General features: G+C 44.2%; 3 protein-coding genes, 1 long non-coding RNA gene and 4 other non-coding genes across 9 annotated transcripts; 2 read left to right on the top strand and 6 right to left on the bottom strand.

The window, feature by feature from the left end:
- The first annotated feature begins 3,071 nt into the window (after positions 1-3,071).
- Positions 3,072-17,597, top strand: LOC121838795 (F-box/LRR-repeat protein 18-like). The gene is given in 10 exon segments (XM_042313446.1): positions 3,072-3,297; positions 3,505-3,890; positions 4,424-4,523; positions 4,882-5,082; positions 5,084-5,284; positions 5,286-5,603; positions 5,606-5,964; positions 10,747-10,892; positions 10,946-10,961; positions 17,044-17,597. Coding segments are annotated over 10 exon segments (2,094 nt in total). The 5' UTR covers positions 3,072-3,141; the 3' UTR covers positions 17,255-17,597.
- A 5,884-nt stretch (positions 17,598-23,481) lies between these two features.
- Positions 23,482-24,032, bottom strand: LOC121843677. The gene is made up of 3 exons (XR_006081703.1): positions 23,987-24,032; positions 23,723-23,854; positions 23,482-23,677 (listed from the first exon to the last, which is right to left on the bottom strand). It is a non-coding gene; the product is annotated as an uncharacterized LOC121843677 (long non-coding RNA).
- An 868-nt stretch (positions 24,033-24,900) lies between these two features.
- Positions 24,901-26,038, bottom strand: LOC121843676 (predicted GPI-anchored protein 58). Its single transcript, XM_042313447.1, has 2 exons — positions 25,945-26,038; positions 24,901-25,508 (listed from the first exon to the last, which is right to left on the bottom strand). The coding sequence occupies exons 1-2, from the start codon at positions 26,036-26,038 to the stop codon at positions 24,901-24,903; spliced, it is 702 nt and encodes a 233-aa protein (XP_042169381.1).
- A 16,004-nt stretch (positions 26,039-42,042) lies between these two features.
- LOC121843678 lies at positions 42,043-68,428 on the top strand. Of its 2 annotated transcripts, XM_042313448.1 has the most exons (13): positions 42,043-42,457; positions 44,622-44,744; positions 46,735-46,890; positions 49,608-49,661; positions 50,577-50,812; positions 51,453-51,532; positions 51,671-51,742; positions 51,853-51,936; positions 58,893-58,997; positions 60,407-60,509; positions 61,079-61,127; positions 66,113-66,154; positions 68,210-68,428. In XM_042313448.1, the coding sequence occupies exons 2-13, from the start codon at positions 44,626-44,628 to the stop codon at positions 68,265-68,267; spliced, it is 1,158 nt and encodes a 385-aa protein (XP_042169382.1). In that variant the 5' UTR covers positions 42,043-42,457; positions 44,622-44,625; the 3' UTR covers positions 68,268-68,428. The 2 variants fall into 2 exon arrangements, with proteins under 2 accessions (XP_042169382.1, XP_042169383.1); XM_042313449.1 differs by lacking the exon at positions 42,043-42,457 and having other exon boundaries at positions 44,492-44,744.
- A 186-nt stretch (positions 68,429-68,614) lies between these two features.
- Positions 68,615-68,687, bottom strand: trnam-cau. The gene has a single exon. It is a non-coding gene; the product is annotated as a tRNA-Met (tRNA).
- A 279-nt stretch (positions 68,688-68,966) lies between these two features.
- On the bottom strand, positions 68,967-69,039 carry trnam-cau. Its single transcript has one exon. It is a non-coding gene; the product is annotated as a tRNA-Met (tRNA).
- Positions 69,040-69,320: 281 nt separating this feature from the next.
- trnam-cau lies at positions 69,321-69,393 on the bottom strand. Its single transcript has one exon. It is a non-coding gene; the product is annotated as a tRNA-Met (tRNA).
- A 303-nt stretch (positions 69,394-69,696) lies between these two features.
- Positions 69,697-69,769, bottom strand: trnam-cau. The gene has a single exon. It is a non-coding gene; the product is annotated as a tRNA-Met (tRNA).
- Between the last annotated feature and the right edge of the window lie 1,020 nt (positions 69,770-70,789).

The following is a 70,789-nucleotide window of genomic DNA, read 5'->3' on the forward strand; positions in this document are numbered from 1 at the left end:
GAGTTGGTATAACAGCCTCCACTCTGCTCGTCGATGGGCATTAATGTGGAGTTGGTCCCCCTTTGCTATAACAGCCTCCACTCTGCTCGTCGATGGGCATTAATGTGGAGTTGGTATAACAGCCTCCACTCTGCTCGTCGATGGGCATTAATGTGGAGTTGGTATAACAGCCTCCTCTCTTCTGGGAAGGCTTTCCCACTAGATGTAGGAACATTGCTGCTATAACAGCCTCCACTCTCCTGGGAAGGCTTTCCACTAGATGTTGGAACATTGCTGCTATAACAGCCTCCACTCTTCTGGGAAGGCTTTCCCACTAGATGTAGGAACATTGCTGCTATAACAGCCTCCACTCTTCTGGGAAGGCTTTCCACTAGATGTAGGAACATTGCTGCTATAACAGCCTCCACTCTTCTGGGAAGGCTTTCCACTAGATGTAGGAACATTGCTGCTATAACAGCCTCCACTCTTCTGGGAAGGCTTTCCACTAGATGTTGGGACATTCCACTAGATGTAGGAACATTTGCTGCTATAACAGCCTCCACTCTTCTGGGAAGGCTTTTCCACTAGATGTAGGAACATTGCTGCTATAACAGCCTCCACTCTTCTGGGAAGGCTTTCCACTAGATGTAGGAACATTGCTGCTATAACAGCCTCCTCTCTTCTGGGAAGGCTTTCCACTAGATGTTGGGACATTGCTGAGGGGACTTGCTTGATGTTGGGCCATATTAGACTCATATTCAGGGTTCCAATTCAGCGAAATTCAAACCTCTCAGATGTAAAAAAAAAATACTAATAAAAAAATTGAGCAAATTTGTCAGGACTGAGAACTCAGGAACACTCAACATGTTTTGGAAAGCCGTTCTTGCAGAATAAAAAACAACAACATTGTTTCGATTTTCAGAAGACTGAAGTGGGTTTTGCTCTAACTTTTTACCTGGGCTTTGTTCATTTCTTTTGTTCCTGACAAACTTCCCAGGTGACAAGCATACCCATAACATGATGCTGCCGCCACCATTTCTATATTTAAGTGTAGACTTTCTATAGACGCTGTCTTTTTGTTTTTTGTTTTGGCTCTAAAAAGTAAACAATAACAATAACTAAAAGTTGGGTAAACAAAACTTTCCTGTGGATATTTTGTGAAAACTTTCGAGCCGCTGAAGGACAACCACAAAGACAACCTGTATGTTTTACATTTATTTTTATTCATCATTCTCTTCGCTTGAAAGGAACATTTACATGACATTGCATTAGTGTCAGGCTGTATGTACCAATGAATTGTTTTTACAGCCTGATTTAATCAAGACTAGTAGCTAGCCAACTGTCACACCACGGGCTAGCTAGACTTGTGTATTACAGCCTGATTTAATCAAGACTAGTAGCTAGCATACAGTATACAGTGCCTTTGGAAAGTATTCAGCCCCAATGATTTTGGGGCGGCAGGTGCCTAGTGGTTAGAGTGTAGAGGAGGCAGGTAGCCTAGTGGTTAGAGTGTAGAGGAGGCAGGTAGCCTAGTGGTTAGAGTGTAGAGGAGGCAGGTAGAGTGGTTAGAGAGGAGGCAGGTAGCCTAGTGGTTAGAGTGTAGAGGAGGCAGGTAGCCTAGAGGTTAGGTTGAGGAGGCAGGTAGCCTAGTGGTTAGAGTGTAGGAGGCAGGTAGCCTAGTGGTTAGAGTGTAGAGGAGGCAGGTAGCCTAGTGGTTAGAGTGTAGAGGAGGCAGGTAGCCTAGTGGTTAGAGTGTACAGGAGGCAGGTAGCCTAGTGGTTGGGCGTAGAGGAGGCAGGTAGCCTAATGGTTAGAGTGTAGAGGAGGCAGGTAGCCTAGTGGTTAGAGCGTACAGGAGGCAGGTAGCCTAGTGGTTAGAGCGTACAGGAGGCAGGTAGCCTAGTGGTTAGAGCGTACAGGAGGCAGGTAGCCTAGTGGTTAGAGCGTTGGGCCAGTAACCGAAGGTTGCTAGATTGAATCCCGGAGCTGACAAGGTAAAAATCTGTCGTTCTGCCCCTGAACAAGGCCGTCATTGTAAATAAGAATTTGTTCTTTAACTGACTTGCCTAGTTAAATAAAGGTTAAATAACAAATAAAAACGTCTAGATTGAGTACTTGGCTGCCAGAGCCAGTCTACCTCTGAATATAACATAACATCCTACATACAGGGAATTTAAAAAACATTTTTATTTCACCTTTATTTAACTAGGCAAGACAGTTAAGAACAAATGATTATTGACAATGACGGCCTACACCAGCCGAACCCGGAAGACGTTGTGTCGCCGCCCTGTGGGACTCCCAATCACGGCCTACACCGGCCGAACCCGGAAGACGTTGTGTCGCCGCCCTGTGGGACTCCCAATCACGGCCTACACCGGCCGAACCCGGAAGACGTTGTGTCGCCGCCCTGTGGGACTCCCAATCACGGCCTACACCGGCCGAACCCGGAAGACGTTGTGTCGCCGCCCTATGGGACTCCCAATCACGGCCTACACCGGCCGGTCGGGAGCCCTGCTTCAGTGATTTAAATTCTACATATCCTCAGAGGGTAGAGGGAACTCGTATCAGTGATTTAAATTCTACATATCCTCAAGAGGGTAGAGGGAACCAGTCAAAACAGCTCATCAAGTCTGTCAGTGAATACTAGGGAGAACTGTAATTCTGTCTCTCATTCTGTCTCTCTCCCTCCACTCTCTCTGTCTCTCTCATTCTGTGTCTCTCTCATTCTGTGTCTCTCTCATTCTGTGTCTCTCTCATTCTGTGTCTCTCATTCTGTGTCTCTCTCATTTTGTGTCTCTCATTCTGTCTCTCTCTCATTCTGTGTCTCTCATTCTGTGTCTCTCTCATTCTGTGTCTCTCTCATTCTGTGTCTCTCTCTCATTCTGTGTCTCTCTCTCATTCTGTGTCTCTCTCATTCTCTCTCATTCTGTCTCTCTCTCATTCTGTCTCTCTCTCTTTCTGTCTCTCGTTCTCTCTCTTTCTCTCTCTCTCTCTCTCATTCTGTCTCTCTCTCATTCTCTCTCTCTCATTCTCTTCTCTCTCTCTCTCATTCTGTGTCTCTCATTCTCTCTCTCTCTCTCTGTCTCTCTCTCTCTCTTTTTTTTTCTTCCCCAGGCTGTGTGTGTAGAGGATGGGATAGGGGTGGTGTCGGGGTCGATCGGGATGTCAGACTTCTCCGATGAGATCTTGTTAAGTATCCTGTGCTATGTCTCGACCTCTGACCTCGTGAATAACGTTTCCCGGACCTGCCGCAAGCTACACACGCTCTGCTATGACAAGACACTGCTGACCACGGTCACACTGTCTGAAGAATACACGGTAACACGCACACACACACACACACACACACACGCTCTGCTATGACAAGACACTGCTGACCACGGTCACACTGTCTGAAGAATACACGGTAACACACACACACACACGCTCACACACACACACACACGCTCATACACACACACACGCTCATACACACACACACTGCAACAAATGATTTTATCTTAATTCTCTGACTTCTCTCTTCAGGCAGATGACGGCGCTATTCGCCAGGTGCTGAAGCATCTATCCAATCACGTGCAGTCCCTCAGCCTTAGCGGCTGCTATTGGCTGTCGGGTTCAACCATCGACCGCCTGATTCGCTGTCGCTCCCTGGTGCGTCTGGACCTATCAGGTTGTCGCGTCACCTCCCTGCGTCTGTCCCGCCTCCTCTCATCCCTCCCCCTCCTCCGATCTCTCGCTTTTGACGTATCGCCTGGCTTCGATTCCGCCCAGCTGAGTGGGGAGGCCCGTGATTCGCTGTCTCGGCTGGCGGAGCTGAGACAGACGGTCCTGACGCCGAGTTACGGGGTCGTTCCCTGCTGCTCCAGCCTCTTCAGTCTGCAGCTGCAGCTGGACATACTTGACGTCACCAGGTGGCACCTTTCAACTGAAACCTCTCTGGTTTGACTGTGTGTGTGTGTGTGTGTGTGTGTGTGTGTTTATTGTGTGTGTGTGTGTGTGTGTTTATTGTGTGTGTGTGTGTTTATTGTGTGTGTGTTTATTGTGTGTGTGTGTGTGTTTATTTGTGTGTGTGTGTGTGTGTTTATTGTGAGTGTGTGTGTGTTTGTGTGTGTGTGTTTATTGTGTGTGAGCGTGTGTGTGTTTATAGTGTGTGTGTTTATAGTGTGTGTGTTAATAGTGTGTGTTTATAATGTGTGTGTTTATAGTGTGTGTGTGTGTGTGTTTATAATGTGTGTGTGTGTTTATAATGTGTGTGTGTGTTTATAATGTGTGTGTGTGTTAATAGTGTGTGTGTGTGTGTGTTTATAATGTGTGTGTTAATAGTGTGTGTGTGTGTGTGTGTTTATAATGTGTGTGTGTTTATAATGTGTGTGTTAATAGTGTGTGTTTATAATGTGTGTGTGTTTTATAATGTGTGTATGTGTGTGTGTGTGTGTGTGTGTAGGGAGGGTACCAGTATGTGTTGCCAGTTGATGATGGGTCAGAGCAGTGTTCCTCACTACCAACAGCTGGAGGAGTTTACTGCCTGTCTGGCACCTGGAGAGGTAAGGTCAGGGTGTTTATAATGTGTGTGTGTTTATAATGTGTGTGTGTGTGTGTGTTTTATAATGTGTGTGTGTGTGTTTATAATGTGTGTGTGTGTGTGTTTATAATGTGTGTGTGTGTGTGTGTGTGTTTATAATGTGTGTGTGTGTGTGTTTTATAATGTGTGTGTGTGTTTATAATGTATGTGTGTGTGTGTGTGTGTGTTTATAATGTATGTGTGTGTGTTTATAATGTGTGTGTGTGTATGTGTGTGTGTTTATAATGTATGTGTGTGTGTTTATAATGTGTGTGTGTGTGTTTATAATGTGTGTGTGTGTTTATAATGTATGTGTGTGTGTTTATAATGTGTGTGTGTAGGTGAACCAGACTCTACTCCTCCTCTACCTCGCTGTGTTCAGTGTTCGTGTTCCGGAGCGTCTCCGCTCCTTCCTGGTTTCAGTTCCTGGTCCGAACCCCGCCCACTGGCCTTCTGCGTCCTCATTGGCCCATAGCCTCGTTCAGCATGGCGACCTGGAAGCCCTGCAGTTGCCTCGCTCCTGGTTGGACGCCACGTCGCTAGGGACGGGTCCTTCTTAGCAACGCTCCCAAGCACTTGAACTTCTCCCGTTGCCCCACGTTACGACAAACTGTCATCCAATCGCTGACTGGCACTGGAGTGAGAGACTCAACGCGATTGGTCAGCCTGAATCTTAGTGGTATAGGCCACACCTCCAATTATCCAGAGTGCAGTAGAGCGCGGGGGAGAGGAGGAGCTTGTTGCCGAGGCGATGAGCCGGTTGGTTATTTGCTGTCCCAATCTGTCACACCTCAACCTGTTACACACACACTATCACCATGACAACGCACACACACCTGGGCTGGAGGCCAACACACACCTGTGTACCAGCCTGTCCAAACTCACACACCTCCGGTCTCTGGCGCTGCCCGCGTGCGCCCTGTCGGACGGTTCACACACACCGTCCCCCTTCCCCCTCCCCTCCTCTCTGCTGCTGGGACTGAGGAAGCCGTCCCGCGTGGGGCTCCAGACCTACAGGCCAGGCTCGGGGACTCTCTCCCCAGGGAGGGCACCTCTGGGCTGGGTACCCTGCTGGCCGGCTGCCCCTGTCTGGAGGTTCTGGAGATAACAGGACCGGGCTTCATCTCTGCCCTGCCGCGTCTTGAGCCCTGTGCCAGGGTGTGTGTGGATCAGAGGACGTGTGTGAACGCTCGCGGGGTGGGGGACGCGCACGTTGCGGCTCTCCGGGGGTTCCGGGGGCTGCGGAGGCTGACGCTGGCGGGGCTGCCGGGGGTCCTGAAGGGGACTGGGCTGGTACAGGTGGCTGAGCACTGCCGGGACCTTCAGGCATTATCTCTGGCCAACCTGGGGTCCTTAAAGACCTGGAACTACAGCGCCGCCCTGCTGGACACACTGAGGAACTGCACCCAGCTCACACAGCTACGGTGAGACTACATACACACACTGAGGAACTGCACCCAGGTCACACAGCTACAGTGAGACTACATACACACTGAGGAACTGCACCCAGCTCACACAGCTACGGTGAGACTACATACACACACTGAGGAACTGCACCCAGGTCACACAGCTACAGTGAGACTACATACACACTGAGGAACTGCACCCAGCTCACACAGCTACGGTGAGACTACATACACACTGAGGAACTGCACCCAGCTCACACAGCTATGGTGAGACTACATACACACTGAGGAACTGCACCCAGCTCACACAGCTACGGTGAGACTACATACACACACTGAGGAACTGCACCCAGCTCACACAGCTACGGTGAGACTACATACACACACTGAGGAACTGCACCCAGCTCACACAGCTACGGTGAGACTACATACACACTGAGGAACTGCACCCAAGTATTATAATATTATATTACTACAATATTATAATATTCATTATATATATTTACATCAACAGGCCTTTCTGTTCTTTACTAGCTACAAACTGTTTTTTTATACATTATATACACAGTATATACATTATTTATATACATTATATATACTATTATATTCATTATACACAAAATACATTTTACACATTATATATACATAGACATTATATACATTATATATACATTATACACATTATATATGCTATTATATACATTATATATACATTATACACATTATATATGCTATTATATACATTATACACATTATATATGCTATTATATACATTATATATATACATTATACACATTATATATGCTATTATATACATTATATATACATTATACATTATACTATTATATACATTATATATGTTATTATATACACATTATATTTACATTATATATTTACATTATATACTAATACATTATATACACATTATATTTACATTATATACTAATACATTATATTTACATTATATACTAATACATTATATTTACATTATATACTAATATTATATTTACATTATATTTACATTATATACTAATACATTATATATTATATTTATTATATACTAATACATTATATTTACATTATATACTAATACATTATATTTACATTATATACTAATATTATTATATTTACATTATATACTAATACATTATATATATATTTACATTATATATAATACATTATATATAATTTACATTTATACCAATACATTTATACATTATATACTAATACATTATATATATTATATTTACATTATATATTTACATTATATACTAATACATTATATTTACATTATATACTAATACATTATATTTACATTATATACTAATACATTCTATTTACATTTTATATATACATTATATACACATTATATTTACATTATATACTAATACATTAATACATTATATTTACATTATATACTAATACATAATTACATTATATTCTTAATACATTATATATATTTACATTATATATTTACATTATATACATTTACATTATATTTACATTATATACTATACATTATATTTACATTATATACTAATAATACATTTTATATATACATTATATACATTATATTTACATTATATACTAATACATTATATTTACATTATATTAATACATTATATTTACATTATATACTAATACATTATATTTACATTATATACTAATTCATTATATTTACATTATATATATACATTATATACACATTATATTTACATTATATACTAATACATTATATTTACATTATATTAATACATTATATTTACATTATATACTAATACATTATATTTACATTATATACTAATACATTATATACACATTATATACATTATATACTAATACATTATATTTACATTATATACCAATACATAATACATTATATTTACATTATATATATTTTACATTATATAATTATTATATATATTATATATTATATATTATACATTATATTTACATTATATACTAATACATTTATTATTATACATTATAAACTTTACTAAGACATTATATAAATACATGATATATATATATAATACATTATATTTACATTATATTAATACATTATATATATTTTACATTGTATATACATTATATACTAATACATTATATATATTATAATATATTTACATTAATACATTATATTTACATTATATTTAATATTATACTATACATCAACAGGCCTCTGTTCTTTACTGCTGTTTTTTATTAGCCACAAATATAAATACATGATATATACTATTATATATACTATTATACACATTTATATACATTATACACATATATACATAATATATTTACATTATACATTATATACATTATATATACTATTATGTACATTATATATACTATTATACGCATTATACATACTATATACATTATATATTTACATTATACTACTATTATGTACATTATATATATTTTATTATATTATATACATTAGTACATATCATAATATATTTACATTTACATTATATAGATTATAGGCCTTTATGTTCTTAATATAGCATTATACACATTATATACATTATATATTTACATTATACATTATATATACTATTATGTAAGGTAGCCTATTATATTGCTATACACATTATACACATTAAAGAGGAGTGGGAGGCCCGGTGCACAACTGAGCAAGAGGACAAGTACATTAGTGTCTTCGGTTGAGAAACAGACGCTCACAAGTCCTCAACTGGCAGCTACAGAAAAGCACATTTTTTTGTCCATTAAAATAACATCAAATTGATCAGAAATACAGTGTAGGCATTGTTAATGTTGTAAAGGACTAAGTGCTAAGTGACCCTAAACTTTTGAACAGTAGTGTACATGTATACATTATAAACATTTTATACATTAAATACTTTATATATACATGCATTATATACATCATACACATTATATGTATTATATATATATATATATATATATACATATACTTTATACACATTATATACACATTTATATACATTATACACATGTATATATGTTATACACATTTATATACATTTTACACATGTATATATGTTATACACATATTTATATATTATATATATTACATTATATATATATATATTTATACATTATAACACATTATATATATATATACACTTTATACATTATACACATTATATATATATATATATATACACATTATATATATATATACTTTTTATACACATTATATACACATTTATATACATTATACACATGTATATATGTTATACACATTTATATACATTTTACACATGTATATATGTTATACACATTTATATACATTATACACATTATATATATATATACTTTATACATTATACATTATATATATATATACTTTATACATTATACACATTATATATATACACTTTATACATTATACACATGTATATATGTTATACACATTTATATACATTATACACATTATATATATATATATACACTTTATACATTATACACATTATATATGTTATACACATTTATATACATTATACACATTATATATATATACACTTTATACATTATACATGTATATATGTTATATACATTTATATACATTATACACATTATATATATATATACACTTTATACATTATACACATTATATATGTTATACACATTTATATACATTATACACATTATATATATATATACATTTTATACATTATACACATTATATATATATATACTATACATTTTATACATTATACACATGATACACATTTTTATATACATTTTAAACATGTATATATGTTACCCACATTTATATACATTATATACATGTATATACATTATACACATTATATATACATTATACACATTATACATATATATATACTATATACATTATCACATATATATATATATATACTATATACATTATACCGCATTATATATATATATACTTTATACATTATACACATTATATATATATATACTTTATACATTATACACATTATATATGTTATACCATTTATATACATATATGTATATATGTTATACACATTTATATACATTACCCTACACATGTATATATGTTACCCTACATATTTATATACCATTATACACATGTATATGTTATACTACATTTATATACATTATACACCTACATATATATACCGCCCCTATATACATATATACCGCCCTATATATATATATACTTTATACATTATACCATTACATATATACCGCCCCTACCCTACATATATAGAAAGGGTCGCCCTACCCTACATATACCGCCCTGCCCTACATATATATATACCGCCCTACCCTACATATATATATACCGCCCTACCCTACATATATATATATACCGCCCATCTCTATATATATATATACCGCCCTACCCATATAGATATACCGCCCTACCTTATTAATATTATACACATTTAAACATATATATAGAGTGGTTCACTCTCACCTTGTCACAACACAACTGATTGGCTCAAACGCATTAAGAAGGAAATAAATTCCACGTGAACTTTTAATAAGGCAAACCTGTTAACTGAAATGCATTCCAGGTGACTACCTCATGAAGCTGGTTGAGAGAATGCCAAGAGTGTGCAACGCTGCCTTCAAGGCAAAGGGGGGTGGGGGGGGTATTTTAAGAATCTCAAATATAAAATATATTTTTGATTTGTTTAACACTTTTTTGGTTACTACATGATTCCATATGTGTTATTTCATAGTTTTGATGTCTTCACTATTATTCTTCAATGAGAAAATAGTAAAAAAATAAAACTGAAACTGGAATGAGTAGGTGTGTCAACTTTTGACTGGTACTGTATATAATGTGTGTGTGGGTAGGTTGGAGCAGCCCTACCTGGTGTGTAACGGTGCATTCTGGGAGGCGTTGTCATGCTGTTCTCGTCTCCGCCGCCTCTGTCTCATCTCGCGGAACGGAACCTTCCACCCCGCTGCCGTGGTTACCATGGAGTGCTGGCTGCACTATGGTGTGTCACATGTTCTTGGGCGGAACTCTGGTGGCGTGTCGGACGCTGGGCAGAAACACTGCTAGACCGGTGAGTCTGTCTCTCTGTCTGACTAGGGAGTCTGTCTCTGTCTGACCGGTGAGTCTGTCTCTGTCTGACCGGTGGGAGTCTGTCTCTCTGTCTGACCGGTGAGTCTGTCTCTCTGTCTGACCGGTGAGTCTGTCTCTCTGTCTGACCGGTGAGTCTGTCTCTGTCTGACCGGTGAGTCTGTCTCTCTGTCTGGCCGGTGGGGAGTCTGTCTCTGTCTGACCGGTGAGTCTGTCTCTCTGTTTGACTGGTGAGTCTGTCTCTGTCTGACCGGTGGGGAGTCTGTCTCTGTCTGACTGGGAGTCTGTCTCTCTGTCTGACTGGTGAGTCTGTCTCTCTGTCTGGCCGGTGAGTCTGTCTCTCTGTCTGACCTGGGAGTCTGTCTCTCTGTCTGACCGGTGAGTCTGTCTCTGTCTGACCGGTGAGTCTGTCTCTGTCTGACCGGTGGGGAGTCTGTCTCTCTGTCTGACCGGTGGGGAGTCTGTCTCTCTGTCTGACGGTGGGGAGTCTGTCTCTCTGTCTGACCGGTGGGAGTCTGTCTCTCTGTCTGGCCGGTGGGGAGTCTGTCTCTCTGTCTGACCTGGTGAGTCTGTCCCTCTGTCTGACCGGTGGGGAGTCTGTCTCTCTGTCTGACCGGTGGGGAGTCTGTCTCTCTGTCTGACTGGGGAGTCTGTCTCTCTGTCTGACCGGTGAGTCTGTCTCTCTGTCTGACTGGTGAGTCTGTCTCTCTGTCTGACTGGTGAGTCTGTCTCTGTCTGACCGGTGAGTCTGTCTCTCTGTCCTGACCGGTGGGAGTCTGTCTCTCTGTCTGACCGGTGGGGAGTCTGTCTCTCTGTCTGACCGGTGGGGAGTCTGTCTCTCTGTCTGACCGGTGGGGAGTCTGTCTCTCTGTCTGACCGGTGGGGAGTCTGTCTCTCTGTCTGACCGGTGGGGAGTCTGTCTCTGTCTGACCGGTGGGAGTCTGTCTCTCTGTCTGGCCGGTGGGGAGTCTGTCTCTCTGTCTGACTGGGGGAGTCTGTCTCTCTGTCTGACCGGTGAGTCTGTCTCTCTGTCTGACCGGTGGGGAGTCTGTCTCTGTCCTGACCGGTGAGTCTGTCTCTCTGTCCGGCCGGTGGGGAGTCTGTCTCTCTGTCACGGCCGGTGGGGAGTCTGTCTCTGTCGGCCTGGGAGTCTGTCTCTCTGTCTGACTGGGGAGTCTGTCTCTCTGTCTGACCGGTGAGTCTGTCTCTGTCTGACTGGTGAGTCTGTCTCTCTGTCTGACCGGTGAGTCTGTCTCTCTGTCTGGCCGGTGGGAGTCTGTCTCTGTCTGACCGGTGGGGAGTCTGTCTCTCTGTCTGGCCGGTGGGGAGTCTGTCTCTCTGTCTGACCCGGTGGGAGTCTGTCTCTCTGTCTGACTGGTAGTCTGTCTCTGTCTGACCGGGGAGTCTGTCTCTCTGTCTGACCGGTGGGGAGTCTGTCTCTCTGTCTGACCGGTGGGGAGTCTGTCTCTGTCTGGCCGGTGAGTCTGTCTCTCTGTCTGACCGGTGAGTCTGTCTCTGTCTGACCGGGGAGTCTGTCTCTGTCTGACCGGTGGAGTCTGTCTCTCTGTCTGACCGGTGAGTCTGTCTCTCTGTCTGACCGGTGTCTGTCTCTGTCTCTCTGTCTGACCGGTGAGTCTGTCTGTCTCTCTGTCTGACCGGTGGGAGTCTGTCTCTCTGTCTGACCGGTAGTGCCTGTCTGTCTCTCTCTGTCCGGCCGGTGGGGAGTCTGTCTGTCTCTCTGTCTGGCCGGTGGGGAGTCTGTCTCTCTGTCTGACTGGGAGTCTGTCTCTCTGTCTGACGGTGGGGAGTAGTCTGTCTCTGTCTGGCTGGTGGGGAGTCTGTCTGTCTCTGTGGCTGGTGGGGAGTCCTGACCGGTGGGGAGTCTGTCTGTCTCTCTGTCTGGCCGGTGAGTCTGTCTCTCTGTCTGACCGGTGGGAGTCTGTCTGTCTCTCTGTCTGACCGGTGAGTGCCTGTCTCTCTCAACAGAAAAGGATGACATCGGTGAGTCTGTTCTATATAAGGAATGATTTCTATACTGTTCTGACAATGATAGTGAGATTCTATACTGTCTCTCTGTTTCTGACGGATAGTTCTGTAGCTCTATCTGTTCACAATGATAGTTCCCGGTGAGTCTGTCTCTCTGTTCTATACCGATAGTTCTATATACTGATAGTTCTATATAAGGATAGCTCTGTACAATGATAGTTCTATATACGGTGAGTCTGTCTCTCTGTCTCTGACACCCTTGAGGATAGTTCTATATGAGGATAGTTCTATCTGATGATAGTTCCGAGGATAGTTCTGTCTCTGAGTTCTGAGGTAGAGGATAGTTATATATCTGTCTCTCTGTCTGACTATATGAGGAGTCTGTTCTGAGGATAGGGGAGTCTATCTGAGGATCTCTCTGTACTGATAGTTCCGGTGAGGATAGTTCTGTCTGTCTCTCTGTCCGGTTCGGTGAGGATAGTCTGTCTGTCTCTCTGTCTGACCGGTGTTCTATATGAGGAGTTTCTGTCTGTTCTCTCTGTCTGACTATTAGGTGGGGAGTCTGTCTGTGATTCTCTATCTGACCTATATGAGAGATAGTTCTGATGATAGTTCAAGTTCTCTCAACTGATAGAATGAGGATAGACATCAATGGTAGGATAGTTCTATATAATGATAGTTCTATGCACTGATAGTTCTATATGAGGATAGTTCTATACAATGATAGTTCTATATAAGGATAGTTCTATATAATGATAGTTCTATATAAGGATAGTTCTATACAATGATAGTTCTTTACAATGATAATAGTTCTATACAATGGTTCTATATACACGATAGTTCTATATAAGGATAGCTCTATACAATGATAGTTCTATATGCTGATAGTTCTATATGAGGATAGTTCTATATACTGATAGTTCTATATGAGGATAGTTCTATATGAGGATAGTTCTATATACTGATAGTTCTATATACTGATAGTTCTATATGAGGATAGTTCTATATACTGATAGTTCTATATGAGGATAGTTCTATATGAGGATAGTTCTATATGAGGATAGTTCATCATATGAGGATAGTTCATCATATGAGGAGAGTTCATCATATGAGGAGAGTTCATCATATGAGGATAGTTCTATATACCGATAGTTCTATATAAGGATTATATGAGGATAGTTCTATATAAGGATTATATGAGGATAGTTCTATATGAGGATTTTTCTAAATGATAGTTCTATATGAGGATAATTCTATAATGATTATATAATGACAGTTCTATATGAGGATTTTTTCTAAATGATAGTTCTATATGAGGATAATTCTATAATGATTATATAATGACAGTTCTATGTAATGATAGTTCTATATGACGATAGTTCTACATAATGATAGTGCAATGTGAAGATTTTTCTATATGAGGATACTTCTATATGAGGATACTTCTATATGAGGATAGTTCTATATAATGATAGTTCTATATACTGATAGTTCTATATGATGATAGTTCTATATGATGATAGTTATCTATGATGATAGTTCTATATGAGGATAGTTCTATATACTGATAGTTCTATATGAGGATAGTTCTATATACTGATAGTTCTATATACTGAAAGTTCTATATGAGGATAGGTATATATACTGATAGTTCTATATGATGATAGTTCTATATGAGGATAGTTCTATATACTGATAGTTCTATATACTGATAGTTCTATATGAGGTTAGTTCTATATGAGGATAGGTATATATACTGATAGTTCTATATAATGATAGTTCTATATGAGGATAGTTCTATATACTGATAGTTCTATATACTGAAAGTTCTATATGAGGATAGGTATATATACTGATAGTTCTATATAATGATAGTTCTATATACTGATAGTTCTATATAATGATAGTTCTATATGAGGATAATATAATGTTCTATATAATGATAGTTCTATATGTTATTTTAGTTCTATATGAGGATAGTTCTACTGATAGAGGATAGTTCTATGAGGATAGTTGTCTATGAGGATAGTTCTATATAATGATAGTTTCTATGAGGATAATTATATATAATGATATTTTTAATGATAGTTCTATATAATGATAGTTCTATATGAGGATAATATAATGTTAGTTCTATCTATGATGGTAGTTCTGCTATGATGGTAGTTTCTCTATGTGAGGATAGTTCTATAGGAGGATAGTTCTATATAATGATAGTTCTATATGAGGATAGTTCTTTATGAGGATAGGTGTATATACTATTAGTACTATATAATACTGATAGTTCTATATACTGATAGTTATATATAATAGTTCTATATGAGGATAATTCTATATAATGATAGTTATTTTTAATTATAGTTCTATATAATGATAATATACTGATAGTTCTATATAATATTCTATGTAAGGATAGGTCTATATGATGATAGTTCTCTATGATGATAGTTCTATATACTGATAGTTCTATATACTGATAGTTCTATATGAGGATAGTTCTATTTGAGGATAGTTCTATATGAGGATAGTTCTATATGAGGATAGTTCTATATGAGGATAGTTCTATATGAGGATAATGTTAGGTCTATATGATGATAATTCGATATAATAATTATATGATGATAGTTCTATATAATGATAATATAATGGTAGTTCTATATAATGATAGTTCTGTAGTTCTATATGAGGATAGTTCTATATGAGGGTAGTTCAATATGAGGGTGGTTCTATATGAGGGTGGTTCTATATGAGGGTGGTTCTATATGAGGGTGGTTCTATATGAGGGTGGTTCTATATGAGGGTAGTTCAATATGAGGGTGGTTCTATATGAGGGTGGTTCAATATGAGGGTGGTTCTATATGAGGGTGGTTCTATATGAGGGTGGTTCAATATGAGGGTGGTTCTATATGAGGGTGGTTCTATATGAGGGTGGTTCTATATGAGGGTGGTTCTATATGAGGGTGGTTCTATATGAGGGTGGTTCTATATGAGGGTAGTTCTATATGAGGGTAGTTCAATATGAGGGTGGTTCAATATGAGGGTGGTTCTATATGAGGGTGGTTCTATATGAGGGTGGTTCTATATGAGGGTGGTTCTATATGAGGGTGGTTCTATATGAGGGTAGTTCAATATGAGGGTGGTTCTATATGAGGGTAGTTCAATATGAGGGTGGTTCAATATGAGGGTGGTTCAATATGAGGGTAGTTCAATATGAGAATTGGTTCTATATGAGGGTAGTTTCTATATGAGGTGGTTCTATATGAGGTTCTATATGGTGGTTCTATATGAGGGTGGTTCTATATGAGGTAGTTCAATATGAGGGTGGTTCTATATGAGGTGGTTCTATATAGAGGTGGTTCAATATGAGGAGTAGTTCAATATGAGGTTCTATATGAGGTTAGTTCTATATGAGGGTGGTTCTATATGAGGTGGTTCTATATGAAATTGTAGTTCTATATGAGGGTGGTTCTATATGAGGGTGGTTCTATAGGTGGTTCTATATGAGGTGGTTCTATGAGGGTGGTTCTATATGAGGGTGGTTCTATATGAGGTGGTTCTATATGAGGGTGGTTCTATTTGATGATAGTTATATATAATTATAGTTCTATTTGAGGGGTAGTTCTATATAATGATAGTTCTATTTGAGACTTATCTCCTCACCAACTTCAAACATCAGCTATCTGAGCAGCTAACCGGGACGCTGCTGCTGTACATAGTCTATTGGTAAATAGCCCACCCATTTTCACCTACCTCATCCCCATACTGTTTTTATTTATTTACTTGCTCTTTTGCACACATTGTATATAGACTCCCCCTTTGTTTTCTACTGTGTTATTGACTTGTTAATTGTTTACTCCATGTGTAACTCTGTGTTGTCTGCTCACACTGCTATGCTTTATCTTGGCCAGGTCGCAGTTGCAAATGAGAACTTGTTCTCAACTAGCCTACCTGGTTAAATAAAGGTGAAATAAAAAATAAAATAAAAATATTTGATGATAGTTATATATACTGATAGTTCTATTTGAGGGTAGTTCTATATGAGGGTTGTTCTATATAATGAAGCCCTCTCCTTCCTCTAGGTTCTCTGTGGAGCGTCCGGCCCTCAGTGTGGTCATCTACCCTCTGCTCCATGAAGACCTTCCATTGGTCATCAGAGACATGCCCCTCCCACTGCTCGATCAACTGACCCTCTTCCAAAGCCGCGTTGCCCAGGCCCCGCCCTCGTCACAATTGGGACACCAGAGAGCAAAGAGGCAACTAGCCAATCAGAGCCCCTCATCACCATGGTGATGCCAGAGAGTGAAGAAGCATCTAGCCAATCACAGCCCCTCAGATTAGAGGTCTTCACGGGTTCAAAAAGTTGGACCTGTTCCGAACTGGACCTGGGGCTGTCCCACCCGGACCCGAAGTGCATCAATTATTCTGTTTAATATAGAGACTGAGGACAACTAGACCCGTTCCATATCGACATGGTTGGATCCAGACCCGATCTGAGTGAGAAAAAAAAGAAAAGTCATATTTTTTAAACTACTTTATTCATCGAAGACGATGAAGTGTGAGAGGAGGGAGAGAGACGTGCCTCTAGCAGGGAGGGAGAGAGAGAGACGTGCCTCTAGCAGGGAGGGAGAGAGACGTGCCTCTAGCAGGGAGGGAGAGAGAGAGACGTGCCTCTAGCAGGGAGGGAGAGAGACGTGCCTCTAGCAGGGAGGGAGAGAGAGAGACGTGCCTCTAGCAGGGAGGGAGAGAGAGACGTGCCTCTAGCAGGGGGAGAGAGAGAGACGTGCCTCTAGCAGGGAGGGAGAGAGACGTGCCTCTAGCAGGGAGGGAGAGAGAGACGTGCCTCTAGCAGGGAGGGAGAGAGAGACGTGCCTCTAGCAGGGAGGGAGAGAGAGACGTGCCTCTAGCAGGGAGGGAGAGAGACGTGCCTCTAGCAGGGAGGGAGAGAGAGAGGTGCCTCTAGCAGGGAGGGAGAGAGACGTGCCTCTAGCAGGGAGGGAGAGAGACGTGCCTCTAGCAGGGAGGGAGAGAGACGTGCCTCTAGCAGGGAGGGAGAGAGACGTGCCTCTAGCAGGGAGGGGGAGAGAGAGGTGCCTCTAGCAGGGAGGGAGAGAGACGTGCCTCTAGCAGGGAGGGGAGAGAGAGAGGTGCCTCAAGCAGGGAGGGAGAGAGAGACGTGCCTCTAGCAGGGAGGGAGAGAGAGGTGCCTCTAGCAGGGAGGGAGAGAGAGGTGCCTCTAGCAGGGAGGGAGAGAGACGTGCCTCTAGCAGGGAGGGAGGGAGAGAGCGTGCCTCTAGCAGGGAGGGAGAGAGAGACGTGCCTCTAGCAGGGGGGAGAGAGACGTGCCTCTAGCAGGGGGGAGAGACGTGCCTCTAGCAGGGGGGGAGAGACGTGCCTCTAGCAGGGGGGGAGAGAGACGTGCCTCTAGCAGGGGGGAGAGAGACGTGCCTCTAGCAGGGGGAGAGAGACGTGCCTCTAGCAGGGGGGGAGAGAGACGTGCCTCTAGCAGGGGGGGAGAGACGTGCCTCTAGCAGGGAGGAGAGAGACGTGCCTCTAGCAGGGAGGGAGAGAGACGTGCCTCTAGCAGGGAGGGAGAGAGACGTGCCTCTAGCAGGGAGGAGAGAGACGTGCCTCTAGCAGGGAGGGAGAGAGACGTGCCTCTAGCAGGGAGGGAGAGAGACGTGCCTCTAGCAGGGGGGAGAGAGACGTGCCTCTAGCAGGGGGGGAGAGAGACGTGCCTCTAGCAGGGGGGAGAGAGACGTGCCTCTAGCAGGGGGGGAGAGACGTGCCTCTAGCAGGGGGAGAGAGACGTGCCTCTAGCAGGGGGGGAGAGGTGCCTCTAGCAGGGGGAGAGAGAGGTGCCTCTAGCAGGGGGGAGAGAGAGGTGCCTCTAGCAGGGGGAGAGAGAGGTGCCTCTAGCAGGGGGAGAGAGAGGTGCCTCTAGCAGGGGGGAGAGAGAGGTGCCTCTAGCAGGGGGGGAGAGAGGTGCCTCTAGCAGGGGGAGAGAGAGGTGCCTCTAGCAGGGGGGAGAGAGAGGTGCCTCTAGCAGGGGAGAGAGAGGTGCCTCTAGCAGGGGGGAGAGAGAGGTGCCTCTAGCAGGGGGGGAGAGAGGTGCCTCTAGCAGGGGGAGAGAGAGGTGCCTCTAGCAGGGGGGGAGAGAGGTGCCTCTAGCAGGGGGGAGAGAGAGGTGCCTCTAGCAGGGGGGAGAGAGAGACGTGCCTCTAGCAGGGGGGAGAGAGACGTGCCTCTAGCAGGGGGGAGAGAGAGGTGCCTCTAGCAGGGGGGAGAGAGAGGTGCCTCTAGCAGGGGGGAGAGAGACGTGCCTCTAGCAGGGGGGAGAGAGAGGTGCCTCTAGCAGGGGGGGAGAGAGGTGCCTCTAGCAGGGGGGAGAGAGAGGTGCCTCTAGCAGGGGGGAGAGAGGTGCCTCTAGCAGGGGGGAGAGAGACGTGCCTCTAGCAGGGGGGAGAGAGACGTGCCTCTAGCAGGGGGGAGAGACGTGCCTCTAGCAGGGGGGGAGACGTGCCTCTAGCAGGGGGGAGAGAGACGTGCCTCTAGCAGGGGGGAGAGACGTGCCTCTAGCAGGGGGGGGAGAGACGTGCCTCTAGCAGGGGGGAGAGAGGTGCCTCTAGCAGGGGGGAGAGAGGTGCCTCTAGCAGGGGGGAGAGAGAGGTGCCTCTAGCAGGGGGGAGAGAGGTGCCTCTAGCAGGGGGGAGAGAGAGGTGCCTCTAGCAGGGGGGAGAGAGGTGCCTCTAGCAGGGGGGGGAGAGAGGTGCCTCTAGCAGGGGGGAGAGAGAGGTGCCTCTAGCAGGGGGGAGAGAGAGGTGCCTCTAGCAGGGGGGAGAGAGAGGTGCCTCTAGCAGGGGGGAGAGAGGTGCCTCTAGCAGGGGGGAGAGAGAGGTGCCTCTAGCAGGGGGGAGAGAGAGGTGCCTCTAGCAGGGGGGAGAGAGAGGTGCCTCTAGCAGGGGGGAGAGAGGTGCCTCTAGCAGGGGGAGAGAGAGGTGCCTCTAGCAGGGGGGAGAGAGAGGTGCCTCTAGCAGGGGGGAGAGAGGTGCCTCTAGCAGGGGGGAGAGAGAGGTGCCTCTAGCAGGGGGGAGAGAGAGGTGCCTCTAGCAGGGGGGAGAGAGAGGTGCCTCTAGCAGGGGGGAGAGAGAGGTGCCTCTAGCAGGGGGGAGAGAGAGGTGCCTCTAGCAGGGGGGAGAGAGAGGTGCCTCTAGCAGGGGGGGAGAGAGAGGTGCCTCTAGCAGGGGGGAGAGAGAGGTGCCTCTAGCAGGGGGGAGAGAGGTGCCTCTAGCAGGGGGGAGAGAGGTGCCTCTAGCAGGGGGGGAGAGAGAGGTGCCTCTAGCAGGGGGGAGAGAGAGGTGCCTCTAGCAGGGGGAGAGAGGTGCCTCTAGCAGGGGGAGAGAGAGGTGCCTCTAGCAGGGGGGAGAGAGAGGTGCCTCTAGCAGGGGGGAGAGAGAGGTGCCTCTAGCAGGGGGGGAGAGACGTGCCTCTAGCAGGGGGGAGAGAGACGTGCCTCTAGCAGGGGGGAGAGAGAGGTGCCTCTAGCAGGGGGGAGAGAGACGTGCCTCTAGCAGGGGGGAGAGAGACGTGCCTCTAGCAGGGGGGAGAGACGTGCCTCTAGCAGGGGGAGAGAGACGTGCCTCTAGCAGGGGGGAGAGAGACGTGCCTCTAGCAGGGGGGAGAGAGACGTGCCTCTAGCAGGGGGGAGAGAGACGTGCCTCTAGCAGGGGGGAGAGAGACGTGCCTCTAGCAGGGGGGAGAGAGACGTGCCTCTAGCAGGGGGGAGAGAGACGTGCCTCTAGCAGGGGGGAGAGAGACGTGCCTCTAGCAGGGGGGAGAGAGACGTGCCTCTAGCAGGGGGGAGAGAGACGTGCCTCTAGCAGGGGGGAGAGAGACGTGCCTCTAGCAGGGAGGGAGAGAGACGTGCCTCTAGCAGGGAGGGAGAGAGACGTGCCTCTAGCAGGGAGGGAGAGAGACGTGCCTCTAGCAGGGAGGGAGAGAGACGTGCCTCTAGCAGGGAGGGAGAGAGACGTGCCTCTAGCAGGGAGGGAGAGAGACGTGCCTCTAGCAGGGAGGGAGAGAGACGTGCCTCTAGCAGGGAGGGAGAGAGACGTGCCTCTAGCAGGGAGGGAGAGAGACGTGCCTCTAGCAGGGAGGGAGAGAGACGTGCCTCTAGCAGGGAGGGAGAGAGAGACGTGCCTCTAGCAGGAGGGAGAGAGACGTGCCTCTAGCAGGGGAGGGAGAGAGACGTGCCTCTAGCAGGGAGGGAGAGAGAGACGTGCCTCTAGCAGGGAGGGAGAGAGACGTGCCTCTAGCAGGGAGGGAGAGAGAGACGTGCCTCTAGCAGGGAGGGAGAGAGAGACGTGCCTCTAGCAGGGAGGGAGAGAGACGTGCCTCTAGCAGGGAGGGAGAGAGAGACGTGCCTCTAGCAGGGAGGGAGAGAGAGACGTGCCTCTAGCAGGGAGGGAGAGAGAGGTGCCTCTAGCAGGGAGGGAGAGAGAGCGTGCCTCTAGCAGGGAGGGAGAGAGACGTGCCTCTAGCAGGGAGGGAGAGAGAGAGGTGCCTCTAGCAGGGAGGGAGAGAGAGCGTGCCTCTAGCAGGGAGGGAGAGAGACGTGCCTCTAGCAGGGAGGGAGAGAGAGAGGTGCCTCTAGCAGGGAGGGAGAGAGAGGTGCCTCTAGCAGGGAGGGAGAGAGAGTGCCTCTAGCAGGGAGGGGAGAGAGAGGTGCCTCTAGCAGGGAGGGAGAGAGAGGTGCCTCTAGCAGGGAGGGGAGAGAGAGGTGCCTCTAGCAGGGAGGGAGAGAGAGGTGCCTCTAGCAGGGAGGGAGAGAGAGGTGCCTCTAGCAGGGAGGGAGAGAGAGGTGCCTCTAGCAGGGAGGGAGAGAGAGAGGTGCCTCTAGCAGGGAGGGAGAGAGAGGTGCCTCTAGCAGGGAGGGAGAGAGACGTGCCTCTAGCAGGGAGGGAGAGAGACGTGCCTCTAGCAGGGAGGGAGAGAGAGACGTGCCTCTAGCAGGGAGGGAGAGAGACGTGCCTCTAGCAGGGAGGGAGAGAGACGTGCCTCTAGCAGGGAGGGAGAGAGACGTGCCTCTAGCAGGGAGGGAGAGAGACGTGCCTCTAGCAGGGAGGGAGAGAGACGTGCCTCTAGCAGGGAGGGAGAGAGAGCGTGCCTCTAGCAGGGAGGGATGAGAGACGTGCCTCTAGCAGGGAGGGAGAGAGACGTGCCTCTAGCAGGGAGGGATGGAGAGACGTGCCTCTAGCAGGGAGGGAGAGAGACGTGCCTCTAGCAGGGAGGGATGGAGAGGTGCCTCTAGCAGGGAGGGAGAGAGACGTGCCTCTAGCAGGGAGGGAGAGAGACGTGCCTCTAGCAGGGAGGGAGAGAGACGTGCCTCTAGCAGGGAGGGAGAGAGACACGTGCCTCTAGCAGGGAGGGAGAGACACGTGCCTCTAGCAGGGAGGAGAGAGACACGTGCCTCTAGCAGGGAGGGAGAGAGCACGTGCCTCTAGCAGGGAGGGAGAGAGACGTGCCTCTAGCAGGGAGGGAGAGAGACGTGCCTCTAGCAGGGAGGGAGAGAGACGTGCCTCTAGCAGGGAGGGAGAGAGACGTGCCTCTAGCAGGGAGGAGAGAGAGACGTGCCTCTAGCAGGGAGAGAGAGAGACGTGCCTCTAGCAGGGAGAGAGAGAGAGACGTGCCTCTAGCAGGGAGAGAGAGAGAGACGTGCCTCTAGCAGGGAGGGAGAGAGACGTGCCTCTAGCAGGGAGAGAGAGAGAGACGTGCCTCTAGCAGGGAGGGAGGGGGAGAGAGAGAGAGGTGCCTCTAGCAGGGGAGAGAGAGAGAGGTGCCTCTAGCAGGGAGAGAGAGAGAGAGGTGCCTCTAGCAGGGAGAGAGAGAGAGAGGTGCCTCTAGCAGGGAGAGAGAGAGAGGTGCCTCTAGCAGGGAGGGAGAGAGAGAGGTGCCTCTAGCAGGGAGGGAGAGAGAGAGGTGCCTCTAGCAGGGAGGGAGAGAGAGAGGTGCCTCTAGCAGGGAGGGAGAGAGAGGTGCCTCTAGCAGGGAGGGAGAGAGAGGTGCCTCTAGCAGGGAGGGAGAGAGAGAGAGGTGCCTCTAGCAGGGAGGGGAGAGAGAGAGGTGCCTCTAGCAGGGAGGGAGAGAGAGAGGTGCCTCTAGCAGAGAGAGAGAGAGAGTGCCTCTAGCAGGGAGGGAGGGAGAGAGAGAGAGGTGCCTCTAGCAGGGAGGGAGAGAGAGAGGTGCCTCTAGCAGGGAGGGAGAGAGAGAGAGGTGCCTCTAGCAGGGAGGGAGAGAGGTGCCTCTAGCAGGGAGGGAGAGAGACGTGCCATTTAGGATACAACCATAATCCTCTGGGTGAGAGAACAGGAGACCCAGAGAGACTGATTTCTCAGAAGCATCGTAAGACTAATAAATTCCTCTTTAAAACCTTCGTTAGGAGCATCATTAAATCTCCTTCAATGTTTCCCAAAACCATCATTATATTAATGTTGTACTTGAAAAAAGCTTGTTAAAAAAAACAAACAAATGTCAGCTAAGTGCTAGATGTTGTACACTGTAAACTCAGATCTCACTGAACATACATCAAGATGTTGATCTCTGCCTGACGGTGCCCGCCAGGTCACTTCAGAGCGGAGTTGACGACAGAATACAAAGTTGCCGATGTCTTTGTCATTGTTCCAAACACGCGATGGAAGAAAGGCTGCTTCAAATGACCTCTACATCCCTGCAGCATCGGCCTGTGTAATTACATCACATGACCTCTACATCCCTGCAGCATCGGCCTGTGTAATTACACCACCTCATTACATCCCTGCAGCATCGGCCTGTGTAATTACATCACATGACCTCTACATCCCTGCAGCATCGGCCTGTGTAATTACATCACATGACCTCTACATCCCTGCAGCATCGGCCTGTGTAATTACATCACCTCATTACATCCCTGCAGCATCGGCCTGTGTAATTACATCACATGACCTCTACATCCCTGCAGCATCGGCCTGTGTAATTACATCACATGACCTCTACCTCTCCCTGTCTCAATAAAGACACCTTGGTCTCAGCATTGACTCCCTGTCTCTAAATAAAGACACCTTGGTCTCAGCATTGACTCCCTGTCTCTAAATAAAGACACCTTGGTCTCAACATTGACTCCCTGTCTCTAAATAAAGACACCTTGGTCTCAGCATTGACTCCCTGTCTCTAAATAAAGACACCTTGGTCTCAGCATTGACTCCCTGTCTCTAAATAAAGACACCTTGGTCTCAGCATTGACTCCCTGTCTCTAAATAAAGACACCTTGGTCTCACATGACCCCTGTCTCTAAATAAAGACACCCTGGTCTCAGCATTGACCCCTGTCTCTAAATAAAGACACCTTGGTCTCAGCATTGACTCCCTGTCTCTAAATAAAGACACCTTGGTCTCAGCATTGACTCCCTGTCTCTAAATAAAGACACCTTGGTCTCAGCATTGACTCCCTGTCTCTAAATAAAGACACCTTGGTCTCAGCATTGACTCCCTGTCTCTAAATAAAGACACCTTGGTCTCAGCATTGACTCCCTGTCTCTAAATAAAGACACCTTGGTCTCAGCATTGACTCCCTGTCTCTAAATAAAGACACCTTGGTCTCAGCATTGACTCCCTGTCTCTAAATAAAGACACCTTGGTCTCAACATTGACTCCCTGTCTAAGTAAAGACACCTTGGTCTCAGCATTGACTCCCTGTCTAAATAAAGACACCTTGGTCTCAGCATTGACTCCCTGGTCTCAGCATTGACTCCCTGTTTAAATAAAGACATCTTTGTCTCAACATTGACTGTCTGTCAACCTTGGGCCCCTGTAGCACCGCAGGAGAACATTCCTGGTCCGTTCACTGGTTCTCCTTCACCGGGTCTTTGACAGTTCGGAGTTCAAGAAGAACCAGGTATGGAGACACTAGACTCTCCCTCTCCACACTGGCCGGGCTGGGAGCGACCCTGGCTGGGAGGACTTCAGGTCTGGCCTCTCCCTCTCCACACTGGCCGGGCTGGGAGCGACCCTGGCTGGGAGGACTTCAGGTCTGGCCTCTCCCTCTCCCACACTGGCCGGGCTGGGAGCGACCTGGGCTTGGATGACTTCAGGTCTGGACTCTCCCTCTCCACACTGGCCGGGCTGGGAGGACTTCAGGTCTGGCCTCTCTCTCTCCACACTGGCCGGGCTGGGAGCGACCTGGGCTGGGAGGACTTCAGGTCTGGCCTCTCCCTCTCCACACTGGCCGGGCTGGGAGGACTTCAGGTCTGGACTCTCCCTCTCCACACTGGCCGGGCTGGGAGCAACCCTGGCTGGGAGGACTTCAGGTCTGGTCTCTCCCTTCCACACTGGCTGGGCTTGGAGAGACCTGGGCTTGGATGACTTCAGGTCTGGACTCTCCCTTCCACACTGGCCGGGCTGCTGGTCCCGCTGGTCCTTGCAGAAGACGCTGTACCGGGAAGAGAGGCAGGATGCTGGGCAGGAGGTAGGACAGGAGGAGAGGAGGATGAGGGAGGAGGAAGAGAGGCAGGAGGCTGGGCAGGAGGTTGGACAGGAGGAGAGGAGGATGAGTGAGGAGGAAGAGAGGCTGGGCACAAGGAGTAGAGGCAGGAGGAAGAAAGGGAGGAGAATAGGCAGGAGGAGGTGATGCAGGAGGCCGGGCAGTGTAATGACATCACACAGTACTGGTACTTGTGTGTAATGACTTATCAGCGAAAACAACGTGTCAGGCAGCCTGTCATTTTTTGTGTTTATACTTTTTCATAACGACAACCACAATGGATAAAATGACTGGCGGAGAAACAATTGGAACCATTTCCATGTTTTGACCACTAGGTTTTATGGGTAGTATGACATTTCCACTGTTGGGGCTCAACAACGGCACGGATACAACGATGAGCCCTCTATTCATCTCTATGGCAATTACACCCATAGAGATATAATGAATAGAACGGTCTTGGAACCTCTAACCCCTGGCAATCTGACCGGTGAACCCATTGGTGGACACACAATGGCTGCCTGGTATTGTGATGCGATCATTTCCGTGGTAATGTAGAATGTTCATTCTATTGATGTTTAACTGATGTGCTTCATGCAATGGAAGGTATTGTTTTGTAATGTTTGTTTAGTTTGTATTGGATTTTTCTGGGATGATTTGTATTTATTAAGGATCCCCATGAGATGACCTCCCCCCCCTCTTCCTGGGTGTCCGGCAACATTAAGGCAGTTATGTAGTCATGGCTCTATGTAGTACTGTCGCCTCCCATAGTCTGTTCAGGACAAACCTCTGGTGGCATGTCTTATAAGCTGTGTGCTAGTCGTTTAAACAGACACCTCGGTGGATTCAACATGTCAATACTGCTCAAATAATAAGTAGTGATGAAGTCAATCTCTCCTCCACTTTGAACCGGGAGAAATTAACATGCATATTATTAATGTTAGCTCTCTGTGTACATTTAGGGCCAGCCAAATCAACAAATCCCAGCACATATTGATGGGTACACTTCTCTTTTACTTCCTGCTTTGCCCCTATGTGCTCGCAATGTCTGCCAGTCCAACCATTATGCCATCGTTGGGGAACGCCGTTCTATTCATTATATTTCTATGATTATAACCTTTTCGTCTTAACCCCGCTTAAACCTTAATAATCAAAGTGCTAAAACCGAACTTTGAATGAAGACCCAAAAGTTTAATACATTTTTACGACGAAAATTCACATTTTTAACGTTGTTGCCGTGGTAACTAGGGAACGCTTCTCGGCCGGTCGCCAAGGGTGACGCGGTATCCGTCACGTCCGGTCTGAGGTTTCGGAACCCGGCGCGAAAAATAAATTCAACAGGAAAACTAAAGTCGTGAGGAAAGGCCGTCCCCCCTTTTTTGTTGTTGGATGAACTACTTTTAATTAATTTACTCCTTATATATATTGCATCTAACGGTGTCGGTTTCTCCTCTTTATAACCCGTATTGTCAACTAAGAAGTGATCCACTTTTCAAGCAAAGGTAACTTTAACTAACTAGTCACATCCGCTTTTGATACTCCTTTAAGTATGAAAATAAACATGTGTTTTCTCTGGTCAAGTTGTGTGTTTTGGGTTGTGCCGAGGCTGAGTTAGTTGGTTAGATATTGAATAGGATTAGTTAGCCTCTGTGCACCTTCATCAATTATCTATTTATCTCCACCATTCAGAATTGAAAGTAATAGTTTGTTTCCCCCTAACTAGTGACATTAAACTAGTTGTTTACAGATCATTGAAGTTGAAGCAGTGTGGTTTATAGTGAAGGACATACACTGCAGTGTGGGGTTTATAGTGAAGGATATACAATGCAGTGTGGTCTATAGTGAAGGATATACACTGCAGTGTGGTTTATAGTGAAGGATATACACTGCAGTGTGGTTTATAGTGAAGGATATATAATGCTGTGTGGTTTATAGTGAAGGATATATAATGCAGTGTGGTTTATAGTGAAGGATATACACTGCAGTGTGGTTTATAGTGAAGGATATATAATGCTGTGTGGTTTATAGTGAAGGATATATAATGCTGTGTGGTTTATAGTGAAGGATATACACACTGCAGTGTGGTTTATAGTGAAGGATATACAATGCAGTGTGGTTTATAGTGAAGGATATATAATGCTGTGTGGTTTATAGTGAAGGATATATAATGCTGTGTGGTTTATAGTGAAGGATATACACTGCAGTGTGGTTTATAGTGAAGGATATACAATGCAGTGTGGTTTATAGTGAAGGATATATAATGCTGTGTGGTTTATAGTGAAGGATATATAATGCTGTGTGGTTTATAGTGAAGGATATACACTGCAGTGTGGTTTATAGTGAAGGATATATAATGCTGTGTGGTTTTATAGTGAAGGATATACAATGCAGTGTGGTTTATAATGAAGGATATACACTGCAGTGTGGTTTATAGTGAAGGATATACACTGCAGTGTGGTTTATAGTGAAGGATATATAATGCAGTGTGGTTTATAGTGAAGGATATACAATGCAGTGTGGTTTATAGTGAAGGATATACAATGCAGTGTGGTTTATAGTGAAGGACATACAATGCAGTGTGGTTTATAGTGAAGGATATACAATGCAGTGTGTGGTTTATAGTGAAGGATATACAATGCTGTGTGGTTTATAGTGAAGGATATACAATGCAGTGTGGTTTATAGTGAAGGATATATAATGCAGTGTGGTTTATAGTGAAGGATATACAATGCAGTGTGGTTTATAGTGAAGGATATATAATGCAGTGTGGTTTATAGTGAAGGATATACAATGCAGTGTGGTTTATAGTGAAGGATATACAATGCAGTGTGGTTTATAGTGAAGGATATATAATGCAGTGTGGTTTATAGTGAAGGATATACACTGCAGTGTGGTTTATAGTGAAGGACATATAATGCAGTGTGGTTTATAGTGAAGGATATATAATGCAGTGTGGTTTATAGTGAAGGATATACACTGCAGTGTGGTTTATAGTGAAGGATATATAATGCAGTGTGGTTTATAGTGAAGGATATATAATGCAGTGTGGTTTATAGTGAAGGATATACACTGCAGTGTGGTTTATAGTGAAGGATATACACTGCAGTGTGGTTTATAGTGAAGGATATACAATGCAGTGTGGTTTATAGTGAAGGACATACACTGCAGTGTGGGGTTTATAGTGAAGGATATACAATGCAGTGTGGGGTTTATAGTGAAGGATATACACTGCAGTGTGGTTTATAGTGAAGGATATACAATGCAGTGTGGTTTATAGTGAAGGATATATAATGCAGTGTGGTTTATAGTGAAGGATATATAATGCAGTGTGGGGAGTGAAGGATATAACTGCAGTGTGTGGTTTATATTGAAGGATATACACTGCAGTGTGTGGTTTATAGTGAAGGATATATAATGCAGTGTGGGGTTTATAGTGAAGGATATATAATGCTGTGTGGGGTTTATAGTGAAGGATATATAATGCTGTGTGGTTTATAGTGAAGGGTATATAATGCTGTGTGGTTTATAGTGAAGGATATATAATGCTGTGTGGTTTATAGTGAAGGATATACAATGCAGTGTGGTTTATAGTGAAGGATATACACTGCAGTGTGGGGTTTATAGTGAAGGATATACACTGCAGTGTGTGGTTTATAGTGAAGGATATACACTGCAGTGTGTGGTTTATAGTGAAGGATATATAATGCAGTGTGGGGTTTATAGTGAAGGATATATAATGCTGTGTGGGGTTTATAGTGAAGGATATATAATGCTGTGTGGTTTATAGTGAAGGATATATAATGCTGTGTGGTTTATAGTGAAGGATATATAATGCTGTGTGGTTTATAGTGAAGGATATACAATGCAGTGTGGTTTATAGTGAAGATATACAATGTGAGGTTTATAGTGAAGGATATACACTGCAGTGTGGGGTTTATAGTGAAGGATATACAATGCTGAAGGATATACAATGCAGTGTGGTTTATAGTGAAGGATATACAATGCAGTGTGGTTTATAGTGAAGGATATACAATGCAGTGTGGTTTATAGTGAAGGATATACAATGCAGATATATAATGTGTGGTTTATAGTGAAGGATATATAAAGGTTTATATATATACAATGCAGTGTGCAGTGGGTTTATAGTGAAGGATATACAATGCAGTGTGGTTTATAGTGAAGGATATACAATGCAGTGTGGTTTATAGTGAAGGATATATAATGCAGTGTGGTTTATAGTGAATGATATATAATGCTGTGAGGTTTATAGTGAAGGACATACAATGCAGTGTGGTTTATAGTGATATATAATAGGTTTTATATGAAGGACATACAATGCAGTGTGGTTTATAGTGAAGGATATACAATGCTGTGTGGTTTATAGTGAAGGATATATAATGCTGTGTGGTTTATAGTGAAAGGATATACAATGCAGTGTGGTTTATAGTGAAGGATATACAATGCAGTGAGGTTTATAGTGAAGGATATACACTGCAGTGTGGGGTTTATAGTGAAGGATATACACTGCAGTGTGTGGTTTATAGTGAAGGATATATAATGCAGTGTGGGGTTTATAGTGAAGGATATACAATGCAGTGTGGGGTTTATAGTGAAGGTTATACAATGCAGTGTGGTTTATAGTGAAGGATATACAATGCAGTGTGGTTTATAGTGAAGGATATACAATGCAGTGTGGTTTATAGTGAAGGATATACAATGCAGTGTGGTTTATAGTGAAGGATATACAATGCAGTGTGGTTTATAGTGAAGGATATACAATGCAGTGTGGTTTTATAGTGAAGGATATATAATGCAGTGTGGTTTATAGTGAAGGATATATAATGCTGTGAGGTTTATAGTGAAGGACATACAATGCAGTGTGGTTTATAGTGAAGGATATATAATGCTGTGAGGTTTATAGTGAAGGACATACAATGCAGTGTGGTTTATAGTGAAGGATATACAATGCAGCGTGGTTTATAGTGAAGGACATACAATGCAGTGTGGTTTATAGTGAAGGATATACAATGCAGTGTGGTTTTATAGTGAAGGATATACAGTGCAGTGTGTGGTTTATAGTGAAGGATATATAATGCTGTGAGGTTTATAGTGAAGGACATACAATGCAGTGTGGTTTATAGTGAAGGATATACAATGCAGCGTGGTTTATAGTGAAGGACATACAATGCAGTGTGGTTTATAGTGAAGGATATACAATGCAGTGTGTGGTTTATAGTGAAGGATATACAATGCAGTGTGTGGTTTATAGTGAAGGATATACAATGCAGTGTGGGGTTTATAGTGAAGGATATACACTGCAGTGTGGTTTACAGTGAAGGATATACAGTGCAGTGTGGTTTATAGTGAAGGATCTATAATGCAGTGTGGTTTATAGTGAAGGATATATAATGCAGTGTGGTTTTAGAGTGAAGGATATACACTGCAGTGTGGTTTATATAAATATATTTTGCAGGTTGTTTGGAGACATGAATCCATCCCGTGGTTATCATTCTCAGTGATGATGATGATGATGTGTCCATCAACGACTCGGTCTACATCGTCGAAGACATCCAGAACAACGGTAAGACGTCAGCAAAAATAGTTTGTAGGAAGATAAAAGGGGAAAGAACAGGGAAGTGAAAGGAGAGAACTCAAGATAACCACGTCAGCACTTCCTAAAATCCAGAGTGTCAACCTCTGAACTTTAGTCCAGTGCTTTCTATATCTATATCATCTATATCTATATCATCGATACCATCTATACCTATATCATCTATATCTATATCATCTATATCTATATCTATATCAACTATATCTATATCATCGATACCATCTATATCTATATCAACTATATCTATATCATCGATACCATCTATATCTATATCAACTATATCTATATCATCGATACCATCTATATCTATATCATCTATATCTATATCATCGATACCATATATCTATATCATCTATATCATCGATAACATATATCTATATCATCTATATCTATATCATCGATACCATCTATATCTATATCAGCTATATCTATATCAGCTATATCATCGATAACATATATCTATATCATCTATATCTATATCATTGATACCATCGATACCATCATCATCATCGATACCATATATATCTATATACCCATATCATCTATATCTATATCATCTATATCTATATCATCGATACGTCTATATCTATATCATCTATATCTATATCATTGATAACATATATCTATATCATCGATACCATATATATCTATATCTATATCATCGTATCCCCGTCTATATCTATATCATCTATATCTATATCATTGATACCATCTATATCTATATCATCGATAACATATATCTATATCATCTATATCTATATCATCGATATCATATATATAGCTATATCATCTATCCATATCATCGATACCATATATCATCTATATCTATATAATATATCTATATCATCTCCATCTATATAATCGATGCCATATATATCTATATCTATATAATCTATATATATATATCATCTATATCTATATCATCGATACCATATATATCTATATCATCTATATCTATATCATCGATACCATATATCTATATCATCTATCTATATCATTGATACCATATACCTATATAATCTATATCTATATCATCGATACCATATATAATCTATATCATCTACATCTATATCATCTACATCTATATAATCGATGCTATATATCTATAACATCTATATCATCTACATCTATATCATCTACATCTATATAATCAATGCCATATATATCTATATCATCTACATCTATATAATCAATGCCATATATATCTATATCATCTACATCTATATAATCAATGCCATATATATCTATATCATCTACATCTATATAATCAATGCCATATATATCTATATCATGTATACCATATATATCTATACCATATATATCTATATCATCTATACCATATATATCTATATCATCTACATCTATATCATCTACATCTATATAATCAATGCCATATATATCTATATCATCTATATCATCTACATCTATATCATCTACATCTATATAATCAATGCCATATATATCTATATCATCTACATCTATATAATCAATGCCATATATCTATATCATGTATACCATATATATCTATACCATATATATCTATACCATATATATCTATATCATCTATACCATATATATCTATACCATATATATCTATATCATCTATACCATATATATCTATATCATCTATGCCATATATATCTATATCATCTATGCCATATATATCTATATCATCTATACCATATATATCTATATCATCTATACCATATATATCTATATCATCTATACCATATATATATACCATATATATCTATAACATCTATATCATCTACATCTATATAATCAATGCCATATATCTATATCATCTACATCTATATAATCAATGCCATATATATCTATATCATCTATACCATATATATCTATATCATCTATACCATATATATCTATATCATCTATACCATATATATCTATATCATCTATGCCATATATATCTATATCATCTATACCATATATATCTATATCATCTATACCATATATATCTATATAATCTATACCATATATCTATATCATCTATACCATATATATCTATATGGTCCGTTCCAATATAGCCACAGCAGGGAAAACCCCGGGCTTCATTCTCCCTTCATTCATTCATCTATACCATATATATCTATATCATATGACGGGCTTCATTCTCCCTTCATTTCTGAAGAAAATCACTAACAGGCCGATTGACTTGAGTCTCTTTCAACTTCGAGTGCCTATCTAATATAACAAGACAGCTAAATCATTTGAATGATTTGAGCTGAAGTCTGTGTTGTATCCACTTTGAATAATCAACCACAGACATGCCTGTCTGAACTCTGAACTCTGAACCCCTGTGAACTCTGAACCAGTCTGGAAGCTGACTGCTGTATTTATGATGGCGGTAGAGCAACTGTGGGTAGGTCTGCTTAATGTGTCTGTGTGTGTGTCTGTATACACAGTGTACAAAACATTAGGAACACCTGCTCTTAAACACCTGCTCTTTTTAAGGAGGTAGATCAGATTTAATATTGCAAACTGAAGCTTCCATCAATGTAATTGTCTCATCATTTCCATCATTTCAATCGTCTAAACCCTGTGGTCTCTTTCCCCTGTGTATATAGTATACCCAGTAGATCAGTCTAAACCCCTGTGGTCTCTGTATCCCCTGTGTATATAGTATACCCAGTAGATCAGTCTAAACCCCTGTGGTCTCTGTATCCCCTGTGTATATAGTATACCCAGTAGATCAGTCTAAACCCCTGTGGTCTCTGTATCCCCTGTGTATATAGTATACCCAGTAGATCAGTCTAAACCCCTGTGGTCTCTGTATCCCCTGTGTATATAGTATACCCAGTAGATCAGTCTAAACCCCTGTGGTCTCTGTATCCCCTGTGTATATAGTATACCCAGTAGATCAGTCTAAACCCCTGTGGTCTCTGTCCCCTGTGTATATATCCCCTGGTCTCTGTATCCCCTGTGTATATAGTATACCCAGTAGATCAGTCTAAACCCCTGTGGTCTCTGTATCCCCTGTGTATATAGTATACCCAGTAGATCAGTCTAAATCAAATCCAAATCAAATTTTATTTGTCACATACACATGGTTAGCAGATGTTAATCCCGAAATGCTTGTGCTTCTAGTTCCGACAATGCAGTAATAACCCAGTAATCTAACTAACAATTCCAAAAAAAACTACTGTCATACACAGTGTGGATAAAGAATATGTACATAAGGATATATGAATGAGTGATGGTAAACCCATAGGCAAGATACAGTAGATGATATCGAGTACAGTATATACATATGAGATAAGTATGTAAACCAAGTGGCCTTAAAGTGGCTAGTGATACATGTATTACATAGGATGCAGTCGATGATATAGAGTACAGTATCAACGTATGCATATGAGATGAACAATGTCTAAACATTATATAAGGTAGCATTGTTTAGTGGCTAGTAAATATATCACATCATTTCCCATCGATTCCCATGATTAAAAGTGGCTGGAGTAGAGTCAGTGTCATTGACAGTGTGTTGGCAGTAGCCACCAATGTTAGTGGTGGCTGTTTAACAGTCTGATGGCCTTGAGATAGAAGCTGTTTTTCAGTCTCTAAACCCCTTTGATGCACCTCTGTGATCGCCTTCTGGATGGTATGAACAGGTATACCGGGTGGTTGATGTCCTTGAGATCTTTATGGTCTTTATGGCCTTCCTGTGGTCTGGTGTAGGTGTCCTGGATATAGTTTGCCCCAGTAGATCAGTCTAGACCTCACTACCTCTGGAGAGCCTTACGGTTGAGGGCGGTGCAGTTGCCATACCAGGCGGTGATACAGCCCGCCAGGATGTATCCTCTGTGTATATAGTATTACCCAGTAGATCAGTCTAAACCCCTGTGGTCTCTGTATCCCTGTGTATATAGTATACCCAGTAGATCAGTCTAAACCCCTGTGGTCTCTGTATCCCCTGTGTATATAGTATACCCAGTAGATCAGTCTAAACCCCTGTGGTCTCTGTATCCCCTGTGTATATAGTATACCCAGTAGATCAGTCTAAACCCCTGTGGTCTCTGTATCCCCTGTGTGTATATAGTATACCCAGTAGATCAGTCTCTAACTGCAGCAGGTCACATGATCCTGAAGGAGAAGAGGACCTGGTCGTGACCTTCTGTCAGAGAGGAGAGGTGCTGCCTCACGCACGCTATGACTGTACCGCACACACCTTCACGTGAGTCACGCAAACCTTCACATGAGAGAGACACACACACACCTTCACGTGGGAGACACACACACCTTCACGTGGAGACACCTTCACGTGAGAGACACACACACCTTCACGTGAGAGAGACACACACACACACACCTTCACGTGAGAGACACACACACACACACCTTCACGTGGGAGACACACACACACACCTTCACGTGGGAGACACACACCTTCACGTGAGACACACACACACACCTTCACGTGGGAGACACACACCTTCACGTGAATGACACACACACACCTTCACGTGAGTCAGAAACCTTCACGTGAGAGAGACACATCTTCACGTGAGAGACACACACACCTTCACGTGGGAGACACACACACACCTTCACGTGAGAGAGACACACACGTGAGAGACACGCACCTTCACGTGAGTGACACACGTGAGAGACACATCTTCACGTGAGAGACACACACCTTCACGTGAGAGACACACCTTCACGTGAGAGACACACACACACACACTTCACGAGACACCCACACACACCTTCACGTGAGAGACACACACACACACCTTCACGTGAGAGAGACACACACACCTTCGCGTGAGAGAGACACACACTTCACGTGAGACACACACACCTTCACACACACCTTCGCGTGAGAGAGACACCTTCGCGTGAGAGAGACACACACACACCTTCACGTGAGAGAGACCCACACACCTTCACGTGAGAGGACCCACACACACTTTCACGTGAGAGACACACACACACCTTCAAGTGAGAGACACACACACCTTCACGTGCCCACACACCTTCATGTGAGACACACACACACTTTCACGTGAGAGAGACACACACACAACTTCTCACGTGAGTGACACACACTTTCATGTGAGACACCTTCATGTGAGAGACACACACACGTATTTTCACGTGAGAGACACACACACACACTTCTCTGCTTTCTAACATCAACGTCTCCTCTCCTCCAGACCAACAGACAGTGATGTAGGAGGACCAATAGAATCCAACCAGCTCTTCTGTCACCAGTGCTTCTGTTACGTCTGTGACAAGGTCGCCTCGGAGGTGAGCTGTGTGAGGGTAAACGTGAAGGTAAACTCTGTAGAGCTGTCAGAGAGATGTGAAGGTAAACTCTGTAGAGCTGTCAGAGAGATGTGAAGGTAAACTCTGTGTGTGTGTGTGTGTGTGTGTGTGTGTGTGTGTGTGTGTGTGTGTGTGTGTGTGTGTGTGTGTGTGTGTGCTGCAGTGTTCTGTGTGGACTGTGTCAGGAGTGTGCCACTGCAACGCCCATAAGAGGAGTGTGTTCTGGAGCAACAAGAGAGACAAGGTGGTTCTGGGATACCTTCAGGTCAGTTTAACCTTCAGGTCAGTTTAACCTTCAGATCAGTTTAACCCTTAACCTTCAGGTCAGTTTAACCTTTAACCTTCAGGTCAGTTTGACCTTCAGGTCAGTTTAACCTTTAACCTTCAGGTCAGTTTAACCCTTAACCTTCAGTTCAGTTTAACCTTTACCCTCCTGTCTGTCTGTCTGTCTGTCTGTCTGTCTGTCTTTTCATTTAACTTTCTGCAGATGTTTAACTTCAACCTGCTGGAGATCGACAGCGACCTCCGACTGGCAGGTAGACCAAGACACAATGTCCATCCATTACTACACACACACACACACACAATGTCCATCCATTACTACACACACACACAATGTCCATCCATTACTACATACACACACAATGTCCATCCATTACTACACACACACACAATGTCCATCCATTACTACACACACACAATGTCCATCCATTACTACGCACACACACACAATGTCCATCCATTACTACGAGCCCTACACACACACACACACACACACACAATGTCCATCCACTACGAGCCCGACACACACACACACACACACATGTCCATCCTACGAGCCCGCCACACACACAATGTCCATCCATTACTACGAGCCCGCACCACACACACACACACACACACACAATGTCCATCCATTACTACGAGCCCGACACACTACACACACACACACACACACGCAATGTCCATCCATTACTACGAGCCCGACACACACTCACAATGCCCATCCATTACTACGAGCCCGTTCTCCCAATTAAGGTGCCACCAACCACCTGTGCTGTACACACACACACACACACACACACACACACCTGTGTTCTGTGTGTGTAGAGTCCTACTGCTGCAGTTGGAGGAGGAGTTGTCCAAAGAGTACGCCTCCTTCCAGAGGGGCGTGGCTGTGAGGGGATTGGCTGTCCAATGTGCCTGTCACTGCCACACAGCCAATCGTTTGGAATGCGGGAACTGCCATTCAAATCACCTGCTGCTACTGGTCTACGAGTAAGACTCCCTTGTTCCATCGTTAATATCCTGTTACTATGGGGACTCTTACTATGGGGATTATTACCATGGGGAGTATTACTATGTTGGACTGGGGAGTATTACCATGTTGGACTGGGGAGTATTACCATGTTGGACTGGGGAGTATTACCATGTTGGACTGGGGAGTATTACCATGTTGGACTGGGGACTGGGAGTATTACCATGTTGGACTGGGGAGTATTATCATGTTGGACTGGGGAGTATTACCATGTTGGACTGGGGTATTACCATGTTGGACTGGGGTGTATTACCATGTTGAGACATGTTGGGGAGTATTACCATGTTGGACTGGGGAGTATTACCATGTTGGACTGGGGAGTATTACCATGTTGGACTGGGGAGTATTACCATGTTGGACTGGGGAGTATTACCATGTTTGGACATGTTGGGGGAGTATTACCATGTTGGACTGGGGAGTATTACCATGTTGGACTGGGGAGTATTACCATGTTGGACTGGGGAGTATTACCATGTTGGACTGGGTATTACCATGTTGGACTGGGGAGTATTACCATGTTGGACTGGGGAGTATTACCATGTTGGACTGGGGAGTATTACCATGTTGGACTGGGGAGTATTACCATGTTGGACTGGGGAGTATTACCATGTTGGACTGGGGAGTATTACCATGTTGGACTGGGGAGTATTACCATGTTGGACTGGGGAGTATTATCATGTTGGACTGGGGAGTATTACCATGTTGGACTGGGGAGTATTACCATGTTGGACTGGGGAGTATTACCATGTTGGACTGGGGAGTATTACCATGTTGGACTGGGGACTGGGGAGTATTACCATGTTGGACTGGGGAGTATTACCATGTTGGACTGGGGAGTATTACCATGTTGGACTGGGGAGTATTACCATGTTGGACTGGGGAGTATTACCATGTTGGACTGGGGAGTATTACCATGTTGGACTGGGGAGTTATTACCATGTTGGACTGGGGAGTATTACCATGTTGGACTGGGGATGTTGGACTGGGGTGTATTACCATGTTGGACTGGGGAGTATTACCATGTTGGACTGGGGGTATTACCATGTTGGACTGGGAGTATTACCATGTTGGACTGGGGGGGAGTATTACCATGTTGGACTGGGGTATTACCATGTTGGACTGGGGAGTATTACCATGTTGGACTGGGGAGTATTACCATGTTGGACTGGGGACTGGGGACTGGGAGTATTACCATGTTGGACTGGGGAGTATTACCATGTTGGACTGGGGACTGGGGAGTATTACCATGTTGGACTGGGGAGTATTACCATGTTGGATGGGAGTATTACTTATTTACTGTTTTCTGTTGTTTGGAGTATTAATTTTTGTGGGGTGTGTGTGTGTTGCTGGGGAGTATTACCATGTTGGACTGGGGAGGTGTTTGAGTGGGTGCCGTATTACCATGTTGGACGTGCGGGAGTAGCATGAGACTGGGGAGTAAGCATGTTGGACAGCTGTTATGAGACTTGGAGCAGCTCAACATGTTCATTACACACTGTATTACCATGTTCCTGGGGGTACACCACACACACACACACTGGGGAGTATTACCACACACACCACACCACACCACACTGGGACACCACACACACACTGATTTTACCAATTGGCTCATAAGATTCCATTTTCAAACCGTCCTGTGGCCATTTTAATCAAAATGTTCCCTGGGGACTAAAACATTGGACTGGGGAGTATTACCATGTTGGACTGGGGAGTAACCATGTTAAAATCACCATGTACAGTTACCATGTTGGACTAATTGGTTTAAACCCCCACCATGTTCACCCAAATGGTATGCTCCTGGGGACAGACAGTGAGTATTACCATGTTCCTTGTCATGCTATATGAAGCAGGCAGTCAGGCATCAATGGGGCATTCAGTGACTGTTCCATTTACTGGGGAGTATTACCATGTTGGACAATTACCATGTTGGACCTAAGTATTATCATGTTGGACTGGGAGTATTACCATGTTGGACTGGGGAGTATTACCATGTTGGACTGGCCAGTATTACCATGTTGGATCTGGGGAGTATTATCATGTTGGACTGGGGAGTATTACCATGTTGGCTTTTACCATGTTGGACTGGGGAGTATTACCATGTTGGACTGGGGACTGGGAGTAAACCATGTTGGAAATTACATCCAGTATTCATGTTGGACTGGGGAGTATTATCATGGGACTGGGAGTAAACTTATTTACTGTTTTCTGTTGTTTGTGATTTTTGTGGTGTGTGGGTGTTCAGTTATTCGCAGGTGTTTGAGTGTGTGTGCCGCTTCCTTGGACGTGCGGAGAGAGAGAGACCGAAAGCAGCAGCTGTTATGAGACTTGCAACTCTTCATTAACAGTCAACCTCCTGGGCCACAAACAGACAAATACCACGGTGCAGAACGGCATATTTCAGAAACTTTTTCAAAGTCGGTCCTTATCACAGATTCAAAATCCCTGACTATTTCAGTTAAAATCAGACTATCAGACTAATGGTTTAAACCCCCAAAAACAAGAAGAAGTGAGTCACATGTCCTTGTCATGCTATATGAAGCAGGCAGTCAGGCATCAAGGCACTGACTGTTCCACAATTAGAATGGGCAAAACTAGTGAAAACACTGCCTGATGGTCGGTGCCAGTTCCAGTATCTCAGAAATGTCTGCCCTCCTCCACCACGCTGACAAACAAAACACATCCATGGAAGAGTCAGGTTTGATCCATGGATGGACAAACAGACCATCCTGCCTGGTGTCAAAAGTACAGGCTGATGGAAGAGTCCAGTGGTTTGCCATCCACTGGACCCAGTGGGAAAACACTGCCTGCCTGATGGAAGAGTCAGGGTTTGTCCATGGATGGACCCCATCCTGCCTGGTGTCAAAAGTACAGGCTGATGGAAGAGTCGGGTTTGATCCATGGACCCATCCTGCCTGGTGACGGTACAGGCTGGTGGAAGAGTCAGGTTTGATCCATGGACCCATCCTGCCTGGTGTCAACGGTATAGGCTGGTGGAAGAGTCAGGTTTGATCCATGGACCCATCCTGCCTGGTGTCAACGGTACAGGCTGATGGAAGAGTCAGGGTTTGATCCATGGACCCATCCTGCCTGGTGTCAACGGTACAGGCTGATGGAAGAGTCAGGGTTTGATCCATGGACCCATCCTGCCTGGTGTCAACGGTACAGGCTGGTGGCGGTGGTTTAATGGTGTGGGGAGTGTTTTTCCCTGTCACACGTTTAGGTCCCTTGTTCCCCAATTGATCAACATGTCCATTCCCCCCGAAGAATTCAGGCTGTTCTGAATAATTCATGTTACAATACAAGTCCCTGGAGAAGGATGTACTTGGACATATCAGAGTAGGGGTCTGTGCCGGCCACCACATTCAATAGGACGTCATTACCCCCTAGCGATCCAATGTTTTCAGAAGATGCTGATGGTTTCAGAAGATGTTAATGGTTTCAGAAGATGTTAATGGTTCCAGAAGATGCTAATGGTTTCAGAAGATGCTAATGGTTCCAGAAGATGCTAATGGTTTCAGAAGATGTTAATGGTTCCAGAAGATGTTAATGGTTCCAGAAGATGCTGATGGTTTCAGAAGATGCTAATGGTTCCAGAAGATGCTGATGGTTTCAGAAGATGCTGATGGTTTCAGAAGATGCTAATGGTTCCAGAAGATGTTAATGGTTTCAGAAGATGCTAATGGTTCCAGAAGATGTTAATGGTTTCAGAAGATGCTAATGGTTTCAGAAGATGCTAATGGTTTCAGAAGATGCTAATGGTTTCAGAAGATGCTAATGGTTTCAGAAGATGCTAATGGTTTCAGAAGATGCTAATGGTTCCAGAAGATGCTAATGGTTTCAGAAGATGCTAATGGTTTCAGAAGATGCTAATGTTTTCAGAAGATGTTAATGGTTTCAGAATATTGAAGTGTCCGTTTGGATGCGGAGTGCTGATGATCATTTTGGCCAAACACTTCATTACCCCCAAACGATCCAACATAGGTCTTCACTACCCCCTAGTGATCCAACATAGGACCACCACATTCAATAGGACATAGGACTTCATGGGTATCACTTCCAGATCCTGTACCTTCCAGATCCTGTACCTTCCAGATCCTGTACCTTCCAGATCCAGTACTTTCCAGATCCAGTACCTTCCAGATCCAGTACCTTCCAGATCATATACCTTCCAGATCCTGTACCTTCCGGATACTGTACCTTCCAGATACTATACCCCCTTTTTCTCCCCAATTTCGTGGTATGCAATTGGTAGTTATTCTTGTCTCATTGCTGCAACTCCCGTACGGACTCGGGAGAGGCGAAGGTCGAGAGCCGTGCGTCCCCACGAAACACAACCCAACCAAATCATACTGCTTCTTGACACAATGCCCACTTAACCCGGAAGCCAGCCGCATCAATGTCCCGGAGGAAACGATGCACACCTGGCGACCAAGTCAGCGTGCCCTGTGCCCGGCCCGCCACAGGAGTCGCCAGTGCGAGATGGGACGAGGACATCCCTGCCGTCCAAACCCTCCCCTAACCCGGCGACACTGGTCTCCCGGTCGCGGCCGGCTGCGACAGAGCCTGGACTCGAACCCTGAATCTCTAGTGGCTGTGATGCAGTGCCTAAGACCACGGCACCATTCGGGAGGCTTCACACTTCTAATATGACTAAATCTGCCTCGACGTCTAACCCCTGACTTCTGTGACCTCTAACCCCTAACAGACCAGTGATTTCCCATCATCTTGAGGCCAGGACAGCGGAGGCCCTGCCCTTGCTGCTAACCAGGTACACACACACACACCAAATCCCATATGGACCCCTACACCCTAAAGCACGTGGCGATCTCAGGTATTTGGGATAGGGGAATAGCTCCACCTTGCATTCTGATAATCTTGGTAAGTTTCAACATATTGCTGAGACTCATCAAATTCTCTCAGACCTCCACAAGTGGTATAGGGTGTAGGGTCTAGGAGTCCATTTAGGACTGGGTAACACCATAGGGTCTAGGAGTCCATTTAGGACTGGGTAACACCATAGGGTCTAGAGGTCCATTTAGGACTGGGTAATAGAGGTCCATTTAGGACTGGGGTAGGGTCTAGAGGTCCATTTAGGACTGGGTCCATTTAACAGGTCCATTACTGGGTAACACCTAGAGGTCCATTTAGGACTGGGTAACACCACTGGGTCATAGGGTCTAGAGGTCCATTTAGGACTGGGTAACACCATAGGGTCTAGAGGTCCATTTAGGACTGGGTAACACCATAGAGGTCCATTTAGACTGGGTCCATTCCATTTAGGACTGGGTAACTAGGGTCCATTTAGGACTGGGTAACACCATAGAGGTCCATTTAGGACTAGAGGTCCATTTAGGACTGGGTAACACCATAGAGGTCCATTTAGGACTGGGTAACACCATAGAGGTCCATTTAGGACTGGGTAACACCATAGAGGTCCATTTAGGACTGGGTAACACCATAGAGGTCCATTTAGGACTGGGTAACACCATAGAGGTCCATTTAGGACTGGGTAACACCATAGAGGTCCATTTAGGACTGGGTAACACCATAGAGGTCCATTTAGGACTGGGTAACACCATAGAGGTCCATTTAGGACTGGGTAACACCATAGAGGTCCACTGGGTAACACCATAGAGGTCCATTTAGGACTGGGTAACACCATAGAGGTCCATTTAGAGGTCCATTTAGGACTAACACCATAGAGGTCCATTTAGGACTGGGTAACACCATAGAGGTCCATTTAGGACTGGGTAACACCATAGAGGTCCATTTAGGACTGGGTAACACCATAGAGGTCCATTTAGGACTGGGTAACACCATAGAGGTCCATTTAGGGACCATAGAGGTCCATTTAGACTGTAACACCATAGAGGTCCATTTAGGACTGGGTAACACCATAGAGGTCCATTTAGGACTGGGTCCATTTAACACCATAGAGGTCCATTTAGGACTGGGTAACACCATAGAGGTCCATTTAGGACTGGGTAACACCATAGAGGTCCATTTAGGACTGGGTAACACCATAGAGGTCCATTTAGGACTGGGTAACACCATAGAGGTCCATTTAGGACTGGGTAACACCATAGAGGTCCATTTAGGACTGGGTAACACCATAGAGGTCCATTTAGGACATTTGGGTAACACCATAGAGGTCCATTTAGGACTGGGTAACACCATAGAGGTCCATTTAGGACTGGGTAACACCATAGAGGTCCATTTAGGACTGGGTAACACCATAGAGGTCCATTTAGGACTGGGTAACACCATAGAGGTCCATTTAGGACTGGGTAACACCATAGAGGTCCATAGAGGTCCATTTAGGACTGGGTAACCATAGACCATAGGACTGGGTCCATAGAGGTTTAGGACTGGGTAACACCATACATAGAGGTCCATTTAGACTGGGTCATAGAGGTCCATTTAGGACTGGGTAACCATAGACCATTTAGACTGGGTCCATAGGGTCTAGAGGACTGGGTAACACCATAGGGTCTAGAGGTCCATTTAGGACTGGGTAACACCATAGGGTCTAGAGGTCCATTTAGGACTGGGTAACACCATAGAGGTCCGTTTAGGACTGGGTCCATTTAGGACTGGGTCCATTTAGGACTGGGTAACACCATAGAGGTCCATTTAGGACTGGGTAACACCATTTAGGGGGACTGGGTAACACCATAGAGGTCCATTTAGGACTGGGTAAACAGGTCCATTTAGGACTGGGTAACACCTAGAGGTCCATTTAGGACTGGGTAACACCATAGGGTCTAGAGGTCCATTTAGGACTGGGTAACACCATAGGGTCTAGGGGTCCATTTAGGACTGGGTAACACCATAGAGATCCATTTAGGACTGGGTAACACCATAGAGATCCATTTAGGATTGGGTAACTTGTCTCTGTGTGTGTGTGTCTCTGTGTGTCTCTGTGTGTTCAGGGTAATGGAGGCGGTGCGGAGACAGATGGTGGAGTGTGACTTCAGTCCAGAGTTTCTCCAGAAACTTCAAGGTTTCTACCAGACCCTCCCCCTTCCTCCCAGCTGCATCTCTCTGAGAAACAGGTACAGACCAGACCCTCCCCCTACCTCCCAGCTGCATCTCTCTGAGAAACAGGTACAGACCAGACCCTCCCCTACCTCCCAGCTGCATCGTCTCTGAGAAACAGGTACAGACCAGACCCTCCCCTACCTCCCAGCTGCATCTCTCTGAGAAACAGGTACAGACCCTCCCCCTACCTCCCAGCTGCATCTCTCTGAGAAACAGGTACAGACCCTCCCCCTACCTCCCAGCTGCATCTCTCTGAGAAACAGGTACAGACCCCCCCCCTACCTCCCAGCTGCATCTCTCTGAGAAACAGGTACAGACCAGACCCTCCCCCTACCTCCCAGCTGCATCTCTCTGAGAAACAGGTACAGACCAGACCCTCCCCCTACCTCCCAGCTGCATCTCTCTGAGAAACAGGTACAGACCCCTCCCCCTACCTCCCAGCTGCATCGCTCTGAGAAACAGGTATAGACCCTCCACCTTCCTCCCAGCTGCATCTCTCTGAGAAACAGGTACAGACCAGACCCTCCCTCTACCTCCCAGCTGCATCTCTCTGAGAAACAGGTACAGACCAGACCCTCCCCCTACCTCCCAGCTGCATCTCTCTGAGAAACAGGTACAGACCCTCCCCCTACCTCCCAGCTGCATCTCTCTGAGAAACAGGTACAGACCAGACCCTCCCCCTTCCTCCCAGCTGCATCTCTCTGAGAAACAGGTACAGACCAGACCCTCCCCCTACCTCCCAGCTGCATCTCTCTGAGAAACAGGTACAGACCAGACCCTCCCCTTCCTCCCAGCTGCATCTCTCTGAGAAACAGGTACAGACCAGACCCTCCCCCTACCTCCCAGCTGCATCTCTCTGAGAAACAGGTACAGACCCTCCCCCTACCTCCCAGCTGCATCTCTCTGAGAAACAGGTACAGACCAGACCCTCCCCCTACCTCCCAGCTGCATCGCTCTGAGAAACAGGTATAGACCAGACCCTCCCCCTACCTCCCAGCTGCATCTCTCTGAGAAACAGGTATAGACCAGACCCTCCCCCTACCTCCCAGCTGCATCTCTCTGAGAAACAGGTACAGACCCTCCCCCTACCTCCCAGCTGCATCGGTCTGAGAAACAGGTACAGACCCTCCCCTACCTCCCAGCTGCATCTCTCTGAGAAACAGGTACAGACCAGACCCTCCCCCTACCTCCCAGCTGCATCTCTCTGAGAAACAGGTACAGACCCTCCCCCTACCTCCCAGCTGCATCTCTGAGAAACAGGTACAGACCCTCCCCCTACCTCCCAGCTGCATCTCTCTGAGAAACAGGTACAGACCAGACCCTCCCCTACCTCCCAGCTGCATCTCTCTGAGAAACAGGTACAGACCCCCCCCCCTACCTCCCAGCTGCATCTCTCTGAGAAACAGGTACAGACCCTCCCCCTACCTCCCAGCTGCATCGCTCTGAGAAACAGGTATAGACCCTCCCCTCCCCTTTCAGTGTTAAAGGGACAGACCGTTAATATGTGTGTTTGTTCCAGGCTGTGTGTTCTCCCTTGGTCAGATGTCCTGCTGGTCTCAGTGTTAAAGGGACAGACCGTTAATGTGTATGTTTGTTCCAGGCTGTGTGTTCTCCCTGGTCAGATGTCCTGCTGGTCTCAGTGTTAAAGGGACAGACCGTTAATGTGTTTGTTCCAGGCTGTGTGTTCTCCCCTGGTCAGATGTCCTGCTGGTCTCAGTGTTAAAGGGACAGACCGTTAATATGTGTGTGTGTGTTCCAGGCTGTGTGTTCTCCCTGGTCAGATGTCCTGCTGGTCTCAGGTGTTAAAGGGACAGACCGTTAATGTGTATGTTTGTTCCAGGCTGTGTGTTCTCCCCTGGTCAGATGTCCTGCTGGTCTCAGTGTTAAAGGGACAGACCGTTAATGTGTTTGTTCCAGGCTGTGTGTTCTCCCCTGGTCAGATGTCCTGCTGGTCTCAGTGTTAAAGGGACAGACCGTTAATATATGTGTGTGTGTGTGTTCCAGGCTGTGTGTTCTCCCCTGGTCAGATGTCCTGCTGGTCTCAGTGTTAAAGGGACAGAACGTGACGGGGATCCGACCAGGAAAAGGGAAGAAGGAGCCGCTGACTGAATCTGCCGCTGTTGTCCTGCTGAGAGCTGAAACATTACAGAGACTCAACAGGTATTTACCATCACAATCAATATCTGCAACTGGTCCACCAGGTCATTTATAGGTTTTCCTACTTACAAAGCATGTAGAGGTCTGTTCATCAGTCAACTGGGCCACCAGGTCATTTATAGGTTTTCCTACTTACAAAGCATGTAGAGGTCTGTTCATCAGTCAACTGGGCCACCAGGTCATTTATAGGTTTTCCTACTTACAAAGCATGTAGAGGTCTGTTCATCAGTCAACTGGGCCACCAGGTCATTTATAGGTTTTCCTACTTACAAAGCATGTAGAGGTCTGTTCATCAGTCAACTGGGCCACCAGGTCATTTATAGGTTTTCCTACTTACAAAGCATGTAGATGTCTGTTCATCAGTCAACTGGTCCACCAGGTCATTTATAGGTTTTCCTACTTACAAAGCATGTAGAGGTCTGTTCATCAGTCAACTGGTCCACCAGGTCATTTATAGGTTTTCCTACTTACAAAGCATGTAGAGGTCTGTTCATCAGTCAACTGGTCCACCAGGTCATTTATAGGTGTTCCTACTTACAAAGCATGTAGAGGTCTGTTCATCAGTCAACTGGTCCACCAGGTCATTTATAGGTTTTCCTACTTACAAAGCATGTAGAGGTCTGTTCATCAGTCAACTGGTCCACCAGGTCATTTATAGGTTTTCCTACTCACAAAGCATGTAGAGGTCTGTTCATCAGTCAACTGGTCCACCAGGTCATTTATAGGTTTTCCTACTTACAAAGCATGTAGAGGTCTGTTCATCAGTCAACTGGTCCACCAGGTCATTTATAGGTTTTCCTACTTACAAAGCATGTAGAGGTCTGTTCATCAGTCAACTGGTCCACCAGGTCATTTATAGGTTTTCCTACTTACAAAGCATGTAGAGGTCTGTTCATCAGTCAACTGGTCCACCAGGTCATTTATAGGTTTTCCTACTTACAAAGCATGTAGAGGTCTGTTCATCAGTCAACTGGTCCACCAGGTCATTTATAGGTTTTCCTACTTACAAAGCATGTAGAGGTCTGTTCATCAGTCAACTGGTCCACCAGGTCATTTATAGGTTTTTCTACTTACAAAGCATGTAGAGGTCTGTTCATCAGTCAACTGGTCCACCAGGTCATTTATAGGTTTTCCTACTTACAAAGCATGCAGAGGTCTGTTCATCAGTCAACTGGTCCACCAGGTCATTTATAGGTTTTCCTACTTTCAAAGCATGTAGAGGTCTGTTCATCAGTCAACTGGTCCACCAGGTCATTTATAGGTTTTCCTACTTACAAAGCATGTAGAGGTCACACCATCACACACACACCATCACACACACTCACACACACACCATCACACACACACCATCACACACACTCACTCACACACACACCATCACACACACACCATCACACACACTCACACACACACCATCACACACACACCATCACACACACACACACCATCACACACACACCATCACACACACTCACACACACACCATCACACACACACCATCACACACACACTCACCATCACACACACACCATCACACACACACCATCACACACACACCATCACACACACACCATCACACACACGCCATCACACACACACACCATCACACACACACACCATCACACACACACCATCACACACACACACCATCACACACACACCATCACACACACACCAACACACACACACACCATCACACACACACACTATCACACACACACCATCACACACACACCATCACACACCATCACACACTCATCACACACACACACACCATCACACACACACACCATCACACACACACACACACACCATCACACACCATCACACACACACACACCATCACACACACACACACACACCATCACACACCATCACACACCATCACACACCATCACACACATCACACACCATCACACACCATCACACACACACACACCATCACACACACACCATCACACACACACACCATCACACACACACATCACACACACACACACCATCACATACCATCACACACACACACACCATCACACACCAACACACACCATCACACACACCAACACACACCATCACACACCATCACACACACACACACACACCATCACACACCATCACACACACACACACCAACACACACCATCACACACACCATCACACACCAACACACACCATCACACACCAACACACACCATCACACACCAACACACACCATCACACACCAACACACACTATCACACACCAACACACACACACACACACCATCACACACACACACCAACACACACCATCACACACCATCACACACACCATCACACACACCATCACACACCATCACACACCAACACACACCATCACACACCAACACACACCATCACACACCAACACACACCATCACACACCAACACACACCATCACACACCAACACACACCATCACACACACACACACCATCACACACCATCACACACCAACACACACACACACACACACACACACACACACACACACACACACACACACCCACCATCACACACATCACACACCAACACACCATCACACACACACACACCATCACACACACACACACCATCACACACACACACACACCAACACACCATCACACACACACACACACACTATCACACACACACCATCACACACCATCACACACACTGTACATGATATTTCCTTATTTTGTTTATTTCTGTTTGTCTGTAGGTACAGGGAGTTGACCCGTTACCTGAAGGTGGTTCATAGTGGGAACACAGAACTGTGAGTCACTGCTCTACCTGTTACTCTGTATCTACCTGTTACTCTTACTCTGTATCTACCTGTTACTCTGTATCTACCTGTTACTCTCTATCTACCTGTTACTCTGTTACTCTGTATCTACCTGTTACTCTGTTACCCTATATCTACCTGTTACTCTGTATCTACCTGTTACTCTGTATCTACCTGTTACTCTGTATCTACCTGTTACTCTGTATCTACCTGTTACTCTGTTACACTGTTACTCTGTATCTACCTGTTACTCTCTATCTACCTGTTACTCTGTATCTACCTGTTACTCTGTATCTACCTGTTACTCTGTTACCCTATATCTACCTGTTACTCTGTATCTACCTGTTACTCTGTATCTACCTGTTACTCTGTATCTACCTGTTACTCTGTATCTACCTGCTACTCTGTATCTACCTGTTACTCTGTATCTACCTGTTACTCTGTTACCCTATATCTACCTGTTACTCTGTATCTACCTGTTACTCTGTATCTACCTGTTACTCTGTATCTACCTGTTACTCTGTATCTACCTGCTACTCTGTATCTACCTGTTACTCTGTATCTACCTGTTACTCTGTTACCCTATATCTATCTGTTACTCTGTATCTACCTGTTACTCTGTATCTACCTGTTACCCTATATCTACCTGTTACTCTGTATCTACCTGTTACTCTGTATCTACCTGTTACTCTGTTACTCTGTATCTACCTGTTACCCTATATCTACCTGTTACTCTGTATCTACCTGTTACTCTGTATCTACCTGTTACTCTGTATCTACCTGTTACTCTGTATCTACCTGTTTGTGTGTTAGTATATATTTACTTGTGTAATGCTTGTCTGTGTGTGTGTTTAAAGTTTGTCCGTGTGCCTAACGTGTGTGTGTGTGTGTGTGTGTCTACTCTAGTCTCCAGGCGGTGCGGGATCTGATCCCTCTCTTCCTGATGAAGGCCGGGGACTTTAGCTCCGCCCTCTCCTCCTTCTTCTATCCGCCCCCTGGGGTCTGCTGCCCCGTCTGCCGCCTAACGCCACGCCTCTTCACCCTCTACCTACGCATCATCACCACGGCAACCGCGCCCAGCGCCACCGCTGCCATTGCAACGCAGCCCCTCTCCCCCGACACTCCCTGGGAGGAGGTCAAAGGTTAGATATATATACACACATCTAGCTATCTCCTGTCTGATATACACACACACATCTAGCTATCTCCTGTCTGATATACACACACACATCTAGCTATCTCCTGTCTGATATACACACACACATCTAGCTATCTCCTGTCTGATATACACACACACATCTAGCTATCTCCTGTCTGATATACACACACACATCTAGCTATCTCCTGTCTGATATACACACACACATCTAGCTATCTCCTGTCTGATATACACACACTTGTCCTGTCTTCCTCCATCTCACCTCTCTCTTGTCCTGTCCTCCTCCCTCTTTCTGTTCCTGTCCTCCTCCCTCTCTCCTCTCTCTTGTCCTGTCCTCCCTCTCTCTTGTCCTCCTCCCTCTCCTCCTCTCTTGTCTTGTCCTCCTCCCTCTCTCTTTTCTCTGTTCCTGTCCTCCTCCATCTCTCCTCCCCTCTCTGGTCTTGTCCTCCTCCCTCTATCCTCTCTCTGTTCCTGTCCTCCTCCATCTCTCCTCTCTCTGTTCCTGTCCTCCTCCCTCCCTCCTCTCTCTTGTCTTGTCCTCCTCCCTCTCTCCTCTCTCTTGTCCTGTCCTGTCCTCCTCCATCTCTCCTCTCTCTCCTCCTCTCTCTCTCTTCTTCTTCTAGGTGCTGTGGTTCCCAGGCAGGTCGAGGTGGTGAAGTTTGGCCTGAGGGTTCTGAAGAGCAACATGGCTGTCTACAAGGACGTGAGTCTCACAACCTTGAGTCTAGAACTCTGAACTTCAGAGCGCTGAAACTCAGACCGCTGAATCTCAGACCGCTGAAACTCAGAAATGGGCAGTCATTCAACCTGTGTGGACATAATGTGTGTATCTGTGTTTCAGTCTCAGAGTTGGGCATACTTTCTCCACGTGCTCAATTCTCCTGCTGGTCCTCCTGACACTGCCTTTCTGACGGTACACACACCACACACACACACACACACACACACACACACACACACACGCTTGTCTTTCTCTGGGCTGTTGTTGTTGTTGTTGTTGTTTCAGCATTGTGTGTTTTGTAGGAGGCGAGAAACGTTACCATGGAGATCCTGCTGAACCAGGGATCTCTGGGACACCTCATCCAGATCCCACGGACCTTCCTGATGGTGTGCACACCACACACACACACACACACACACACACACACACACACACACACACACACTCACATTGCTCACACCAGACACACACTCACACACACACACACACACATTATACACACACACACACACACACACACACATTATACACACACACACACACATTATACACACACTGTGGATTTAGATGTTTAGATGGGGGGTACACTGTGGATTTAGATGTTTAGATGGGGGGTACACTGTGGATTTAGATGTTTAGATGGGGAGACACTGGATTTAGATGTTTAGATGGGGAGACACTGTGGATTTAGATGTTCAGATGGGGGAGAGACACTGTGGATTTAGATGTTTAGAGGGGGAGAGAGACACTGTGGATTTAGATGTTTAGATGGGGGAGAGACACTGTGGATTTAGATGTTTAGATGGGGGGAGACACTGTGGATTTAGATGTTTAGAGGGGGAGAGAGACACTGGATTTAGATGTTCAGATGGGGAGAGACACTGTGGATTTAGATGTTTAGATGGGGGGGAGACACTGTGGATTTAGATGTTCAGATGGGGGGGACACTGTGGATTTAGATGTTTAGATGGGGGGGGGCACTGTGGATTTAGATGTTTAGATGGGGGAGACACTGTGGATTTAGATGTTTAGATGGGGGAGACACTGTGGATTTAGATGTTTAGATGGGGGGGGACACTGTGGATTTAGATGTTTAGATGGGGGAGACACTGTGGGTTTAGATGGGGGGACACTGGATTTAGATGTTTAGATGGGGGAGAGACACTGTGGATTTAGATGTTTAGATGGGGGAGACACTGTGGATTTAGATGTTTAGATGGGGGAGAGACACTGTGGATTTCGATGTTTAGATGGGGGAGAGACACTGTGGATTTAGATGTTTAGATGGGGGGAGAGACACTGTGGATTTAGATGTTTAGAGGGGGAGACACTGTGGATTTAGATGTTTAGATGGGGGAGACACTGGATTTAGATCTTTAGAGGGGGAGAGAGACACTGTGGATTTAGCTGTTTAGATGGGGGAGACACTGGATTTAGATCTTTAGAGGGGAGAGAGACACTGTGGATTTAGATGTTTAGATGGGGGAGACACTGGATTTAGATCTTTAGAGGGGGAGAGAGACACTGTGGATTTAGATGTTTAGATGGGGGGGTACACTGTGGATTTAGATGTTTAGATGGGGGGTACACTGTGGATTTAGATGTTTAGATGGGGGAGACACTGGATTTAGATGTTTAGATGGGGGAGACACTGTGGATTTAGATGTTCAGATGGGGGAGAGACACTGTGGATTTAGATGTTTAGAGGGGGAGAGAGACACTGTGGATTTAGATGTTTAGATGGGGGGAGAGACACTGTGGATTTAGATGTTTAGATGGGGGAGACACTGTGGATTTAGATGTTTAGAGGGGAGAGAGACACTGGATTTAGATGTTCAGATGGGGGAGAGACACTGTGGATTTAGATGTTTAGATGGGGGAGACACTGTGGATTTAGATGTTCAGATGGGGGGACACTGTGGATTTAGATGTTTAGATGGGGGGACACTGTGGATTTAGATGTTTAGATGGGGGAGACACTGTGGATTTAGATGTTTAGATGGGGGAGACACTGTGGATTTAGATGTTTAGATGGGGGGGACACTGTGGATTTAGATGTTTAGATGGGGGAGACACTGTGGGTTTAGATGGGGGGACACTGGATTTAGATGTTTAGATGGGGGAGAGACACTGTGGATTTAGATGTTTAGATGGGGGAGACACTGTGGATTTAGATGTTTAGATGGGGGAGAGACACTGTGGATTTCGATGTTTAGATGGGGGAGAGACACTGTGGATTTAGATGTTTAGATGGGGGGAGAGACACTGTGGATTTAGATGTTTAGAGGGGGAGACACTGTGGATTTAGATGTTTAGATGGGGGAGACACTGGATTTAGATCTTTAGAGGGGGAGAGAGACACTGTGGATTTAGCTGTTTAGATGGGGGAGACACTGGATTTAGATCTTTAGAGGGGGAGAGAGACACTGTGGATTTAGATGTTTAGATGGGGGGAGACACTGTGGATTTAGATGTTTAGATGGGGGAGACACTGTGGATTTAGATGTTTAGGGGGAGACACTGGATTTAGATGTTTAGATGGGGGCGGAGACACTGTGGATTTAGATGTTTAGATGGGGGGAGACACTGTGGATTTAGATGTTTAGATGGGGGGGACACTGTGGATTTAGATGTTTAGATGGGTGGGGGGACACTGTGGATTTAGATGTCTAGATGGGGGAGACACTGTGGATTTAGATGTTTAGATAGGGGGAGACACTGTGGGTTTAGATGTCTAGATGGGGTGAGACACTGTGGATTTAGATGTTTAGATGGGGGAGACACTGTGGATTTAGATGTTTAGATCAAATCAAATCAAAATCAAATCAAATGTATTTATATAGCCCTTCGTACATCAGCTGATATCTCAAAGTGCTGTACAGAAACCCAGCCTAAAACCCCAAACAGCAAGCAATGCAGGTGTAGAAGCACGGTGGCTAGGAAAAACTCCCTAGAAAGGCCAAAACCTAGGAAGAAACCTAGAGAGGAACCAGGCTATGTGGGGTGGCCAGTCCTCTTCTGGCTGTGCCGGGTGGAGATTATAACAGAACATGGCCAAGATGTTCAAATGTTCATAAATGACCAGCATGGTCGTATAATAATAAGGCAGAACAGTTGAAACTGGAGCAGCAGCACGGTCAGATGGACTGGGGACAGCAAGGAGTCATCATGTCAGGTAGTCCTGGGGCATGGTCCTAGGGCTCAGGTCCTCCGAGAGAGAGAAAGAAAGAGAGAAGGAGAGAATTAGAGAACGCACACTTAGATTCACACAGGACACCGAATAGGACAGGAGAAATACTCCAGATATAACAAACTGACTCTAGCCCCCCGACACATAAACTACTGCAGCATAAATACTGGAGGCTGAGACAGGAGGGGTCAGGAGACACTGTGGACCCATCCGAGGACACCCCCGGACAGGGCCAAACAGGAAGGATATAACCCCACCCACTTTGCAAAGCACAGCCCCCACACCACTAGAGGGATATCTTCAACCACCAACTTACCATCCTGAGACATGGCCGAGTATAGCCCACAAAGATCTCCGCCATGGCACAACCCAAGGGGGGGCGCCAACCCAGACAGGATGACCACATCAGTGAATCAACCCACTCAGGTGACGCACCCCTTCCAGGGACGGCATGAGAGAGCCCCAGTAAGCCAGTGACTCAGCCCCTGTAATAGGGTCAGAGGCAGAGAATCCCAGTGGAAAGAGGGGAACCGGCCAAGCAGAGACAGCAAGGGCGGTTCGTTGCTCCAGAGCTTTTCCGTTCACCTTCCCACTCCTGGGCCAGACTACACTCAATCATATGACCCACTGAAGAGATGAGTCTTCAGTAAAGACTTAAAGGTTGAGACCGAGTTTGCGTCTCTGACATGGGTAGGCAGACCGTTCCATAAAAATGGAGCTCTATAGGAGAAAGCCCTGCCTCCAGCTGTTTGCTTAGAAATTCTAGGGACAATTAGGAGGCCTGCGTCTTGTGACCGTAGCGTACGTGTAGGTATGTACGGCAGGACCAAATCAGAGAGATAGGTAGGAGCAAGCCCATGTAATGCTTTGTAGGTTAGCAGTAAAACCTTGAAATCAGCCCTTGCTTTGACAGGAAGCCAGTGTAGAGAGGCTAGCACTGGAGTAATATGATCAAATTTTTTGGTTCTAGTCAGGATTCTAGCAGCCGTATTTAGCACCAACTGAAGTTTATTTAGTGCTTTATCCGGGTAACCGGAAAGTAGAGCATTGCAGTAGTCTAACCTAGAAGTGACAAAAGCATGGATATATTTTTCTGCATCGTTTTTGGACAGAAAGTTTCTGACTTTTGCAATGTTACGTAGATGGAAAAAAGCTGTCCTTGAAATGGTCTTGATATGTTCTTCAAAAGAGAGATCAGGGTCCAGAGTAACGCCGAGGTCCTTCACAGTTTTATTTGAGACGACTGTACAACCATTAAGATTAATTGTCAGATTCAACAGAAGATCTCTTTGTTTCTTGGGACCTAGAACAAGCATCTCTGTTTTGTCCGAGTTTAAAAGTAGAAAGTTTGCAGCCATCCACTTCCTTATGTCTGAAACACATGCTTCTAGCAAGGGCAATTTTGGGGCTTCACCATGTTTCATTGAAATGTACAGCTGTGTGTTATCCGCATAGCAGTGAAAGTTAACATTATGTTTTTGAATAACATCCCCAAGAGGTAAAATATATAGTGAAAACAATAGTGGTCCTAAAACGGAACCTTGAGGAACACCGAAATTTACAGTTGATTTGTCAGAGGACAAACCATTCACAGAGACAAACTGATATCTTTCCGACAGATAAGATTTAAACCAGGCCAGAACTTGTCCGTGTAGACCAATTTGGGTTTCCAATCTCTCCAAAAGAATGTGGTGATCGATGGTATCAAAAGCAGCACTAAGGTCTAGGAGCACGAGGACAGATGCAGAGCCTCGGTTTGATGCCATTAAAATGTAATTTACCACCTTCACAAGTGCCGTCTCAGTGCTATGATGGGGTATAAAACCAGACTGAAGCATTTCGTATACATTGTTTGTCGTCAGGAAGGCAGTGAGTTGCTGCGCAACAACCTTTTCTAAAATGTTTGAGAGGAATGGGAGATTCGATATAGGCCGATCATTTTTTATATTTTCTGGGTCAAGGTTTGGCTTTTTCAAGAGAGGCTTTATTACTGCCACTTTTAGTGAGTTTGGTACACATCCGGTGGATAGAGAGCCGTTTATTATGTTCAACATAGGAGGGCCAAGCACAGGAAGCAGCTCTTTCAGTAGTTTAGTTGGAATAGGGTCCAGTATGCAGCTTGGAGGTTTAGAGGCCATGATTATTTTCATCATTGTGTCAAGAGATATATTACTAAAACACTTGAGCGTCTCTCTTGATCCTAGGTCCTGGGAGAGTTGTGCAGACTCAGGACAACTGAGCTTTGAAGGAATACGCAGATTTAAAGAGGAGTCCGTAATTTGCTTTCTAATAATCATAATCTTTTCCTCAAAGAAGTTCATGAATTTATCACTGCTAAAGTGAAAGTCATCCTCTCTTGGGGAATGCTGCTTTTAGTTAGCTTTGCAACAGTATCAAAAAGGAATTTTAGATGGGGGGGGACACTGTGGATTTAGATGTTTAGATGGGGGAGACACTGTGGATTTAGATGTTTAGATGGGGGGAGACACTGTGGATTTAGATGTTTAGATGGGGGGACACTGTGGATTTAGATGTTTAGATGGGGGAGACACTGTGGATTTAGATGTTTAGATGGGGGTGAAACTGTGGATTTAGATGTTTAGATGGGGGAGGGAGACACTGTGGGTTTAGATGGGGGAGACACTGTGGATTTAGATGTTTAGATGGGGGAGACACTGTGGATTTAGATGTTTAGATGGGGGGGAGACACTGTGGATTTAGATGTTTAGATGGGGGAGACACTGTGGATTTAGATGTTTAGATGGGGGGAGACACTGTGGATTTAGATGTTTAGATGGGGGAGACACTGTGGATTTAGATGTTTAAATGGGGGAGACACTGGATTTAGATGTTTAGATGGGGGGAGACACTGGATTTAGATGTTTAAATGGGGGAGAGACACTGTGGATTTAGATGTTTAGATGGGGGTGGGAGACACTGTGGATTTAGATGTTCAGATGGGGGAGACACTGGATTTAGATGTTTAGATGGGGGAGACACTGTGGATTTAGATGTTTAGATGGGGAGACACTGTGGATTTAGATGTTTAAATGGGGGAGACACTGGATTTAGATGTTTAGATGGGGGAGACACTGGATTTAGATGTTTAGATGGGGGAGACACTGGATTTAGATGTTTAAATGGGGGAGAGACACTGTGGATTTAGATGTTTAGATGGGGGAGACACTGTGGATTTAGATGTTTAGATGGGGGGGGACACTGTGAATTTAGATGTTCAGATGGGGGTGGGAGACACTGTGGATTTAGATGTTCAGATGGGGGAGACACTGGATTTAGATGTTTAGATGGGGGAGGAGACACTGGATTTAGATGTTTAGATGGGGGGAGACACTGTGGATTTAGATGTGATTGAGAACCACTCTAGGCAACCATAGACTTACCTAGACAACTCTACTATACCACAATCCCGAGACAAAACACACCACATAAAATAACCCATGTCACCCTGGCCTGACCAAAATAATAAAGAAAGCACAAAATACTAAGACCAGGCGTTCTATTATAAAGGCTGTCATGGTGACAAGCGTTCTATTATAAAGGCTGTCATGGTGACAAGCGTTCTATTATAAAGGCTGTCATGGTGACAAGCGTTCTATTATAAAGGCTGTCATGGTAACAAGCGTTCTATTATAAAGGCTGTCATGGTGACAAGCGTTCTATTATAAAGGCTGTCATGGTGACAAGCGTTCTATTATAAAGGCTGTCATGGTGACAAGCGTTCTATTATAAAGGCTGTCATGGTAACAAGCGTTCTATTATAAAGGCTGTCATGGTGACAAGCGTTCTATTATAAAGGCTGTCATGGTAACAAGCGCTCTCATTTGAAGTAAAGTCTAGATGTTAGAATGCTTTCTGTACATTTTTTTTAGCTGTGAGTTAGTTTCACCTGATCCACTTTATTTAACACACAGAGACTCAACGTGTAGGTCATAGGTCAAACCTGCATTTCCCCCTAGCAGAGATTTATTGCATGTTTCAGTGCAACAACTAAAAGGTGTCACCAGTTTGCATCCCTGAGTATAATTCATGTGTATTTATTTAATTGATTGCTGTTGGTAACTTGTGTGTGTTTATCTAGGTGTATCCAGACCAGGCCCTGTTGCTGTTGGTAACTTGTGTGTGTTTATCTAGGTTTATCCAGACCAGGCCCTGTTGCTGTTGGTAACTCAGGGTCTGGCGCTACGGATCCTCCACGAACCTTTGACCCCCGCTCTACCCGTCCTCAACTATTACAAGGTACACCTCTCCTCTGTCCTCCTCTCTCTCCTCTGTCCTCCTCTCTCTCCTCTGTCCTCCGCTCTCTCCTCTGTCCTCCGCTCTCTCCTCTGTCCTCCTCTCTCTCCTCTGTCCTCCGCTCTCTCCTCTGTCCTCTTCTCTCTCCTCTGTCCTCCGCTCTCTCCTCTGTCCTCCTCTCTCTCCTCTGTCCTACGCTCTCTCCTCTGTCCTACGCTCTCTCCTCTGTCCTCCTCTCTCTCCTCTGTCCTATGCTCTCTCCTCTGTCCTACGCTCTCTCCTCTGTCCTCCGCTCTCTCCTCTGTCCTCCTCTCTCCTCTGTCCTCCTCTCTCTCCTCTGTCCTCCTCTCTCTCCTCTGTCCTCCTCTCTCTCCTCTGTCCTCCTCTCTCTCCTCTGTCCTCATCATCTCTCCTCTGTCCTCCTCTCTCTCCTCTGTCCTCCTCTCTGTCCTCCGCTCTCTCCTCTGTCCTCCGCGCTCTCCTCTGTCTCTCTCTCCTCTTTCCCCCTCTCTCTCCTCTGTCCTCCTCTCTCTCTCCTCTTTCCCCCTCTCTCTCCTCTGTCCTCCACTCTCTCCTCTGTCCTCCACTCTCTCCTCTGTCCTCCACTCTCTCCTCTGTCCTCCACTCTCTCCTCTGACCTCCTCTCTCTCCTCTGTCCTCCTCTCTCTCCTCTGTCCTCCACTCTCTCCTCTGTCCTCCACTCTCTCCTCTGTCCTCCTCTCTCTCCTCTGACCTCCGCTCTACCTGTCCTCAACTATACAAGGTACAAGGTATTTATTTGTGTGTAGTTCCGGTAATATTATATACTAGATTAACTTGTTTATTTATTCCTGTGTAGTTCCGGTAATACTATATACTAGATTAACTTGTTTATTTATTCCTGTGTATGTCCGGTAATACTATATACTAGATTAACTTGTTTATTTATTCCTGTGTAGTTCCGGTAATACTATATACTAGATTAACTTGTTTATTTATTCCTGTGTAGTTCCGGTAATACTATATACTAGATTGACTACTTTATTTATTTGTGTTTAGTTCCGGTAATACTATATACTAGATTGACTAGTTTATTTAGTTGTGTGTAGTTCCGGTAATACTATATTCTAGATTAACTTGTTTATTTATTTGTGTGTAGTTCCGGTAATACTATATACTAGATTGACTAGTTTATTTATTTGTGTGCAGGATAATGTTTAGATTGATTTGTGTGTGTGTTGGGCTTTACTGTTGTTGTAGGGACCAGAAGTCCTCACAAGGACCATTTGGACAAGTGGGGACAATTGTCGGTCCCCCCCCATAGGGTAAAGGTTAGGAAGGGGAAAGGGGTAGGAAGAATAGGATTTTAAATGGGAATCAATTTGTTTGGTCCCCACAAGAATAGTAAGACCAATGTGTCTCTGTGTGTGCAGGGTCATGTGTGGGCCTTGAGGTGGCTTGTTGGGTTCCTGTCTTCGTCTCCTGGAAGACTGGAGTCCTTCCTCAGAGGGGTAGCAGTGGAGCTGCACAGCACTGGTACACACACACACACACACACACACACACACACACCTTCCTCAGAGGGGTAGCAGTGGAGCTGCACAACACTGGTACACACACACACACACACACACACACCTTCCTCAGAGGGGTAGCAGTGGAGCTGCACAACACTGGTACACACACACACACACACACACACACACACACACACACACACACACACACACACACACACACACACACACACCTTCCTCAGAAGGGTAGCAGTGGAGCTGCACAGCACTGGTACACACACACACACACACACACACACACACACCTTCCTCAGAGGGGTAGCAGTGGAGCTGCACAGCACTGGTACACACACACACACACACACACACACACACACCTTCCTCAGAGGGGTAGCAGTGGAGCTGCACAGCACTGGTACACACACACACACACACACACACACACACACCTTCCTCAGAGGGGTAGCAGTGGAGCTGCACAGCACTGGTACACACACACACACACACACACACACACACATGTACACACACTCACACTGAATGAACATGTTTTGTCTGTCTCTCGCTGAATGTTTTCTTTCTCTGCAGATGGATCCCAGCTGTCGTTCTCCTTCCCTTCTTCCTCCCTGAAAGACCAGTGAGTTCTGTCATTCTGAACTGAACATATCAGTAAACTGACTCTAAACATATCAGTATGTAACATATCAGTATGTAACATATCAGTATGTAACATATCAGTATGTAACATATCAGTATGTAATATATCAGCGGGTAATATATCAGTATGTAACATATCAGTATGTAACATATCAGTATGTAATATATCAGTATGTAATATATCAGTATGTAACATATCAGTATGTAACATATCAGTATGTAATATATCAGTATGTAACATATCAGTATGTAATATATCAGTGGGTAACATATCAGTATGTAACATATCAGTATGTAATATATCAGGGGGTAACATATCAGTATGTAACATATCAGTGGGTAACATATCAGTATGTAACATATCAGGGGGTGACATATCAGTATGTAACATATCAGTATGTAACATATCAGCGGGTAACATATCAGTATGTAATATATCAGTATGTAACATATCAGTATGTAATATATCAGTGGGTAACATATCAGCGGGTAACATATCAGTATGTAACATATCAGTATGTAATATATCAGCGGGTAACATATCAGTATGTAACATATCAGTATGTAACATATCAGTATGTAACATATCAGTATGTAATATATCAGCGGGTAACATATCAGTATGTAACATATCAGTATGTAACATATCAGTATGTAACATATCAGTATGTAACATATCAGTATGTAATATATCAGTATGTAACATATCAGTATGTAATATATCAGTATGTAACATATCAGTATGTAACATATCAGTATGTAACATATCAGTATGTAACATATCAGTATGTAACATATCAGTATGTAATATATCAGTATGTAACATATCAGTATGTAATATATCAGAATGTAACATGTATGTAACATATCAGTATGTAATATATCAGTATGTAATATATCAGTATGTAACATATCAGAATGTAACATGTATGTAACATATCAGTATGTAACATATCAGTATGTAACATATCAGTATGTAACATATCAGTATGTAACATATCAGTATGTAACATATCAGTATGTAATATATCGGTATGTAACATATCAGTATGTAATATATCAGTATGTAACATATCAGTATGTAATATATCAGTATGTAATATATCAGTATGTAACATATCAGAATGTAACATGTATGTAACATATCAGTATGTAACATATCAGTATGTAACATATCAGTATGTAACATATCAGTATGTAACATATCAGTATGTAATATATCAGTATGTAACATATCAGTATGTAATATATCAGGGAGTAACATATCAGTATGTAACATATCAGTATGTAATATATCAGGGAGTAACATATCAGTATGTAATATATCAGTATGTAACATATCAGAATGTAACATGTATGTAACATATCAGTATGTGACATATCAGTATGTAACATATCAGTATGTAATATATCAGTATGTAACATATCAGTATGTAACATATCAGTATGTAATATATCAGTATGTAGCATATCAGGGGGTAACATATCAGTATGTAACATATCAGTACGTAACATATCAGGGGGTAACATATCAGGGGGTAACATATCAGTATGTAACATATCAGTATGTAATATATCAGTATGTAACATATCAGTATGTAACATATCAGTATGTAATATATCAGGGAGTAACATATCAGTATGTAATATATCAGTATGTAACATATCAGAATGTAACATGTATGTAACATATCAGTATGTGACATATCAGTATGTAACATATCAGTATGTAATATATCAGTATGTAACATATCAGTATGTAACATATCAGTATGTAATATATCAGTATGTAGCATATCAGGGGTAACATATCAGTATGTAACATATCAGTACGTAACATATCAGGGGGTAACATATCAGGGGGTAACATATCAGTATGTAACATATCAGTATGTAATATATCAGTATGTAACATATCAGTATGTAACATATCAGTATGTAATATATCAGGGAGTAACATATCAGTATGTAATATATCAGTATGTAACATATCAGAATGTAACATGTATGTAACATATCAGTATGTGACATATCAGTATGTAACATATCAGTATGTAATATATCAGTATGTAACATATCAGTATGTAACATATCAGTATGTAATATATCAGTATGTAGCATATCAGGGGGTAACATATCAGTATGTAACATATCAGTACGTAACATATCAGGGGGTAACATATCAGTACGTAACATATCAGGGGGTAACATATCAGTATGTAACATATCAGTATGTAACATATCAGTATGTAATATATCAGTATGTAATATATCAGCGGGTAACATATCAGTATGTAACATATCAGTGTGTAACATATCAGTGTGTAACATATCAGTGTGTAACATATCAGCGGGTAACATATCAGTATGTAACATATCAGTATGTAACATATCAGTATGTAACATATCAGCGGGTAACATATCAGTATGTAACATATCAGTATGTAATATATCAGTGGGTAACATATCAGCGGGTAACATATCAGTATGTAACATATCAGTATGTAATATATCAGTATGTAATATATCAGTATGTAACATATCAGCGGGTAACATATCAGTATGTAACATATCAGTATGTAACATATCAGTATGTAACATATCAGCGGGTAACATATCAGCGGGTAACATATCAGTATGTAATATATCTGTATGTAACATATCAGCGGGTAACATATCAGTATGTAACATATCAGTATGTAATATATCAGTATGTAACATATCAGTATGTAATATATCAGTATGTAACATATCAGTATGTAATATATCAGTATGTAATATATCAGTATGTAATATATCAGGGGGTAACATATCAGTATGTAACATATCAGTATGTAACATATCAGTATGTAATATATCAGGGGGTAACATATCAGTATGTAACATATCAGTATGTAATATATCAGGGGGTAACATATCAGTATGTAACATATCAGTATGTAATATATCAGTATGTAATATATCAGGGGGTAACATATCAGTATGTAACATATCAGCATGTAACATATCAGTATGTAACATATCAGTATGTAACATATCAGTATGTAATATATCGGTATGTAACATATCAGGGGGTAACATATCAGTATGTAACATATCAGTATGTAATATATCAGTATGTAACATATCAGTATGTAACATATCAGTATGTAATATATCAGTATGTAGCATATCAGGGGGTAACATATCAGTATGTAATATATCAGGGAGTAACATATCAGTATGTAATATATCAGTATGTAACATATCAGAATGTAACATGTATGTAACATATCAGTATGTGACATATCAGTATGTAACATATCAGTATGTAATATATCAGTATGTAACATATCAGTATGTAACATATCAGTATGTAATATATCAGTATGTAGCATATCAGGGGTAACATATCAGTATGTAACATATCAGGGGTAACATATCAGGGGTAACATATCAGGGGGTAACATATCAGGGGGTAACATATCAGGGGTAACATATCAGTATGTAACATATCAGTATGTAACATATCAGTATGTAATATATCAGTATGTAATATATCAGCGGGTAACATATCAGTATGTAACATATCAGTGTGTAACATATCAGTGTGTAACATATCAGTGTGTAACATATCAGCGGGTAACATATCAGTATGTAATATATCAGGGGGTAACATATCAGTATGTAACATATCAGGGAGTAACATCGGTATGTAACATATCAGGGGGTAACATATCAGTATGTAACATATCAGTATGTAATATATCAGGGGGTAACATATCAACGGGTAACATATCAGTATGTAATATATCAGTATGTAATATATCAGTATGTAACATATCAGTATGTAACATATCAGGGGGTAACATATCAGTATGTAACATATCAACGGGTAACATATCAGTATGTAACATATCAGTATGTAACATATCAGTATGTAACATATCAGGGGTAATATATCAGTATGTAACATATCAGTATGTAACATATCAGTATGTAACATATCAGTACGTAACATATCAGGGGGTAACATATCAGGGGTAACATATCAGGGGGTAACATATCAGTATGTAACATATCAGTATGTAATATATCAGTATGTAATATATCAGCGGGTAACATATCAGTATGTAACATATCAGTGTGTAACATATCAGTGTGTAACATATCAGTGTGTAACATATCAGCGGGTAACATATCAGTATGTAATATATCAGGGGGTAACATATCAGTATGTAACATATCAGGGAGTAACATATCGGTATGTAACATATCAGGGGGTAACATATCAGTATGTAACATATCAGGGGGTAACATATCAGTATGTAATATATCAGGGGGTAACATATCAACGGGTAACATATCAGTATGTAATATATCAGTATGTAACATATCAGTATGTAATATATCAGTATGTAACATATCAGTATGTAACATATCAGGGGGTAACATATCAGTATGTAACATATCAACGGGTAACATATCAGTATGTAACATATCAGTATGTAACATATCAGTATGTAACATATCAGGGGGTAATATATCAGTATGTAACATATCAGTATGTAACATATCAGCGGGTAATATATCAGTATGTAATATATCAGTATGTAACATATCAGCGGGTAATATATCAGGGGGTAACATATCAGTATGTAACATATCAGGGGGTAACATATCAGTATGTAACATATCAGGGGGTAACATATCAGTATGTAACATATCAGTATGTAACATATCAGTATGTAACATATCAGCGGGTAACATATCAGTGGGTAATATATCAGTATGTAACATATCAGTATGTAACATATCAGTGGGTAGCATATCAGTATGTAACATCAGTATGTAACATCGGTATGTAACATATCAGTGTGTAACATATCAGTGTGTAACATATCAGTATGTAACATCAGTATGTAACATCAGTATGTAACATATGGGGGTAACAGTGGTAACATGTCAGTATTGTTCTGTCTCCAGGCCTGACCCCTTCTGGCACTACCTCACAGACTTAATCAGAGAGTAAGTCTCACAACACACTCCCCACCTTCTCTACAAGTCCCGTCTCCGGGATTCCGTACCTCCGTATCTCCGTACCTTCTCTACAAGAGTCCCCGTCCCCCTTCTCTACAAGAGTCCCCGTCCCCCTTCTCTACAAGAGTCCCCGTCCCCCTTCTCTACAAGAGTCCCCGTCCCCCTTCTCTACAAGAGTCCCCGTCCCCCTTCTCTACAAGAGTCCCCCGTCCCCCTTCTCTACAAGAGTCCCCGTCCCCCTTCTCTACAAGAGTCCCCGTCCCCCTTCTCTACAAGAGTCCCCGTCCCCCTTCTCTACAAGAGTCCCCGTCCCCCCTTCTCTACAAGAGTCCCCGTCCCCCTTCTCTACAAGAGTCCCCGTCCCCCTTCTCTACAAGAGTCCCCGTCCCCCTTCTCTACAAGAGTCCCCGTCCCCCTTCTCTACAAGAGTCCCCGTCCCCCTTCTCTACAAGAGTCCCCGTCCCCCTTCTCTACAAGAGTCCCCGTCCCCCTTCTCTACAAGAGTCCCCGTCCCCCTTCTCTACAAGAGTCCCCGTCCCCCTTCTCTACAAGAGTCCCCGTCCCCCTTCTCTACAAGAGTCCCCGTCCCCCTTCTCTACAAGAGTCTCTACAAGAGTCCCCGTCCCCCTTCTCTACAAGAGTCCCCGTCCCCCTTCTCTACAAGAGTCCCCAAGAGTCCCCCTTCTCTACAAGAGTCCCCGTCCCCCTTCTCTACAAGAGTCCCCGTCCCCCTTCTCTACAAGAGTCCCCGTCCCCCTTCTCTACAAGAGTCCCCGTCCCCCCTTCTCTACAAGAGTCCCCGTCCCCCTTCTCTACAAGAGTCCCCGTCCCCCTTCTCTACAAGAGTCCCCGTCCCCCCTTCTCTACAAGAGTCCCCGTCCCCCCCCTTCTCTACAAGAGTCCCCGTCCCCCTTCTCTACAAGAGTCCCCCTTCTCCCCGTCCCCCTTCTCTACAAGAGTCCCCGTCCCCCTTCTCTACAAGAGTCCCCGTCCCCCTTCTCTACAAGAGTCCCCGTTCCCCCTTCTCTACAAGAGTCCCCGTTCCCCCTTCTCTACAAGAGTCCCCGTCCCCCCTTCTCTACAAGAGTCCCCGTCCCCCTTCTCTACAAGAGTCCCCGTCCCCCTTCTCTACAAGAGTCCCCGTCCCCCTTCTCTACAAGAGTCCCCGTCCCCCTTCTCTACAAGAGTCCCCGTCCCCCTTCTCTACAAGAGTCCCCGTCCCCCTTCTCTACAAGAGTCCCCGTCCCCCCTTCTCTACAAGAGTCCCCCTTCTCTACAAGAGTCCCCGTCCCCCTTCTCTACAAGAGTCCCCGTCCCCCCTTCTCTACAAGAGTCCCCGTCCCCCCTTCTCTACAAGAGTCCCCGTCCCCCCCCTTCTCTACAAGAGTCCCCGTCCCCCCCCTTCTCTACAAGAGTCCCCGTCCCCCCCTTCTCTACAAGAGTCCCCGTCCCCCTTCTCTACAAGAGTCCCCGTCCCCCCTTCTCTACAAGAGTCCCCGTCCCCCCTTCTCTACAAGAGTCCCCGTCCCCCTTCTCTACAAGAGTCCCCGTCCCCCTTCTCTACAAGAGTCCCCGTCCCCCTTCTCTACAAGAGTCCCCTCCCCCCCCTTCTCTACAAGAGTCCCCGTCCCCCCTTCTCTACAAGAGTCCCCCGTCCCCCCTTCTCTACAAGAGTCCCCGTCCCCCTTCTCTACAAGAGTCCCCCGTCCCCCTTCTCTACAAGAGTCCCCGTCCCCCTTCTCTACAAGAGTCCCCGTCCCCCCTTCTCTACAAGAGTCCCCCTCCCCCCTTCTACAAGAGTCCCCGTCCCCCTTCTCTACAAGAGTCCCCGTCCCCCCTTCTCTACAAGAGTCCCCGTCCCCCCTTCTCTACAAGAGTCCCCGTCCCCCCTTCTCTACAAGAGTCCCCCCCCCCAAGAGTCCCCGTCCCCCCTTCTCTACAAGAGTCCCGTCCCCCCTTCTCCAAGAGTCCCGTCCCCCTTCTCTACAAGAGTAGAAAACAGAGGAGTGTCTGTTGTGTTACTGACGGATTGTTTGTCTCCAGGACTCTATCTGTAATCCCGGACTGCAGCAGACTGGACCTGGATCAGACTGGAGTGTGACTCAGACTGTGTGTGCGCGCGTGAGAACATCTCTGTACACGTGGAAGCAACGAAGAAGAGGACAATGATAATAATGTGTTTATCTGACTGTTAATAAGACCTTTTGTGCCTTTTTTTTAACTACAAATAAACAGATAATTTTATTTATCCATATCACCGGAGTATGACTACGCGGTGTAAAACGTGTGAGAGTAAGATTGCTTTCATTCTAAAGTAATACATATCGATATGGACCTTAAGATGTGGTATCCACCTTGACAAAAGTATGTATTGTGTGAAAGTCCAAAATGAGAGTGAATTCATTTTCACTTCATCTTCAGCCAACACTGTATTTTTAAAAGCTTTGCTGCCCCGTTTGAGGATCAAACTCACGACCTTCAGATTATGAGACTGACGCACTACCTACTGCGCTAACGAGGCCCTTTCAAAAATGTCCAAATAGAAAAAAAAATATTGATCCCGAACTTTCAGATTTTGACAGTGATGTTGAAACCACCGTGCCAAAATATATGTATGGTCTGAAATTCTACAACCCCTGAGACAAAAAGATTGATTTCATTCTAAAGTAATACATATCGATATGGACCTTAAGATGTGGTATCCACCTTGACAAAAGTATGTATTGTGTGAAAGTCCAGAACGACAGAGAATTCATTTTCACTTCATCTTCAGCCAACACTGTCTTTTGAAAAACTTTGATGCCCTGTGTGAGGATCGAACTCACGACCTTCAGATTATGAGACTGACGCGCTACCTACTGCGCTAACGAGGCCCCTTCTTTCAAAAATGTCCAAAAAAAAAAAAAAAATATTGATCCCGAACTTTAGATTTTGACAGTGATGTTGAAACCACCGTGCCAAAATATATGTATGGTCTGAAATTCTACAACCCCTGAGACAAAAAGATTGATTTCATTCTAAAGTAATACATATCGATATGGACCTTAAGATGTGGTATCCACCTTGACAAAAGTATGTATTGTGTGAAAGTCCAAAACGACAATGAATTCATTTTCACTTCATCTTCAGCCAACACTCTTTTGAAAAGCTTTGCTGCCCTGTGTGAGGATCGAACTCACGACCTTCAGATTATGAGACTGACGCGCTACCTACTGCGCTAACGAGGCCCTTCTTTCAAAAATGTCCAAACAGAAAAAAAAAAAATATTGATACCGAACTTCAGATTTTGACAGTGATGTTGAAACCACCGTGCCAAAATATATGTATGGTCTGAAATTCTACAACCCCTGAGACAAAAAGATTGATTTCATTCTAAAGTAATACATATCGATATGGACCTTAAGATGTGGTATCCACCTTGACAAAAGTATGTATTGTGTGAAAGTCCAAAACGACAATGAATTCATTTTCACTTCATCTTCAGCCAACACTCTTTTGAAAATACTTTGGACCTTAAGATGCCAAAAGTATGTATTGTGTGAGGATCGAACTCACGACCTTCAGATTATGAGACTGACGCGCTACCTACTGCGCTAACGAGGCCCTTCTTTCAAAAATGTCCAAAAAGAAAAAAAAAAATATTGATACCGAACTTCAGATTTTGACAGTGATGTTGAAACCACCGTGCCAAAATATATGTATGGTCTGAAATTCTACAACCCCTGAGACAAAAAGATTGATTTCATTCTAAAGTAATACATATCGATATGGACCTTAAGATGTGGTATCCACCTTGACAAAAGTATGTATTGTGTGAAAGTCCAAAATGAGAGTGAATTCATTTTCACTTCATCTTCAGCCAACACTCTTTTTGAAAAGCTTTGCTGCCCCGTTTGAGGATCAAACTCACAACCTTCAGATTATGAGACTGACGCACTACCTACTGCGCTAACGAGGAACCCGACCTTCTTGCAAAAATGTCCAAAAAGAAAAAAAAAATATTGATACCGAACTTCAGATTTTGACAGTGATGTTGAAACCACCGTGCCAAAATATATGTATGGTCTGAAATTCTACAACCCCTGAGACTCAAATCAAATCAAATTTATTTATATAGCCCTTCGTACATCAGCTGATATCTCAAAGTGCTGTACAGAAACCCAGCCTAAAACCCCAAACAGCAAGCAATGCAGGTGTAGAAGCACGGTGGCTAGGAAAAACTCCCTAGAAAGGCCAAAACCTAGGAAGAAACCTAGAGAGGAACCAGGCTATGTGGGGTGGCCAGTCCTCTTCTGGCTGTGCCGGGTGGAGATTATAACAGAACATGGCCAAGATGTTCAAATGTTCATAAATGACCAGCATGGTCGAATAATAATAAGGCAGAACAGTTGAAACTGGAGCAGCAGCACAGTCAGGTGGAAGTTGAAACTGGAGCAGCAGCATGGCCAGGTGGACTGGGGACAGCAAGGAGTCATCATGTCAGGTAGTCCTGGGGCATGGTTCTAGGGCTCAGGTCAGTTGAAACTGGAACAGCAGCATGGCCAGGTGGACTGGGGACAGCAAGGAGTCATCATGTCAGGTAGTCCTGGAGCTCAGGTCCTAGGGCTCGGGTCCTCCGAGAGA

This window comes from Oncorhynchus tshawytscha, unplaced genomic scaffold, assembly GCF_018296145.1.
Source record: "Oncorhynchus tshawytscha isolate Ot180627B unplaced genomic scaffold, Otsh_v2.0 Un_contig_15429_pilon_pilon, whole genome shotgun sequence".
NCBI lineage: Eukaryota > Metazoa > Chordata > Actinopteri > Salmoniformes > Salmonidae > Oncorhynchus > Oncorhynchus tshawytscha.

Coding starts and splice junctions, on each gene's coding strand:
- LOC121843676 (XM_042313447.1), bottom strand. CDS start 26,038: ATGAACATTCTACATTACCACGGAAATGATCGCATCACAATACCAGGC. Junction 25,509..25,944: donor CACCGGTCAGATTGCCAGGG/GTTAGAGGTTCC, acceptor CCTCCTGCCCAG/CCTCCTGCCTCTCTTCCTCC.
- LOC121843678 (XM_042313448.1), top strand. CDS start 44,626: ATGGAGGCGGTGCGGAGACAGATGGTGGAGTGTGACTTCAGTCCAGAG. Junction 51,533..51,670: donor ACATGGCTGTCTACAAGGAC/GTGAGTCTCACA, acceptor TCTGTGTTTCAG/TCTCAGAGTTGGGCATACTT. Junction 66,155..68,209: donor CTCACAGACTTAATCAGAGA/GTAAGTCTCACA, acceptor GTTTGTCTCCAG/GACTCTATCTGTAATCCCGG.